The 72,089-nt window shown below is 43.9% G+C and overlaps 3 protein-coding genes across 3 annotated transcripts; all 3 read left to right on the forward strand.

Moving 5' to 3' along the window:
- Window positions 1–11,269: 11,269 nt before the first annotated feature.
- Window positions 11,270–16,985, forward strand: LOC124692058 (V-type proton ATPase subunit B 2). The gene is made up of 15 exons (XM_047225354.1): window positions 11,270–11,400; window positions 11,772–11,848; window positions 12,965–13,020; window positions 13,135–13,233; window positions 13,400–13,459; window positions 13,811–13,922; window positions 14,101–14,309; window positions 14,797–14,925; window positions 15,080–15,217; window positions 15,452–15,602; window positions 15,925–16,007; window positions 16,118–16,165; window positions 16,253–16,306; window positions 16,386–16,469; window positions 16,551–16,985. The coding sequence occupies exons 2-15, from the start codon at window positions 11,791–11,793 to the stop codon at window positions 16,734–16,736; spliced, it is 1,467 nt and encodes a 488-aa protein (XP_047081310.1). The 5' UTR covers window positions 11,270–11,400; window positions 11,772–11,790; the 3' UTR covers window positions 16,737–16,985.
- A 3,655-nt stretch (window positions 16,986–20,640) lies between these two features.
- On the forward strand, window positions 20,641–21,894 carry LOC124686871 (dehydration-responsive element-binding protein 1H-like). Its single transcript, XM_047220758.1, has one exon. The coding sequence runs from the start codon at window positions 20,654–20,656 to the stop codon at window positions 21,413–21,415; it is 762 nt and encodes a 253-aa protein (XP_047076714.1). The 5' UTR covers window positions 20,641–20,653; the 3' UTR covers window positions 21,416–21,894.
- Window positions 21,895–32,768: 10,874 nt separating this feature from the next.
- Window positions 32,769–33,536, forward strand: LOC124686872 (dehydration-responsive element-binding protein 1H-like). The gene has a single exon (XM_047220759.1). The coding sequence runs from the start codon at window positions 32,769–32,771 to the stop codon at window positions 33,534–33,536; it is 768 nt and encodes a 255-aa protein (XP_047076715.1).
- Window positions 33,537–72,089: the final 38,553 nt, after the last annotated feature.

Raw genomic sequence — 72,089 nt, forward strand, 5'->3', positions numbered from 1 at the left:
GATAGCACAATGAGGAGAAGACAACCATCTAGCTACTGCTATGGACCCATAGTCCAGGGGTGGACTACTCACACATCGATCCGGAGGAGATCATGGTGATGAAGAGACCTCTGGGAGATGATTCCCCTCTCCGGCAGGGTGCCGGAGGCGATCTCCTGAATCCCCGAGATGGGATTGGCGGCGGCGGCGTCTCTGGAAGGTTTTCCGTATCGTGGCTCTCGGTACTGGGGTATTCGCGACGAAGGCTTTAAGTAGGCGGAAGGGCGGAGTCGGAGGAGTCACGGGGGCCCCACACGCTAGGGCCGTGCGGGCCCTCTCTAGGCCACGCCTCCCTAGTGTGGTGGCGCCCCGTGGCCCTACTTCGTATCTCCCTCGGTCTTCGTGGAAAAATAGGCCCCTGGGCGTTGATTTCGTCCAATTCCGAGAATATTTCCTTACTAGGATTTCTGAAACCAAAACACAGTAAAACAAAGAATCGGCTCTTCGGCATCTCGTCAATAGGTTAGTGCCGGAAAATGCATAATAATGACATATAATGCGTATAAAACATGTGAGTATCATCATAAAAGTAGCATGGAACATAAGAAATTATAGATACGTTTGGGACGTATCACCCCCACGCGCCTCTCTCTCCTCTCTCTCCCCTCAAGGTCGCCGGAGCTCCTCCTCCTCGCCGGAGCCGCCCCGTCCGCTCCCTTCCGGAGTTTTTGGGTGGACCGGGTGCTCCTCCTCCCTAGCTCTCATCTCCTCCAAGCGGCTCCTCCAATGGATGGGGGTATGGCTCACAATCCCTAACCCTAGGTGTTGTGTTTTATATGTGCTATTTTATTGGTGGAGATGTTGCCTAGTTGTTTCAAATATTATGTAGTATACTCCTCTAGCATGCTATAAGGCCGATCTGGTCGTAGACGAGTTTTTGATTGCGATTTCCGCAGATCCGCAGGGCCGGATTATCCGGCCCCCGCGCTAGCCGGATTATTCGGCCGGGCCGGATTATCCGCCCCTCGGGGACACCGGATTATCCGGCATGGAGCTTCATCGCTGCTGCAGTGTTGATTCAATCTATCATGTCTAGACTTCTACCGACTTATAGTATGTTTCTAGAGTACATTATTGTATCATGCATGACTTATGAGCATTATCTTCTCTTTGCTATCCGTCTTTGCTTCTCACAGGTAGTGGTTCTCGGGGTACTCGGAGACGCTCAAGGCATGACCGGTCGAGTGATGAATTTGCACCGAATGCGCCTCACAAGTCCTCCGCTGCAAGGCGGAAGAACAAGGCTACTAGGGAAAACTACAAGTCAATGGACATTGTCTCTTATGCAGCAATCCGTATGAAGAACTGGTATGAGGACCTTGAGAGGGATGATGAGATAGAGGGCAAGCGCTTCTGGTGCTTGGAGCAGGAGTTCATCTATAAGGATATATATGAGCCCATGAGGAAAGTGCGACCCATGCAAGCTATCAATGTGGATGATCTGGCAGTCAATGATCATTTTGAGGATGCCATCTGGGTGACTGGTAGGATGGGTTTGCAGGATCTGATGAAGATTCAGTGTGACTACAGTCTAGAGTTGATTAAGCAATTCTTTGCCACTCTTGCCATCAAGAAAGATGATGAGCGCACTATGGAATGGATGTCTGGCTCCACCCATTTGTGTGGCAACCTTGCGCCGGTTTGCCTCTATTCTTGGACTTCCAGCAGCAGGTGGTCTTCGCCTCCATGGTCCTCAGAAGACGGATAAAAATGTGCTTTTTCATCTCTATGACTCGTCTGGGGTGGTTGGTACTACCAAGGGGCTTCTTCCCATCTACAGTCAGGTGCTTTGTTTCCTTCGAGCCACCATTGCTCCTAGTGGTGGCAACAATGATGCACTCCGTGGAGCTTTTTTGGATCTTTTGCACCTCAGCCTTAAGTGTGCTCGTGATAGTAATGAGGACCAAGACTTCTCTCTTGATGTCATGGACTTCATCTTTAATGAGATTCATGATGCCATGGTCTCCCGGACCACCATGCCATATGCACCATATATCCAGCTCCTCATCAACAACTTTGTGGCTATGGATGAAGACTTGAGTCGGTTCCCATTGGAGAAGCACTCTGTCAAGAAGGCATACAAGAAGAAGCCGGTTCCCCATGCTGCCCCTGCTCATGACTCCTTTATGAGAGATGCCCGCTCTAGTGGTTTTGCCCCTGCTCGTCATGCTGATTTTCCTGCCATGAAGAAGCATGTGAAGAAGCTTACTTGGTTTCAGCGCCACATTCTGTGCATGAATATTGAAATCCACAATGAGAACTATGCGGCCAGCCGAGAGCGTTCTGAGATTCACCATACTCAGGCGGTCATCCTTCACAAGCTCAGTGGTGAGCAAGGACCTCCACCTCAGCCTCCAGTTCACCCAGGTTACAGTGAGTGGCTCTTCACAGGTTCCGTGGAATGATCTTGAGGACTGCATTCAGAGGGCCAACTACACTCGCAGCTCTCCTCCTGCCGCTGACACTGAAGATGAAGAGGAAGAGGAACAGGAGTACCAGACCGAAGACGAAGAGGGCTCCGAGTGATCTTCATGGGGCGAGTAGCATCGCGCTTTTCCCCTTTTTGGCGTCTCGATGCCAAAGGGGGAGAAGTGTTCTATTAGGACTTCTCGGGATTTGCATGGTGGTTAGGGCACAAGCATATGCGTTTATCATTCCTTTATTGCTTGTGTCCTTTATGTCGTTTATTTGAACCATTTGGCTTGTTGGTTTGATCGTTTAAAACTACGTGCTTTATGTGGTTGTGAGACATTGTTAAGGTTTTCGGATTTCTATGTTGAGATCAAGGTTATTATAATATGTGTGATGCTATATATCCGGTATAATATATCTCCATATGGGTATGATTTCTATCACCTTATCTCAACTTCATATATGCCTATGTCTCTTGTTTGAGCTCATGTTGGATATCTCTTGTGGTGAGGCACCTCGCACCTATATGTTGTGTATTTGTATTCAAATGCAAATTACTTGTATGCACACATGTAGGGGGAGTGCCTCTATGTTTTGCCAACATGCTTGCTCTATATAGTGATTTTCTTGCAAATCCGTATATTGTCATCAAACACCAAAAATGGGGAGATTGAAAGAACATCTCTCATAATATGTTTTGTGTGTTTGATGTCAATGTATGTGATACTAGAATGTTCGATGAAGTGGTGCAGGATTTATATAGGTACATGAATATAAGTGACTTGTGTGGAAAATCGAGTCAAAAGAAAGCTGGAAGAGTTTCACCAGACCGGATAATCCGGCCCGGATATTTGCAAAATATCCGGCCCCCAAAATTTGGCTAAGGACTCGAGGCAATGTGGCTCAGTACCTCCATGGCATGAGGCCGGATTATTGGCCGGACATTTGGCCGGAATTTCCCCGAGGCCGGATAATCCGGGCCGGATATTTTCGAAATATCCGGCCCCCCAAAAATCGACTAAGGACCAGAGGTGACGCGGCTCAGTAAGGCCCTGGACATGGGCCGGACATTTGGCCGTATTTTTCCCAGGGCCGGATTTTTGGTGGGGGGCGGATTATCCGGCCCCAACTTAGGCCGGATTATCCGGCCCTCGAAGTGTCCAACGACTGGATTTTTTTTTGGGGGGGGGGGGGGGATTTATACCCTCCTTCTTCTACCTTCCTCCTTGCTCAATCATTGCACATAAATCTGCCAAGCCTCACCACCATTAGAGCCACCTCAAGAACTCAAGATTTGCAAGATCTCCTTCCTCCCCCAACCAAAGCTCTTGATCTTTGGAGATTCGAAGGAGAAGACACCGATCTACATCCTCACCGAAGCGATTTACATTTCCCCCTCATTTGTTTGAGGGCCCTCTTTCTAGTGTTTCTCTTTGGATCCCTAGTTGATTTGTGTTGATGTATTGTTGTTGATTGTTGTGTTGTTACAGATTTGGGAGCCTCCAATTCGGTTGTGGATGTGTGCCCCAAGAACTTTGTAAAGTCCCGGTTTCCGCCTCGAGGAAATCCCTTAGTGGAAGTGGGCTAGGCCTTCATGGCGTTGCTCATAGGAGATCTGAGTGAATCCTTCGTGGCTGTTGGTTTGACTTTCGTAGCAACCACACTCCTCCAAACGTAGACGTACCTTCTTGCAAAGAAAGGGAACTACGAGAATCATCTCCGTGTCATCGCGTGCTCCACTCTCGGTTACCTCTATCCTATTCTATCTCCTATATATTGCGTAGCTATATCTTGCTTAGTTGGTAACCTTGTCATATAGGTAAATTCACTTAGTTGCATATCTAGAGAATTTACCTTTGTGTCAAGCCTAAATTGAAAAAGAACTAAAAATTGGTTAGCACCTATTCACCCCCCTCTAGGTGCGGCATACGATCCTTTCAATAACTCTGCAGAATAGTAATTTCTAGTTTTGTGTATTTTTCACTTTTAGAGATCTATACGGAGTCAAATTGACCTGAGATTTTTGAAGCATCATTTTTCATTGGGGCGGCGCTTAGGTGGTGGTGGCGGCGTCTTGTGCAATAAGGTCTCCCCGGCTTCAACCCCATCTCAACGGCAACGTCGAGAGGCTTGTGGGAGTGGTGTGGTCTTCTAGGATTTCATCTGGCTGTGGAGATCTTCGGATCGTCAAGGAGCTTTATCGGCAGTTCTTCCTTCTTCTTCGTCTCTGGGACGAATGTGATCTTTTTGACCCGTTCGGCGACTTCCCATCCACAACCAACAACATCAGGCCGACTCAGTGAGGAGCGACAGCGGCGGCGTGCCGTCGACGCGGTCTGGAGGTTGAAGATGAAGGGCTTATCAAGGATCTCATTGTAATTTTCGTTTTCCTAGGTGCTTTGTATTGTTCGTTGTTTCTTTTAACTAGCAAAGGAAGGCGCGGCGGCACGCCGCGCCCTGAAGATAGTCAGGAATTGAAGAATAACCGATAATTCCATGATAAATTACGATGGTAACAATGACATTCTCGAGTAAGAAATTAAAGAATAAATGATGTTTCTATGTTTAGCTCCGTTCCGTTAGGGATTTGTAGGCGTGGTAGAAACAAGTGGAGGCATGGTAGAAACAGGATTAAGCAATGTGTTCTGCATTCGAAACTAACCATTTTATTGTTGCAAATACGGTCTACTTTACCATGAACCGAACACACATTGATCATAGGAAATAAAAAAATAAGAAAAAGTTATATAGATTACAACATGCAAGTTGAACAGTATCACACATAAAAAAATTGTAATGAAAATTTTACATAAGAACACAAACATATCAAAAGTAAAAAAAAATATTGGACACACGTGGAGCCCTATACACAGATGGAACTGCCATCTACAACACCCTAGAGTTGGCATTTTGAACTGTTTATTTCCTCCAGTAACATGCGCTTAATAGATAAGATCATAGCTGAAGGCAATGAAATCAGGTACATAACACACATGTAGTAGATAAAACTCAAATGAAACAACCAAATGCTAAATGAAACAACCAAATATATCTCGGTACACACATACATGAGTTAAAACCTATAGTTCAGTGGTAGATTAAGCGGTTGATGTTGCTTATCCCATACAAAACAAGGGATGCTCCTGCAGTCTTGCATTTTTAAGGATTCAGCCAATCGAGCAAAAGCAGGCCACATAAGTCACTAAGCCAACCTCGTCATCAGCAATGCTCCCGGCGGATTTCTCGTCGTTGGTGGATGTCCAAGTGCTCGGCAGTGCGGCCGGTATGGTGTGATCCTTGTCAAGGTAGTCTCTCCAGGGTGGCGTCGGGTCCGGAGCCCAACACCTCTGCGGCTCTCGGGTGAGCCTCTCTCATGTCCGATGGTTCGACGCCTTCGAACCGGGCGAGAGGGCAGGGGCCCTCTTCGGCATGAGAACAGAGTTGGTGCTTCCGGTGCTCGGAGTTCCGGCTGTTCTCCTCGGAATCAAGACTACAATTCCGCTCCGGCGAGTGCCTCGCCGTGCCTCCGGTCGGTGTCCTTGGTGTCGAACAGCGGCGGTCCGCACTCCTGCTAGCTTCCTCGCTCGTAGTGCAGTGTTGTAATTCGTTCTGTATGTACCCGTGTATCTGTCCTGCCGTGGTGTGCGTGTGTGGTGTGGTGTCATGTTGTAACTCCTGGCCGGTTGATGGCTTTGTTAATTCAAAGCTGGGCTTTCGAGCCTTCTGTTTAAAAAAAAAATACATAATACCTAGTGATGCAAGACTCAATACCTAGTGATGCAATCACCAATGCGTTCCATCATTATTCCTGAACAATGGCGGTCAAAAGTATAGACTGATTACACAACACATCAGACTGAATGTATTTTACAAAACGCCTTTGTAGAGGCTACCCATTATATGTATGCTTTGGAGGCAACTATCAAATGTGGCAGGTCACCCCGCAGCCACTGATCGCCATCGCAATAACTTAAATGTAAGGCACTCGTTATACAACCGAGTTGTTCGATTTTGAATGCACTAAATAGATCATGAAAGTGCGGGTGTAAGGAAAGACACCGCTTAACCGAGTACATAATATATACATACAATCATTTTTCTTGTGCCCTTCTAGTCATCAGCCCTGACTTTCCCAGTAGTAGTATTCATCGTCGGAAGAAAGAACAATGATCTCCTTTCCCTTGACCAAGGGAGAATGACTTGGAGGACAACTCATTTTCACCATCCGTGAAGTCAGCACTCTTCGCAGTGGTAAGCTTCTCGGTTCTTGCCCGATCGCCGCATCGAGGACCCGTGTGATGGCAATGGCTCCATAACCCAAAGAAAGTAAGGCTCGAATACCATCTGAAAATCAACAACATGACTTCATCAGTGGATAATACTGAGATATAACTAACATACGATTAATTTTCAAGCAAGAAGAGGATCTTATGTCATAGCATGAACCGAACTGCCAATAAGAACAAATAACATAGGTGCAGTATTATCTAGACTAAATATGTCGTCTCTGAAAGTGCATCAGCTCTTGTAGGTGGCTTGAAACATTCGCAACTGTCCACTGCAGATATCTGAAGTTAGTGGTGTAAGCATCATCTTAGTCCTGCAATTAGTATCAAATAATCTATTTTTATTCTGTCCGAACCAGTAGAAATTATTGTGTCAAATGCATAAAAACTTACTACACCCGCATCTAAGAAGAGTACACCTCGTTCAAGATTACATCAGTATGCGCAGCCACATCAACTAATGAACATTTACACTTGCTATCTAGAGATAGTTTACCCAAATCTGTAAGATGTGAGCCATATTCAGGGGTGTTCGAAAATGAGATTTAAAAAGGCATTCTGAGGACATCCAAGGGATTATATGCACCCATAACCAAATCTTTATAAGGATTTACCTACCTCAGCCGTGTGAGTAGGTCAAGATATGAGCATAGTTATTAAATAGCATTCCGAGCGACAACATGCCTAGAGAAAACAAGTGTCAAGGGATTCCTTGAAAATCTTAAATCTTGCAAAAGAGGAATATGTTGCATACATAATCTATTTAACAAATGGGGTTCAATGATCACAAAAACACCTCGTTCATAAAGTATTATATGGGACCGTGAAACTAAGAGTAGAGCCTCTTTGCAGCGCACCTTGCTTCTGCTGTAAGTTTAACTCCAATCCAGAGGCTTTGGTGTTAATTAAATATTGAGCAAAATAAAACTAATGGATGAACTCTACCCTAAAACGATGTCCCTTGTGATGATGCATTATAAAGTAAATCTGTTAGAAGCTTAGAAACAAAAGGTTATTGTTCAGAGGAAACTTGTTTTCCAACTTTTGCAGGATGAAGATAATAACCAAACGATGTCTATGGAACAATCCATAAGGTATCACTACATAAGCAGGTAAGGAGGTCTTACAAATCAAATTGATTGTAACTTTGAGAATACAATGCCTCATAAAATTCCATTTCATTTTTTATCAAATGAGTCTCACCTAAGGTGTAAAAATCTCTTTGCAACTGGTAGAAAGAGTTATTAAATTCATCAAGTACAGCCTTTGGTGGAAGAGCAAGATCTACAGAGTCAGCACATTTTCGTTCGCCTTAGCACTATGCCCTTCAAGACTTTTTCCTTGAGAAGATTCATGGCTCTGTGGCCCTCAAAACTCACTCGAACCATGTAGTAGCAGTCTCGCTATGTACTCCTCCGGTCGTTTTTAATCGACGCGGAGGTGTTCAATGCATGCACGTAGATTAGTGCGAGTGACTGCGTCGATTAACCAGAGGTAGTACTGTTAGAGAATGGCTTTGTGTCAACAGAGCTAATTTCATAAATAAAAATACATAAATATAAGGGACATATCAAACTCTGTAATTGAACTCTTCATTTTCCAGGAGATTAGGGTCGTCAACCAAAATGAAGAAATAAGGACAACGGTAAAATTAGAAAATCAAAGATTGCGTGAAACAACTGCAAGCAGGGAACACACATCAAAAGAAAATGTGTTTTTTCTTTTAATAACCAAAAAGTTGCAGTATATATAACATGGTCTAGGCAAACCAACAATTACTTCACATAACCAAACTGTTTCTGAGCAAATTAACCAAGCACGCCGAAGCATAGTAACATGCTTCCATAGTGGCGATTTAATAAGTAAAGAATCAATTATGTCATCCCTGCTACCTCCTTTAACAACCTGAAATACTTGCTTAAAATCACCACATAAAACCACGAGTTTTCCACCGAAAGGAAGCAAGCTTCGAGAGCTATCATTTACTCGACATATTTTGTGTACGTGCTTTCCAAAGAAACGTTTTAGGCAACGGTCAGGCCTTTAGCAGACGTAAAAGAAGGATTATCGTATTCCCAGTGCTGAGTACACTTTACCAATTTAAGAACAATGGTCTGTTTTTTAACTTCAAGCTTTAAAAAAGTAGAATCATGATATCTGAAATTACACACGAACATTTTCTCGTTGTGATGTCCAAAATGAAAAAAAATACTAAACATTCTCTCTTTTGGGAATGATCCACAGGATTAAGTACCTCCCTAAGAAACCATTAAATTAGGTACCATAGTGTGTACTAAGCACCTATTTATAGTCACTTAGTCAGACTGGAACAAAAGATAGCACCAACACCAAGATATATTAGAGGAGCTACAACCAACCTGAAGCACAAAAGGCAGAACACCAACCTGAACCCCATCAGGCCAAGACAGTACATACATATAAGTGCTGATGATATGGGAACATTGCACTGTGTTGCAGAGCCTACAGCATCCTCCATAGCCGATCCCGTGCAAAGATTCCGGCAAGAGGATCGAGAGAGCACTTTGAAACTAAGTTATTCCAAACTGAGATTTTAGATACCATACAACACATTATGAACGGATTTATAAGGCAGCAGAATAGTTTCCAAGGATGAGAGGTTGGGAGATGTAGGTTACGGAGTAATGCATCAATCTGTTAGCACTCTTTACATCTAACCGGGTATCTATGAAAGCAAAATCCGCACCAAGCTAATTAGTCTTCTCTTTTGCTTCCTGTAACTTAGGCCTACAACAGTTGAGCTACGGATAACCGAACAAAGTAAACAGAGTAATTCATTTTTTTTGCGGAAATGTAAACAGAGCAATTCAGATGATACATTAGGTGATTTGAGTGTAGACCACGATATTAAGCAAATTACCATGTACCGAGCGATGGTATTACCAATTTATTTTGTTCGCAAATTGAAATGTACCTTTCCATCACTAATCAGCTTGTTTTGCCTCATAGCTGTACAGATCCATGTATCCTAATGTTTGATGCAAGACTAAGGTGCATGAAATCCAAACAACTCAATCCGAGTGGAGAGTGGGCAAGGAAAACGAACCGCAACAGCTGCTAAGTTCGCCGGCGCCATCGTCCATGAGGCATGAGATGGCCGCCATACACGGAGGGAAGTAGCCGGATTTCATGGAAGGGGACGTGGACCGCAGCCACACTACCGCGGAGGAAGGCGGCACCCTATGCGCCTACAACAAGTACACCCGCCGCAGACCTTGCAGGACCGGCCTCCACTTCGCCGCCGTGCACCTCGTGGTCTTGATTCCCGGCCCCTCGGCCTCCTCCATATCCGGCTCGTCCTCCTCCTCCCGCATATCCGCCACCAAGTGGGGCGCTCGCCGTTCTATGGCGAGAGGTCGCCGCAAGCTCTTCCACCGGATTGGGGGCGCTCTAGGGCGGGGTCAACGCCCACCATAGCGCCGTTTTAAAGAGAGGCTAGAGGAGTTATGGGGATTCACCCGCCACACACCGTTGTTCCATGCCTTCGAGTCGCCGCCGTCCGACACCGCAATCGCCGTGACCTCAAATTATCGTTGCCTCGGCCGAGCCCGCCCATGCCCGTGAACCCCGCCGTCGCGCGCCAATAGTACACGGGAGTGGCGGCTCCGTGGCGCAGACACGGCCCTTGATCCCTCGCCGTGGTGCGCCCGTAAACCGCCGCCGCTAAACACGGGACGGACGGCTTGGCGGGGCAGCCGTGCGGCCGCAGCGAAACGCCGCCGTCGTCGCCACGAGCTCCGGCGGGTTAGACTCGCTCGCCGCCGGCAAGACCCGGCACCGCGCCGGCGTCCTCCGCCGCGGAGCCTCGCCTCCGTGGTCGGCATGCCGTCCTCATCCTGCTCCCGCAGCTCTCAGATGTGGTGGCCAGCCTTCCTTGCCGGTGTGGCGGCCGCCCGTCGCCCAGGTCACGTTGAGATGCCGAATAGGGCTAGTCACATCGGCCTCGGAAAGGAAAGAAATGCGGCGCTACTAACCGCCTTGGGAGAAGGACGGCATCGATGGTGGTGTCGAGGAAGCATGTGAGACAGAAGATGGGGGAGATAAGCATTGTTCCATCGTGGCCATGGTCACCGCTTTGACCGGTCAGACGCAAAGTTCAAGACTTGGGTCCACTAAAAAATAGCTACATCCACCCAGCCAGTAAAGAAGCACATTACAGAATGGTGAAAAGGGAGCACGAAAATTCAAAGACTACACCAGAACTGTACACCAAAAAATACTGCCGGAATTAATGAGAAAGTAACATACGTGTCAACTTATCGTTAACCTACAAAAAAATTCAAAACTCTAACAAAAAAGGAAGCTGTTAAGGTTTAGTATAGTAATAATGTCACAGTCCTATTGAAAAAAAAAACATTCAAACTAAAAATTTATATTCCTTACAAGACAGATCGAAGAGGTAGCAAACTGAGAATCAACATCTTGTCTGTTTGTTTTACTATTTTATTAAGTTGAACATGTTTAATACTAATTCCAATTTGATCTCTTGCTTTTAGTTTGGCTAGCCTTGCCTTCCTCCTCCGCTCGTGTCGTCTTCTCCCACCACCTCATAGCCACGTCTCCATCTCCCTCCTTCCTCTCCTTCTACAATCTCGTCGCGTCTCTGCTGCCAATCCAACCCAAGGTACGTCTCGTCGCGACTCACCCCGCTCAAATCCCAGCCTACGAGCTCCCAATCTGCGGACATTTGGGTCGATCCTTGCGCGGTTGCGCCTAATCCCCGGCCAAGATCCGACCCAGTGCCCCAGATCCGGTGTCAAGAGTTTCTGAGGGAAAATATCTCGAGCTTTTCTTGATTCGGGGGCTGAGGGAGTGCAATTTTGCGGGGGTTAACGCGTTTGATGATGGTGGTTTTATTCTCAATGCTGGTGGTGTTGATTTGAGTGATCAGTGATGTGATCCATTAGTCTAGATTGGTCTTATGCCCTCTAGTGTTTCACATTCTCCCTGTTTTATTTGTTTCGACGGTGTCCTTGATGTTGCCATTTCCTGCAGGTTCTTCGTCATCGCCAGCATGGGTCTGGCGAAGGATGGCGCCGAGATGGAGGAAGGGACTCTGGAGATCGGCATGGGTAAGTCTTGACCGTGGCAAACCGAATCTTGTGGTTTTTGCAGTGCTCTAGAAAAGTCAGCTGCCAAGATTGTTTAGCTTTCATGTGTGCTCCAATGGCCGATGGATTGTTACATTATTGCTGGGGATAGAAGCTTAAGTTTCTCAACTCTTTCGTGTTTCACAATCATAAAAGGCATGTATGTAGCTGTAGGCTAGCTCGTTAACTGCCTAGCTTGGATGCGGTACAATGAAGAAATCTAGTTATTATGATGTGGTTGAACAATTTATGATCTGTTCTGCATGATCGGCCTGAATATGCAGGTGAATTATAGTGTGGAATCTAGACATCTAATAATGGTTTTGTTCACAAGGCTTTGTATACCAGTGTGCTCACTAATTTAAGAAACTTTATATTCAACATGGCCACTGGGCAATACGAAGAAATAGATGTTGATGAATGGCATGCTGCTGAAGTGCACTGCTGAGATTTCACTAATCTTTAAAGAAAATATACGGCTGGCAGCTGATGTTACAATTTCTTCCTAGGAGATCAAAGACTATTATCTTGTGTACTAGATAAGCTGCCTAGTAAAGGTGGTCTGGTTCTTTTATTCTTGATTCTGATAAGAATGCGATGCAACATGTGGCTAGACTGTACTCTACAGACACTGGAAGTCATGGTCATGTTCATGAGCAGAGCATGCTATTTTATGATTGGTCATGTTTTACTATAACAGAAATTTGTTTGATTATGCTCCTTGAAGTGGAACTTATGAATCATGGTCTGGGTAGCTAGTAACGTATATCTGCTGATGAATGCTTGCTTCTGTCGTAAATACAAAGATAGGGTGAACAGAATGGCAACCGAGATCATTGAATTAAGAGCGCTCTTGAATTGAAGTACACAACCATTCATGCAGTAATAATTAGGGTATGACATGTGCATTGTAATCAGTATCTTTGCTTTCCCCCATAGCCATAGGTCCATACTAGTTGTATTTTCACTCTGAATGACCTATCCAGGTCCCCCTCTTGCCATGCTTCCTTTCTTTAGCATCAGCCTATATAGTTACTTCATAAAGAAAACCCACTTGGATGACATAGCAAAGATGACAATGAAGTTCTTGTCATGCAGAGTATAGGACTGTGTCTGGTGTGGCAGGGCCATTGGTTATCTTGGACAAAGTAAAGGTATGATTCTGTTTTTCTCCATGCAACTATGGCTAATGATGTTACTTTAAGTAATTATGGCTGAACCAATACCCATTTTTAGACAACATTTTTTTCACTCTATACCTACTTCAGGGCCCAAAGTATCAGGAGATTGTGAATATTCGGTTGGGAGATGGCACCACCCGTCGTGGTCAAGTCCTGGAAGTTGATGGTGAAAAAGCTGTTGTGCAGGTTGCTACTTTCTATGGACCATATTTTTCTGATTGAAGAAAACGCTGTGCTGCATTTGATCTAATTTCTTTGCATAGTGTAGTCAGCTAGGATTTAGTGCATTAAAGTATACAACATTGCATGTTAGTTCACCTTTTTCTGGATACTGAACTGCCTGCCTCTAAAGGTCTTTGAAGGTACTTCAGGGATCGACAACAAGTATACTACAGTGCAGTTTACAGGCGAGGTAATCACCTATCCTGATGTTGCACCTTTTAGTCCGAACCATTCAAAAGAGCTGCATGTATTATCTGTTTGCTTTTGATTATTTATCATTCATTTTAGTAAATGTTTTATTTCTTTCTGCGCAATGATAACCCAAATCACCAAAACTGTAGCTATACAATGCTATCATGAGCAACAAATGATATCAACCATCTTAATGTTGGATATGGAAACTGACAGACAATGGCATGAACAATGAGTGATATAAAACACCTTTCTGCTGAATAACTTCAATATTTGATTGAGGCTTCGTTGACTCATCTCAACTTCACTACTTTATGCCTGTGCATATGATGCGCAATTTATGTTGCAGGTTTTGAAAACTCCTGTCTCACTTGATATGCTTGGACGCATTTTCAATGGTTCTGGAAAACCTATTGATAATGGGCCCCCCATATTGCCTGAGGCTTACTTGGATATTTCGGGTGAGTTATTTTATATCATATGTGCATTAAAGACTTTATTTCTCTTATGCGTAGTTGTATACAGATGGCATAGACACTTGTTAGAAGAATTGAAGAAGATTTAAATGGTCCATTTTTGTGGAAGGCTCCCTCTTAACTTACAGTAACCTTCTAATATCGGATGACCTTGTTATCCCAGGAAGTTCTATCAACCCTAGCGAGAGAACATATCCAGAAGAGATGATTCAAACAGGAATATCCACCATTGACGTTATGAACTCAATTGCCCGAGGGCAAAAGATTCCTCTTTTTTCTGCTGCTGGACTTCCTCACAATGAAATTGCTGCTCAAATTTGTCGTCAGGCCGGTCTTGTTAAAAGATTGGAAAAGAGCAAGCATGCAGCAGAGGTAATAAACATATCATTTTCTTGTGCCACCGACAACTAAATAACAGGGGTGGTTACACTTTACAAACATTCACTTAATCTATGCATGAAGCTCATCTTATGTTCCTTAGCATCATATTCTTTGCACTGAACTAGCATCCTTTATAAAAATGTATTTGTAGCAGTTCGCTAGTGTGTGCCATTGATACTAAAATTTGGTATCATGTTCTTTGCGCTGAGCTCGCTCCTTCATAAATGCATTTGTAGTCATAATATGCCTCTGGCGTTTGCGATTTCCTCCCTTCGTTAAAATTAATTTAGTATTTCTTGGACTTGCTACCTACTGAAATAGGCCTCTTGGAATCATACAAAGAACTGTGAATAAAGTTGCTATTCTCTAACTTATGGATTTGCTCTCCTACTGTGTAAATCAAGTTTTGGCTTCATTATCTTGTCTGCTGATTGTTGTTTCTCCCACTCATTCTTGATCTGCTTTCTATATTCTTTAGGGTGGTGAAGAAGACAATTTTGCAATTGTGTTCGCTGCTATGGGAGTAAACATGGAAACCGCCCAATTTTTCAAACGTGACTTCGAAGAAAATGGTTCGATGGAGCGAGTCACCCTTTTCCTGAATTTGGTAAACTTTTATTATCTCTTAGTGTGCCGACTGTTAGGATACCACACTGTGCAAATCAGATCTTCGAGGTTGTTGTGTCATGATATATTTGACCTAAGCAATACTAAGAGAGCATACCCTGAAACCTATATTCTTTACCTTGGTTGGTTTGCAGGCAAACGATCCCACTATCGAGCGTATTATTACTCCTCGAATTGCTCTAACAACAGCTGAATATTTGGCATATGAATGTGGGAAGCATGTTCTTGTCATTCTGACAGATATGAGCTCATACGCAGATGCACTTCGAGAGGTATTGTGTTCTTTCTGTGATTTTGTCATCTATTCTCATATTTGGCGACTGTTTTTGCGTTTCTTCTTTTTACCCTTCCCTTTATGTTAGACTTTTCTATACTCTAGCCTTCTTGCGTCCTCTTTTTAATACACTGACACACATTTTGATGCGTATTTGAGAATTTTTTTTTTGTTACTTACTATTTGACCAGAATGTCTTTTCTTAATTACATGTGAATTTTATTTATGTTAGGTCTCAGCAGCACGTGAAGAGGTGCCTGGTAGGCGTGGTTATCCCGGGTATATGTATACTGATCTGGCCACCATATATGAGCGAGCTGGGCGTATTGAAGGAAGAAAAGGATCAATTACCCAAATTCCTATTCTTACAATGCCTAATGATGGTAAACATTGGATCAGTTTGCATTGTTAGAGTTGTTATTTTATAATCCTACACTATATCCCTTGTAGGACCCTTTGTTTGTAATTGTAATTTGTAGCCCAGGTCGTATGGTATTGTACACCCTATCCATTAGTTATTCAATTAACTATAAAATATGAGGTGAAACAGACTAGAATCCTAAGATTCCGCTACCTCAGTGCTGTTTGATGTCTACCCAGTGGATTAGTGTGAATGTACCACTCTAGTTTATCTTCTGTGGGAACTTTTGCTTCCTGACAGATTGCAGTGTCATGCCTAAATCGTTTGTTTGTGCCCTTGAACAGATATCACTCATCCAACGCCTGACCTTACGGGATATATTACTGAAGGGCAGATTTATATTGACAGACAGCTCCATAACAGACAGGTACATTTGTATGGTTTTTTATCGTCATTCCTGTATGTCTCCTGTTATAAGCATTGATTGTTCCCTCAATATGAATGTGACGGAGGAATATCTCTGTGTTGCTTTCTCAGATATACCCGCCCATCAACGTCCTGCCATCTCTTTCTCGGCTGATGAAGGTACCGTTCATAACTAATCAAATTTGTGGTATCTAGTTCTTATTCTGGAATTATGTGGAGAATTATGTCGTAATTCTTTACTTGCAGAGTGCTATTGGTGAAGGTATGACACGTCGAGATCATTCAGATGTGTCAAATCAGGTACTAGTTTGAGCTTTTGAGATCATTGTTCATCATTCTCCTGATTTCTGTTAATTGACTAACATTACGTGCTGTTCAGCTGTATGCCAACTATGCCATTGGGAAGGATGTTCAAGCCATGAAAGCAGTTGTCGGAGAGGAGGCTCTTTCATCCGAAGACCTGGTCTGTCACTTTAATTGATTAACTTGAGTGCTGATTATGTCCTCACACAAAGCTAACTATATACGTTTTTTCGTTGTGCAGCTCTATTTAGAATTCCTTGACAAGTTTGAGAGGAAATTTGTAGCACAGGGAGCATACGATACTCGGAACATTTTCCAGTCACTGGATCTCGCATGGACATTGCTACGCATATTCCCGCGTGAGCTTCTCCACCGTATTCCTGCGAAGACCTTGGACCAGTTTTACAGCAGAGATGCCACCCATTGATCCTTTTTGTCCATAAAAGTCCAAATTTCCATGAACAGCTTGAATAAGGAGAGGAATCCAACCTTGTATAATTTTGCTACGTTATGTAGTCAGATCCTATTCTTTCTAGTCTGTATTCACGAGACTGGCGTCCTGTAATTTCCATGTAGCCTACGCCAGACCTCCTTTTGTTTTTTGTTTCATTTCCCTGTATTGTGCAGCAAAACTAAAAAGCCGTTTAGGCGTACATGCTCCAACATGTTGATTATACGGAGTATATTTTTTGGGCTTCTGTGAAATGTAAAGTATATTGCCCCATTTCATTGTTAGTCAAGGTTTTATGCAATTTGATTGATAAATCAAAAGGCCTACTTGGCCAATGAAACCAAAGTTCAGCACACGGTTTAGCCAAATGTTTGTGCACGGCCTGCTCTTGCAAATTCGTATTCACTTCACCCTGGAGAAGCAGACATATTAGCCCTGTTTTCCCAGATATGCATGATGTTCAGAAAAGCATGGTTCTGATGGCAGCAATGTTCAAATAGGAGTATGATCCGAGTATGATCCATTGCGTGGAATGTAGATCAAAAATAGGTCATTTGCATTTAATTATGTAGATACAGAATTTGATCCACAGCACCAAACTATCGCCCAATTATGCCATAGAACGACTGGTTGCCCAGAACCATCACCAAAACATGTCATTTGCCTGCTTGTACACTAGACTTTTTTTGGTGTAAGTTGGTTAGAAGAATAGATCATGTGCATTTTTTTTTACTACGCTAATACATAAAATTTCAAAAAAGAACAGTAATAATTGATCCAATTTGGCAAAACATGATGTTATTACCATTAGATCACTGTATAAGCATGCTCTACGCGCCCAACTCCCAAGGGATATTCTATACTGTACATATTTTTACCCTACACTGACAACCCATACAGAAATTTTGTCAAACAACTAAACTACCACAGCAGATAGCCGACAACTGCCATTAGATAAGACACAACCTAACTAAACACACCCCCTTAACCATTTCCGGAACACTATTCTCACGTTGACCAACTCTTTTGAGCATGGTCTCTCGATCCCTAAGATTAGTCATAGTGGGAAGTAACATAGAGTAGTAACATGCACATGTTACTACTCTATGTTACTACCTTCATAGTGGTTAGTAACATCAAAGTAATATCATATATGTCTTCATTAATTAACTTATTGACTCATTGTATCTTGAGAAGTGTGATGTTACAGTAACTAGCTATGTTACTCCATCCTCCATCCTCCTCTCTCCTCATTAACTCACTACCACATAAGCAAATTTGCTGAGTTGGACACTTAGTTACTAGTGAAGTTACTCCCACTATGAGTAGTCTAACAGTATCGACCTAGACTGACAGGTGAGAATATAATAAGAATACTAAAGTATTTAGACTATCATAGATTTTTTAGGTTTAGCCATTTTCTTGAAGGTTGCTAAATCAGCGATACCCTCGCATTGGAATCTTATCCGTATTTCGTATATATTACATCAAGAGTATATTTCTTCCAAGTTATTACCACAACAAATTAATAATAGTTTTTGAATTTTGCATTAATATATTAATATTTCCTCCGTCTATAAATAGATGTTTGTCCAAATCTGAATGTATATAGACATTAAATAGCGTCTAGATACATCTAAATTTAGTTAAATCTCAGATATTTCACCTATTAGGAACATCATATGGATATTACACCTCCTCTTCACCGTCAAGGTTTAGAAGAATACTAAAAACCTGAAATTGCACCTAGTTGTTCTGCAGAGCCCTCGCCACTTGCTGGCTCTAGCCGCTGCCGTCAGGGGTGACACTTACTGTTGTCACTCATCAAGCAAGCAAGCAAGGAAACGCGAGGCAGGAAAGCGCCGCCTTCCCACTTGGCAGAAAAAACGCGGCGCAGGAAAGCGCCACAATGCCGCGTGCGTCATCTCAGCTGGCGGCTGGTCGACGCGTTATCTCAAATGGCGCGTGTAGGTAAGATTGCGGCACGGGGGCGGCGTCTTATCCGCCGGAGACGACGTAAGATGCGCTTCCAAACCGCGTCTTGCAGATTTGGCGAGTAGACGCGACGCAGGAAAGCGCCTATTGTAGAACGCGGCTAAGCAAACGGCTGTCACCTGCGGTGATCGATCTGATGTCGCCAGAGCTAGCAGCACCCGATTCTATTTCTAGCTAGCACGTGTGTCATGTGTGTATATGTGCATTTATCCGGTTACTTTGATCTTGGACAGCTTAGCTTGTGCGGGCAAGTGTATTTTTTTTCTTTCGCGAAGAGTCCACCGATTAATTTATACCTTAACAATAATGTAGTAAAGAATCTAGAAAATAATAAAATAATATACATACGTTCCTATAGCACCTAGTACGACTACAAGCGCTCGAGCGAGCTGAAGATGGCGCCGCCATCCTTGCCCCTTCCTCACTGAAGCCAGCAAAATTTGTCATAGTAAACTTTGTTGTTGTAGTCAAAAGACCAACACACAATAGCAACAACCCATCACCGATGAAGAGAAACGTAGATTAGAAATCAACCAAAAATAGCAAGATTCGCCAGATACACACCTCCAAATGTCCTCCGAACCGTCGGGATGGGGGCAAGACAAAGAACACTTTATTCCATCTTCAGCGAGCCTCCACCACATCTCCTGAGTAGGACACAAACCATAACCAAATTGAAGAACACATAGAAAATACGAAAACCCTCCCGCTGACCCTAAAGCCAAATGAGGCGAGGTAGATCAACGACGGTGCCAAGGGTTGGCAGCGAAAACCCTATCGTTGTGTCTCACAACATTGGAGTGAATAATTCCATCACCTTTATGGGCAAGTGTGTATTTACATTACCCCCATATCTAGTACTCCCTCTGTCCCGGTTTACAGGTCTGCACGCATCCCTAGATCATCAATTTGACGAACGTAATACAAATTATATATTAAAAATATACATCATTGGTAAGTTCAGTTGTTGGTCAAATTTACGACCTACTGATATGCCATGACCTATAATCTTGACAGAGGTAGTAGTATAAGTACAAATTTGAACTAAACCTGACACTTAGTATGGAACGGATAGAGTACTAAATAATCCACATACCACATGCTACTTTGCTACTACACAATTATACATTTGTTTGTGTGGGTAATCCAGGTAAAATATTCATAATCAAGACGACTGCTTGCTTTGTGGATAGAGATTTGGTGTACATGGCAAAGTGATCTCGTTTTTAAAATAAATAAAAAATAAAAAATTTGAGTTTAAAAAAATCCGAAAATAAATTAGAATATAGTCAATGATGTATCCCACAAACATGCAAATTAATTTTAAATACTTTATATTCTAAGCTACACAAAAATGATAAAAGATCTAAGTAGATATTTTCAAATATCCTAAACATATCATATTTTGTCATTTTGTCTAGCACAAAATAAAAAGAATTCCGAGCTGAGATTTGCGTGATTATGAGATGTATCACTAATTTTTTTAATAATTATTGCTAAATTTTTAATAACTTGATATTATATATATATTTTATAATGGCAAGAGCAGTGTAGCTGAAGATCCAAAAGCACTTCCCCTTGCTTTCGTCCAAAGATCAGAAACCTTGTTCTAGAAAGATTAAAGAACAGAAAGAAGCAGTTGGACCCACTTGCTAGTGTCAACTGTTACTCACACGGCAAGGCCACCCACAGCGTGACACGTCACCCGGAAAGGAACATTCGGTTCCAGGCTGTTCCCTCGCCGACATCCTCCCGCGTAAATTCCAACGCATACCTATAAATTGCCCACGGACGAGCACGACACTAGCTAACACTCTCACTCCCTCAGTCGAGCTCAGTCTTCAACCAGTTAACTACCAGTCCTCCACCACCGAGCTATCAATCGGCAGCCAGCAGCCATGGACATGAGCCTCGAGTACTCAAGCTCTCCTTCCTCCTCGTCCACGGCCGAGAACGGTGGCGCGGCGGTGCAGTGGCCTTGGCCGCCGAAGCGCCCCGCGGGGCGCACCAAGTTCAAGGAGACGCGTCACCCGGTGTTCCGTGGCGTGCGCCGCCGTGGCAGCGCCGGGCGGTGGGTCTGCGAGGTGCGCGTCCCAGGGGAGCGCGGCACGCGTCTCTGGCTCGGCACCTACGTCGCCGCCGACGCGGCCGCGCGCGCGCACGACGCCGCCATGCTCATGCTCCGCGGCCGCTCCGCCGCCTGCCTCAACTTCCCTGACTCAGCGTGGCTGCTCGATGTGCCTGCCGCGTTCGCCGACCTCGCCGACATCAGGCGAGCGGCCGTCCAGGCCGTCGCGAACTTCCAGCGCCGTAGGGAGGCCGCCAGCGCTTCCGCCGCCGCCGCCGCGGTCCAGGAAGTTACCTCCAGCGTGTCCGCGACGGCGTTCAGTGCCCGCTCGTCGGAGACGGTGCAGACTTCCGGCGATGCCGCTTCTGAGGTTCCGGATGCCGCACTGGACAGCGACGGAGTGTTCGATCTCGAGTGCTTGTTTGGGGAAACGGACTTGGACGCCTATTACTACGCGAGCCTTGCGCAGGGGCTTCTCATGGATCCCCCACCTCAGCCGGCCGCCGTGGCGTACAGCTGGGACAACGGAGACTGTGGCGATGGCGGAGGCGGAGCCGGAACAGATGTCGCGCTCTGGAGCTACAGCTACTAGCTTGCAACGACGATAATCTTGTCCGGCATATTCGACTATGTTCTTGGATTTCTGACGCTGCTGCGTCGCAACGCATTCAAATTCCGGCCGCTTCCAGCATGTCGTCGTCGCCGTCGATCGATCGCGATGATGTTCCCAGTCTCATGGTTTAGTTTTCAACTCAGGTTATTCGCGCCTCCCAACTCCTGGCAACCAGACGTACATGAAGCTTCTCGTCGGCCAAGCTGCTGAAGCTACCAGCAGAAGGGAAACAGTCACAGTGCCGCGCTGACACGCGCTGACACTGGCTATTCCATCTCTTGACTCTTCTTCGTCCTAGAGCGTCAACGTCCTTCCTTGTCGGTCCCGTGACTATATATTGGACCAAGTGGTATGATCGATGTGATGTATCCCCTTAATTGGATATCTAGAAATAGTGCTACCAGTGTTAGGTTAAGATTGACCTTTAGCTGAGATTGCATGATCAACTTGGAATAAATTCGTTGGAGTTCAGTTATGTATTCTGCTCCTGCTGGGTACACTTTGACGGACCTGTTGTCTTCTTGATTCCGCTTAAAAGTTCGGCACTGTTGTTATTCCCTTAAGTGTTGGGTTTTGTAAATAATGTCATTATCATTGGGGATAGTTCGATGATGATTACCAACCAGTGTTTCATAACTGACACCGGTGTCGTCGCATTGTCCCGGCTATCCGACGCCCTTCGACAGTGCCAGTGACGCTTCATGGTGTGCTCATGTTTGATCTCCACGTATTCCGCTACCTGTCCCATTGGGTGGCTGGCCTTTGGGGTTGAGGTTCTCACTGGAGATCCTCCTTGGCGGTCGGCTTGACGCCCTCGAGGTGGCGTTTTGGTTGTGGCTATGCTCTGGTTCGCGTTTTGTGGCGTGGCTCAAATCTGCTTCGCCTTTCGACCACAGGGTCGGCACACCGGTGTCGTCGCCCCAGTCTCGGATATCCGACGCCCTTCGACTGTGCCTGGTGTCGGTTCTACAGGTCTTCGTTGTTGCGCATAGCGCGCCTCGCCAAGTCATGGTGGTCGTCCTTTGAGATGCTGGCCTCCTTAGGGCTTCAGTTGGCTTCGGATGCTAACCCCTAACCCTAACCCTAACCCTAACCCCCCCTCTTTTTTGTGCTCCCTTGTTTCTAGTTTGCTTTTTTCTGTTTTTTTTCTTCTACTCCCCTTGTAATTTATTTAATCTGTTTGTAAGAATTTGGACCTGCCAGGCTACGTTCGATGGAATGCAACAAGCGGCGGGGATCCCCCCCCACCCACCCGTGAACCTCAAAAAAAAAATGCCATCAAAGTGAGGTCTTAGCTTTGGTATTTATTGAAATGTCTGTTTCTTAGTCTCCAGATCGTTTTTGTTTTGAAAAAATATGGACTGAAAGAGTCGGTAGCTATGCTTAGATTGTGGATCAGCAAAGAAAATTCATCAATTATTTTGCTCTCTTCCTTGCTAATTGGTACTGTTAGAAATGCAGAAGGTAGTTCATAGTAATTATAAATATCCTAATAATTTCAGTTGGTAAGAAAGAAACTAGAAGTATAAATACTTGCATATGTGTATGTCCTTTACCCCGCTCTCCCTGAAAAATAGTCGATTATTTCCTGCAACCAATGGGCGGAGTTCACATGTTAAATAATACATGGATATGCTTTTGACCATTATGTTTCTCAGTTGACGCAGTTGGGCATCTACGGATATAAGTATGTACTTAAGGAGATCTGTCATTTTGTTTTAGAATGTGTGTTTTGGTTTTGCAATTTGTGTATTTCTAGATGCATCTATAACTTGCCTCGATATGTTACTATTTTCTGATAGGAATCTCTTAGTGGTTGTGCACCTCTTCCAACTTAATATATTAGGTTGTCTTATTGCTTACAGAGTATTTTGCTTTTGTTCCTTCATCCAGTTTCCTTAGGTCATATGTTTTGCACAGCTTTCATCCAGATGAGAAGGGACATGAGAAAGCATATGCGTATTGATGTTGCACATATGTTTTATAACTACTGTTGCGTTCACTTCCTTGGTGTATCGCTTCTCGAAAATGTTCAAGCTGCATATCTAGTATGGGCTTTGTGATTTGTTGTCATTATCGTTGATCAAATCATTATTTATAGCACATTGTGCATGTTGTATATGTGTCGATACAAGAATATAAGTTCCATATTGTTAGTGCACTCTGAGAGTGTAAGTTCAGGTTGTGGGTGCTCAGTTCGTAGTTTCTGAATCCGTTGAGACACTATGAAGCACCCGGTACAGATTTGGCTTAGTCATTTTCGAAAAATGAAACTTGTCTTCTTTGCCAAAACATTGGTGTAAATGGGGAGAACACAACATGTGTGGGATGACAAAAATAACTGACGAGTGCAACGACAATGTTCGTGTCCAATCTCAACAAAGTATTATGGGTTGTGTCGAAGAAAGATAGCCAAGGACAATCCCAAAATTCATAAAGAAGTGCAAAGTTGACACACATTATTTCTTGTAGAGTGCTAAAGTGGAAATTTTTCATACCTCAGTTAAGTTAGTTTCTCCGGATAGCAATCAATGGCATCAGACACATTTGATACCGGGCATGCCACAAAATACATTTTATGATAGGGATATGCATAGTATGAAAATGACAGGTAACAACTAGATATTTATAAGTCTTTAGTGTTGCATATCATAAGGGCTCTATTGTGGCCTGATGGTTATTTGTACTGAGCAGAAGCATATGCAATAAAAATGAACTCTAGAAATTTGATACCTAGAAATTTCTTGAACATGGTCCTATGAATTGCTCAACCGTATTGCCTAATAATTGTATTTCCAGTTTGTACGTGTTAATTTTCCATTTCATTTTAGTATTTAATTAATGATAAACAGACTTACCACATATGGTTTGCTGTTGTTTATTGCTAAGGTTGTTTTTCATTTGTCTCTTTTAGTACTCCCTCTCTCACAGTTTATAAGGCACGCGCGTACCCCTAGGTCGCAAATTTGATCAAATTAGCAATAGTTATATGTTATAAAAATTATATCATTAGAAAGTTCAGATGTTCTATTTTCTAATGATATAAATTTTGTATTATATAATTTAAATTATATAGGTTAAATTTGCGACCTAGGGGTACGCGCGTGCCTTATAAACTGTGAAGGAGGGAGTATTTGAGAAGAGTCTCATTGATTATTATCGTAAGAAGAATCTCATTAAATACTGGTTTCAAGGTCAATAATCATGTGATTTGGCTTCTCTCCTATCCTGCCTGCCTCCCACCATTAATGTGGTGAACCATGCAATCAGATCTGAAAATGTATTAGTATTGCTACTTATGCGCTTATCTTGTAGGTGGTTAAACGTACTGTAAACCTCACACTCTTGTAACTTACCAATAGGAATACCTTTTCTTCTTCTTCTTCTTCTTCTTCAGCTCATAGAGCTACATAAAGTGCGCAGCGTCACGCCGCGACGCGCCGATCCCACCAAGTAGTTACTAGCAATAATCGGCTCGGCGGCACGCCGCGCCATGTGATGGCTAACTGTTTGGTATGCAGACAGTAGAAGGAATAAGCTAGTTATATTAAAATTGCTCGGATCAAGTTACATACTTCACGGGGCAAATTCACTTGGGGAGATGTACATCCTATGGTCTACATCCCTCATGGAACCGAAAGGGAATGGGAGCAGACAGAAAATCCTGTTATCTATGTCACACTCACAGCAAAAGAGTAATCAAATTTTAAGAAAATCAATAAAAAAAAGAAAGGAAAAATGGAAGAAACAAGATACATGCACTTAATGTATTCCTCAATTTCATTTATGCCAAGAGGTACCTGACTCGACCTCACACTCTTGAGTGCACTATCAATATGAATTTACATTGTTGCATCAGCCCATATCCAAACATGCACAATGTGCTATAATTGTCATTCCATCAAGGATAATGATAGTATACCATGAAAAAAAGCTCACAAAAAGACCATAGGCATATAGCTGATACACAAATGAACTGATGGCACCAAAACTATAAAAGATCTACACATCATTAGTACTCATACACTTCATCTCCTTGTGTTCTCATCAAAAGGATATCAACTAATCCCTTCAGTAGCTGCAAACAGATCTATAAAGTCGATGTTGGTGTCGTCATTGCAATGATGTCTATATTTTCGGTAGAAGATGTCTGACAGTGGGTTATCAGGATTTTACATCACTGAAAAAATGAACACAAACATACATGTTAGATTACTGAATCAAAAGAAATATTGAAAGAGCAAAAGAACACTTATGTGATATCAGTGAATGTAATTGTGCTTGTGAATGGACTCTATTGCTAGTACAATTTCTGCAATGTAGAGTTGGCTTCATCTTCTGCTCGTGTGTCCAGTGTCCTTACCAATATTCAAAGTCATCACCTCTCCACCAGGAAGGTACTCCATGATGAGATGCCTGCACTCCTTCAAAAGAATAGTAAAGCTTCACTAAGTAAGCACTATGTCAGAAGGTAGAAGATAACCAGAAGTGGAATTGCAAAGAAAAAGGAAACACATCAACATGGTAACCTGGCCACTATGAAGCATTTCATGTTTAGGAGTTGTAAAAAAAATCTATCAATAGTATTTTCAGCTGTAATTGATCTCCTTTCAGAGTTTATTGAGAACAACCCCTTCTTACAAAATTATCAATAATATTTTCACCAGTAATTCATCTCCTTTCAAATTTTATTAAGACATACTTAACAAACCATCAATTGAGAATCTAACTTGAACCCATTGCACTATCTGGAATCCCGATACAAATAAATAATTTTACATGTCATAGCAAAAGAAATTCAACTGCCATATGAAACATTATATTCAGCTAGTGCAATTTTCAATCCTGGTCGACACACCTTGACATCAAGAAAATCATACACAAGTTGACACTCCCAAGAAAAATTGTTGAATAATATTCATGTAGTGCTACATGATAACACTTAATTTAATGCTCGCAAGCCATTCAACATTATACCAATGTATATGCCTTACATAATAGGAAAGTGTTGAAAATCAATATAATCAAACTAGAAAGACGAGGCTCTTTCTTACGGGAGCACATGCTGTAAGTGGTTGAACCTAGAACCAAAATCAGAAAGAATGAACTATCCAAACTATCGACACTATATAGTTGTTTTAGTAATTTATTCGGACCAAATCTATCCAAACAGAATGCATATTTTCACTAATCATAGAAACAAGAAACATTTCTACAAATATTTATTTAGTGATAATCAATGCCCTCTCTCAAGGCAATAAAGAACAAATGGCCAGTAAACATATAGTAGTGTTTAAAAATTAGAATACACTCTCTGACATAACATTCTTAGAACTTTGAATATATGGCTAGTGTGTCATTGTAGGCAAGTACATTTGCACACATCAAAAGATCCTCTTAAGGCATTCAAGATCAAGGAAACATAATTGACTGATAAAAAAGAGGTATTGCAATGAAAGCCTAACAAATGTAATCCTTAAAAGCATAGAGCATGATAATTTTGCTCGACAAAAAAAGAAGGAACCCACCCTGAATAGGGCACACAAAATGGTCAACACACTGAATAAAGAGAAGAGGAGAAACACCCACCCCTAAACCTGCGTAACTGGTGGCTGCAAGCTAGCTCAGTGCTTCAGGGTTCAGAAAAGAAGAGGCTCAATACACTTGTGATGCTAGTCACATGGAGAATCTGGTGTGAAAGCAACATAAGAGTCTTCGAAAACAACTAGAGGCCAATCCAATAAATAATTGAACAGATCAAATCCGATGCAAGACATTGGACTATAGTCAGCGGAGGTCGTTTTATTTTGGCTGCAAGTTAGATTGATAAGTTGAGCTTCTAAAGCTGTCTTCAAGCCTCGTTAATTAGGATTCTGGTAGTTACCTGGTCTCTTTGCCTGGTCATTTCTCAGGTTGTTACTTCTTATGTATTGTTTCCTTTTTTGGTTTCTCTCATCTTAATGGATGGCATGTAGTACTCCTGGATGTTGCACAAACCTTTCTTCCTCAATGGACTCCGTCGAACCTTATATAATTTTACTTCTTCCGATTCATTTTGCATCAGCGACCTGAGCTTTGAAGTGTGATCCCTCAAAAAAAACTGTGAATTGTGCAAAAATGATGCCTGAATAGAGAAAGAAGGCCGAGAATAATTATGAATATTTGGGAAGATCATGCTTAAAGTGAAATTACTTAGCAAGTAATTCACTAAACAAATCTTGAAACCAGGTCCCAAAAACTACTATATTGTTAGTTTATACTATAACACCACCGGCAACTTTGATTTTTTAATATTCTTTTGAACAAAATTGCGAACAAATGGGTGAGATATATCACATTGTACAAATACTCTTAATACTCCTGGATTAAAAGTATTTCTTATGATTAATATTTTTTTCCTTTGATAAAGTTATAATGGAATTTCGCAATTGTTAGTCTGAACATTTCCCATTCATGAGCAACCTTCAACCATTAGAATTGTTAAAATTAGTGCTCAATAATATTTTGTAAGTTGAACATAAAATATTGTGAGAACAAGACATAATTAATATACGTGGGAATGACTCATTCGGAGAACCTCATGTTTCACCAATCACTCAATTGGGCAGTTGACAACAATTGAAAACTCAACAAACATGGTGTGTAAAAGGAAATATGATAAAAACAAACATAAACCCGAACTTATAATTACCAACAATGGTCTACCACGTAATCAAGATGGAGATGAACCTCGCCATCTACGAAACAAAGTTTACTGAGTCAATTCTTTGCATAGTAGTCGTTCGAGCTTAGAGAAAATGCCGAAGTTATCGGAATATCCACTTTTCCATGATGTCGTCGTCCTTGTGGAGACGGCGGCCGCGGTAATAGCTGATCACCAAGTTCGGTAACGAAGTCGCTCGCTAGCCAGCCCCAAGGACCTCGGTATTCACTGCCTCCATATCGTGCTCTCGCCTCAGACCTGGCCGACGAGCTCTTCGTAGGGGTGCCAGCGGTTGACGGGAAGAACAGGGCGCCAGGGCAGCGCTACAGCAGCAACATTGACCTTGGAAGTAGGATACTCCAGGCATTGAGAAGTTCGGGGCAAGAGTAATGTCAAGAAGAAGCTCTGGTAAGGGGAGGGACCATGCCGATAGGAATTGGGGAGAAAAAAGGGCAGAGAAAAATCATGAAATGGTTCACGAAGAGAGCTGACAAGGGACAACATCGATTTGACTGGCATAATAACCTAAGCCACACCACCGCCACCGACACACGACCAAGTTATCCAAGAAGCCCACCAAAACGAACGCCCACATGTCGAAAACATGTAAACTTTGAGCCTCCCAAAATTCACAAAGGGCACCAAGACTGCACACAAAGAATACCTAGAGGCATTCCAAACATCCAAAGTGCAGATGTGTCACCAACCACATTAATCCAAAAAAAAAATCTAAAATTATGGGAAAAATCGAAGAGGTTGAGCTTTAGTATAGTACATATTGATGATGAGTGAGGTCGATTGTACTCCAGTGAATGAGTGCACTGCCTCTCTAACCAAAGACAAAAGGGTAGTGTAGACAACGCCAAACTCCAATGAGAAAATATGGTCGTACTTGACCTTAATCATTCCATCATATTTTTTCGTATTCTTCTGTACTTGTTGACATGCGTCTCTCCAAAGAAGTCACCAACTCTTTCTTGCTCCATCTTATATGTGTGCCTTGCTTCATCCTAATTACGTCTCGCCGTTGTTTTGCTCATCTTGTCGCATGCTACAATTACTCTAACGCTTCCGCATTATAATTATTTTCAAATTTGTAGTATTTTGGTTAAACTTCTATTCACCACCTCTAGTAGTCATATCCCGATCTTTCAAGTAAGCTAGATATTGGACTCCTACATACATATGCATGACCGTATACTGTCTTCGAGTGGGTTGAGGGCTTACCTCCATTGACAGAGGTTTGGAGTGGAGCTTGTGGTGTGTGGATAAAGCACGTCGTCAATGTAGACGAAGGGTTTGCCGGCAGAGGTTGCGCCGGTGAGTAGCTGACTTCCTCTTCCACCGTCGCTGGTTGCAAAGGTGTTCTTCGATGTGCCGGTTGTAGTGGAACCGCCAACAGTGAGAGGAGATAGAGGAGAGGGCGGCTATGAAGGGGAAGATCAAGAGGGAAGAGTGAGCGGTGATGAGATTTATGATGTGCATTCTCAAAAGATTGCGTAGTCTCCTGCTATTCCATGCTCGTGCAGTTGCATGTCCTCTCCTGGCCCTATCCTATCCTGGCGAAAACGGCCAATTTGGTCGTTCTTCCATAGCTCACTTTTTGTTCGCTACAATATCCGTGATATTTATGCCCAACAGTCCGCACGTGAATCAATTGGCCTGCTAGGCCCCGCGTGGATGTTTTGTGGGCAACCAAATGTGTCCATATGTGAGAATATAAGAATATAAAAGTATAATAGATTTTGGCGAATTGACCAATTTTTTTGAACGACCGCTACCTCAAAAAATTTGTCGTATCTGCATTTCGTCTCGATTAGGCAAGAGTGGAATTTTCCGTGGTGCCTTGCGGTTGAATATATATTTCTTGCAAGTTATTACAGCAACACATCAAAAGACGACTTTACCTGGCAAAAATAATAATACATGAATATTGCATTCCCTTTCTACCTTAAGGTCCAGTGTAGGACCCAAGGCCGCTGAAATCGCATCGAGCTGTTCTTCACAGCTTAGCCACTTACTGGCAGTTGCCGCTACCGTCAGGGGTGACACTTGCTCTTGTCACTCATTAAGCAAGCACACGCGAGGCAGGAGAGCGCCACATTGCGCCGTAGCGTCATCTCTCTCAGCTGGTGGCTCGTTTACGCGTCAACTCAGCTGGCGCCTCGAGGCAAGAATGCTGTTCCAGCGTAGCGTCTTGTCGGCCGGACGCGACGTAAGACGCGCTTCCAAGCCGCGTCTTGTTCACGCGTTAACTCAGCTGGCGGCTTGAGGCAAGGATGCGGCACCAGACGGCGTCTTCTCCACCGGAGGCGCGTAAGACGCGCATACAAACCGCGTCTTTCTCTTTTGGCGAGTAGACGCGACGTAGGAAAGCGCCGGTTGTAGAACGAGGCTAAGGAAACGGCTGTCACCTGCGGTGATCGATCTTATGTTGCCGGAGCTAGCAGCATCCGATTCTAGCTAGCACGTGTGTCACACATATGTGCCGTTATCCAGTTACTTTGATCTTGGTCGGCCTAGCTTGCAAGGAAACTGTGCGGGCAAGTGCTTAATTAAATCATGCTCATATCCTATTTCCAAATTATAAGATGTTTGATAGGCCAAAATATCCTACTATCATAAATTTCCTATGTCAGTTTTGAAGGTAGAGTGAACATGCCCCAGATGCAGATAAAGTTAGCCATATAAGCACCTATATCGCGGAAAACATCACAGACGTAATCACTAAAACTAGCCGGCTGACTTTGCGCGGCTAGTATTGATATATTTTGAATCTTCACATTTGATGTATTGTTTTTATTTTTGCTAACTTTTTTAAATAGAAATTTAGAGAAATAAGAATTGAATTATGTTTATTTAAAAATTATGGTGTGTAGTTTTTAGAGCTTCCCTACTGCTCGCACACACGTTTTTATTCAGGTGCTCACACATCTTCACATGTATAAATGCAAACATGGAGAACTTCATTGTTTAGGCTTGCAAATTATATTATGTAGCCTTGGACTCTACCATTGAACCTGTATTAATTATCTCTACAACTCTAGCAATGAAGTGTGTTGAATCACTGGTGTAGTTATTTTGCCATGCCTAGTAGCGAAATGAAGTGTGTCGAATCATGCTCAATATCCTAGTACCTCCTTTCCAAATTATAGATATTTTGGTAGACTATTTTTTAACCTATTAAAAATCTTAGAATTTGGAACAGGGGAGACATTCATTATAAATTTCATACGTTAGTTTTGAAGGCAGCGTGAAAATGCTCCGGATGTAGATAGACCAATGCATGTAAGCAAAACTTCGCTGGCATAATTAATGAAATGGAAAATATTTTCTCCTTACAAAAACGTCATGGACCGCTACCAACGTATATACGCACATGGTAAGCGCATACACTGAGAAATGCACTTATGCCAAAAAGAAGTAAGTAAATTAACTAAATACACTTCAGGAACGGCATACTAATCTAGCCATATAATGGATTTATTTATTCCACTATATATTAGTAATATCATATCTTATCCAGCGATAAAATCTAAATAAAACCTCGGTGTAAGATAGCAATACTACCTTTATCGAGTGGAGAGTTGGTACATATAGACACTAGTGATCCTTTTTATTTAAATATTCCAATGATCAGTATTTTTGAGTTAAAAAAATTTATGAAAAGAATGGGATGTAGCCACTGATGTATGTCACAAATGTGTAAACTATTGATTATAAATACTCCCTCCGTTATTTAGCCTACATTCTAGAAAAAATGAGACAAACTAATGTTACATTTGATAGTACTACTGAGATATGTAAACAGTCAATCCAACCTACATTGAAATTAACAAGGTCCATTAAAGAGATCAAAACCATCTCATTTCCGGTGTTGTTGTTGACTAAAAGTTAGAATATAGATTCTATCACAATAAATTCTAGGCTTGAATGGAGACTATTTTAGAACCCAAAGAGTAATGTGTATTTTAAGCTACATAAAAGACCAAAGTGTCGATCTAGGTATCACATTTTGAAATTTCCAAAAGATAATGGATTATGTCTTTATATATAGCCCATAATAATAATAATAATAATAATAACGCATTTCAATTTTACATGCTTATAGGATATATCATTGACAAATCCAGAATTGTTTTCAATTTTTTTATTTTGAAATTTTCAATATAGAGAGATAACCGAAACTAAGGTGGCAGAAGAACTTCTCGTGCTCTTACCTGATATACAAACTGAGTTCAGAAATGTATTATCAAATGATACGGCTTGCTTTCAGCCAGGTTTGCAGAAAGATTAAAGAAAAGAAAAGAACACAAAGAAAGAAACGGTTGGACCCAACCGTTACTGTCAACTGTTTCCTCGCTTGGCAGTTTTGCTTCACACGGCAAAGCCCCCCACAGCGTGACACGTCGCCCGGAAAAGAACATTCGATTCCAGCTGTTCCCTCGCCTGGCTTTGCTTACGGACTGCACCGCCGACAACCTCCCGCGTTAAGTACAACGCAAACCTATAAATGCGCACACGAACGAGCTCGACACTAGCTACCACTCTCACTCCCTCAGTCCAGCTCAAGCCTCAAGCTAGCAACCAGTCCTCCACCACTGAGCTATCAATCGGCAGCTAGTAGCCATGGACATGAGCCTTGAGCACTCGAGCTCTCCCTCCTCTTCCTCCACGGCCGAGCACATTGGCGTGGCGCAGTGGCCTTGGCCGCCGAAGCGCCCCGCGGGGCGCACCAAATTCCGGGAGATGCGTCACCCGGTCTTCCGTGGCGTGCGCCGCCGCGGCAGCGCCGGGCGGTGGGTCTGCGAGGTGCGCGTCCCTGGGCTGCGCGGCACACGCCTCTGGCTTGGCACCTACGTCGCCGCCGACGCGGCCGCGCGCGCGCACGACGCCGCCATGCTCATGCTCCGCGGCCGCTCCGCCGCGTGTCTCAACTTCCCGGACTCCGCGTGGCTGCTCGATGTGCCGCCCTCGTTCGCCGACCTCGCCGACATCAGGCGAGCGGCCGTCAAGGCCGTTGCGGACTTCCTGCGCTGCCGGGACGCCGCTAGCGCTTCTGCCGCCGCTGCGGTCCAGGAAGTCACCTCAAGCGTGTCCGCGCCGGCTTCAGAGGCATGCAGTGCCCGTGCCCGCTCGTCGGAGATGGCGCAGACTTTCGCCGATGCTGCTTTTGAGGCGCCAAGTGCCGCACTAGACGGCGACGTGTTCGATCTCGACTGCCTGTTTGGGGAAACGGACTTGGGCGCTTATTACTACGCGAGCCTTGCGCAGGGGCTTCTAATGGAGCCCCCGCCGCCGCCGGCCACCGGGGCATACAGCTGGGGCCAGGACAACGGAGACTTCGGCGACGGCGGGGCGGGAGCCGGAGCTGATGTCGCGCTCTGGAGCTACTAGCTAGCAACCGAGACTTCCAGCATGATTACGTCGTCGTACGTCGTGACACACCGTCGGTCGCGATGATGTTCTCGCCAGTGTCGCAGATCAATTTCAACTCAGGTTATTCGCGTCTCCCACTCTTGGCAACCGGACGTACATGCAGCTTCTCGTCGCCGTCGTCGGCCAAGCTGCTGAAGCTACCAGCAGAAGGGAAACAGTAAGTGTGCCGCGCTCTCACGCGCTGACACTGCAAGTCTTGACTCTTCTTCGCTCCCTGTCTTGATGTAGTGTCCCTTTTGTTGCATATTTTGAAAAGGTTCTAGCAATCACTGGTGAGGTGCCATTGGCACGCAAGATTCACCTTTAGGCGATATTGCATGATCACTTGGAATAAAAACTGGAAATTGCGAGAAATTCTAAATTCTTTGCCCCAAAAGTTCAGCTAGTCGCAGTAGATAGTTTGTCAAGTGGATTGAAGCAAAGTTAGTTACAACATCAGAGCCGATGGCTGCGGTGAACTTTGTGGAGTTGATCGTTTTCCGCTTTGGTATGCCTCATAGTATCATAACAGACAATGGCTCTAACTTCACCTCATGAGAATTCAAGAAATACTATGGTAAGCTTGGCATCCAACTGAAGTTCACCTCGGTGGTGCACCCGCAAATGAACGGAAAAGTTGAAAAATCTAACGGGCTCATTTGCAGTGGAATCAAAACATGGTTGCTAACACCGTTAAAAAGGGCCAAGGGCGCTTAGGTTGACGAACTCCCCTCTGTCGTGTGGAGCTTACGAACAACTCCAAATACGGCTACGCAGGAAACTCCTTTCTTCCTGGTCCATGGCACTGAAGCCATGCTTCCAGTCGAAGTAACTCACGATGCCCCGCGAGTTACGAAGTACGAAGAGGTTGCATCGACCAAGCCGCTCAAAGACGATATGGACGTACTGGACAAAGCCTGCGACGTGGCACTCACCCGGGCAACGGCGTATCAATAGAACCTGCAAAATTACCATAGTCGTTGACTACGACCTCGATTTTGAGGTCGGTGACTTAGTCCTTCGACCAAAGCAAGAAAAGCACCGAAATCATCACATAAGTCATTCCTGGAGGGACGTACAGGATCAAGGACAAGAAGACGGGTCAGATGGAGCCGAACCTGTGGAATGTCCAACATCTACGTCGCTTCTACGCTTAAATATTTAGAAGATAGAGGGCAAAAAAGGTTCCGTGGTCATCCTATGCAACAATATAATGTAAGTTTGTGCTTAGTACTTGTGACTATCTCATATCAGCAATGTTTAATGCATATTTGCATAGTTCATCGTTTAACTCCTTTTGCAAATATTATCAGAATGCAGTTGTAATGAAGCAATCCTCATCAGAAGAGAGGCCTACAAAAAGTTCTAACCTTTCTTCTGATGCATCCTCCCATAGCCGTCAACTTAGACCATTCCTTTTATCAAACATGGTGTTGCTGCTCTATGATCTGTAGTTGTTATGTTGAAAAAGAGTACACAAGATTCAATCAAAGCGATTGCCAAATATCAGTGTGTTATTGATGATGCTAATAGAAGCCCTCCATGATTATATGTTTTTTTATTTGGACACATTAATTGCCTTGTAATTTTCCTAATTATTTTATTTGTGTATGTAATTGGGTATATTATTGATATCAGCTTTTAACTGTTTAGTACGCCCATGAAATTTAATGGGTCTTCTCATAAGCCTAAATGGGCCGGCCCAGAATGCAAGTTGACTAGTCAAACGACTAGGGCCCTACCACTTACTTACTAGGTCGGCCCACTTACTGTAGTGTGGGCCCCAATTTTATTTTGGGCCGGCCCACTGACTTATTGGGCCATCCCACTTGCTTTAAGGTGGACCCCACTTACTAACTGGGCTGGCCCGATAACAGGAAAGTGGGCCCCACGTGCTTATTGGGCCAGCCCACTTGCTTTAAGGTGGGCCCCACTTACTAGTTGGGTCGGCCTGATAACAGGAAAGTGGGCCCCACTTTTATTTTGGGCCGGCCCACTTGCTTTAAGGTGGACTCCACTTACTAACTGGGTCGGCCCGATAACAGGAAAGTGGGCCCCACATGCTTATTGGGCCGACCCGTTTGTCTGTTGATCGGTCAAACAAAAACATTTGACCCGGCCCACATGCTTATTGGGCCGGCCCGGTTTGCCTGTTGACCGGTCAAACAAAGATTCAGCCCGGCCCACATGACTATTGGGCCGGCCCATTTATCGTGTTGACCGGTCAAACAAAGATATTCGGCCCGGCCCACCTTTTTAGTGGGCCCGCCCAACTATCCTTTGACCGGTCAAACGAAGGCATTCGGACCGGCCCACGTGCTTAGTGGGCCGACCCATTTAAGTTTTGACCAGTCAACCTTAGAGGTTAGGCCCGACACACGTACCTAATAGACCAGCCCATTTACATAGTTGACCGGTCAAACTAAGTTAGCTGGCCCGGCCCGCAAACTAAATGGGCTGGCCTACTTAAGGTGTGGCTGGCCTTGTGTGGGCCTACCATCTACCACGGGGTTTCAGCCGGTTAACGGTGTTAACTGACAGTTAACGGCGTCTGCCACGTGTCAGTTTGCATGACGTCAACAGTCAACGGCCTCCCGAAAACTCTTCTGCAAAGGTCCAATTTTCCGTGGCCAAAGGGCGCCCAAATGCGACGCACTGAAAAATCCGTGGTAGGCCTTTACGTGACGCAGTATGGACCACATAACCCATATCGCCGGGTTAGGCCCATAGGCGACGAAAAGGGGGCCATACCTAACGAAAATTTGACGTTGAGGATGAGAACTTTTCTTGTAGTGTGATGAGGCAAAGTCCTTCGTCTTCCTCGAAGCTCATATCGATTTCATCATAGTCATCATCCCTGCCTACAGCCAAGCCGAAAGATCTTCGACCTCCAATGATCTTCTCTCTAAGCTTGAAACCTTCTTCTGGATCACTTTCGTTTCTCCATCGTTACACCTCTTCCTCCCTTCTGACATCCTTCTTCGAGGCATCATGGGTGCCTTACTTGCCATAGACTGATGATGCAATGCTCCAAGGATGAGACATGATGATGGTTGTGGTGACCGTGATGAATTTGTATGAGATCTGTTAGAATATGAGAAAAGACTTGTCCAAAAGTTATGAGGGGTTATGAAGAGGAAAATGTCGTCTAATTATGGTTATGGTAGCTCGGAAAGAGAATCCCAACAAATTGGAAAGAGATAAACTTGAAAAAGGAAATTCCGGGCAGCACGACGGTTCGTGGTACGGGCACGGACCGTACCGTCCGCCCGTACCCGACGTCCTGCCAAAATCCGCAACAAACAAAGTCGGTTCGGGTCATTGATACGGGCGGGTTTGCACCATACCGTCTACCCGTGCCGAGTTACCGACATAAGAAAAACGGAAATATGTATATATTTTTTTAAGAAAAACTTGCGATCAAACGAGAAAATGAAAGAGAAAACCTACTGTAGTTTTAATGACCGTCCGTATGGGCACATATGACCGTACCGGTTGCCCGTACAGCGAACAAGGTTGGAAAAAAAAATCGTCGAGGGTTTCCAGTGGGTTTAACGACCACTGGTACGGGCGGGTCCGGTCGTACCGTCCGCCCGTACCGAGATCGTGAAAACTCCAATAAACTCAGAAAACAGTAAAGACCTCGGAAACGCAAACGAAAAAACAAAAATCTAGAAACTTTGAACCTATAAAATCAAAGAAAAACTCTCTTAAAGTAGTTAGGAGTAAAGGGTACCGAATCTCTTGGACATCTTATTGTTCCTCTCCTTCTTTCGTAGATGGTGGCTAGCAAATGCTTGCTTGCACCATCACAAAGAATAGGGGGAACTTATTCTTCACAATAACAAAGTGTACCTGTAGGAACAAAGATTGTAGACATGCCACATGGCAATGCTTCTTTCCCAATGGATCCTCGTTCTTCTAGTTGTGTTTCACTTCTCTGTATAATCTGCAAATCAAACTCTGGCAAAAGCAAAATCCACCGGATCGTCCTAGGCTTGACATCAATGCTTTCAATAATTTCTTTCAAACCCATACGATCAGTGTAAACTCTAACTTTTGAGTCAGTGATATATGATCTAAACTTTTCATAGGCAAAGACAACTGCAAAGAATTATTTCTCTACCGAGGGATAATTTATTTGTGCATCATTTCGAGTCCGGCTAGCATGATGGATGATATTAACTTCATCACCATCTTATTGGCACAAAATGGCTCCAACCGATTCATGGCTTACTTCACAAAGTAAATCAAAAGGTTCCTTCCAGTTAGGCGGTTGTATTATAGGAGCCTTAAGTAGAGTTTGCTTAAGAATGTTGAAAGCAGTAAGACACTTTTTCATCAAAATAAAACCAAACATCCTTCTGTAAAAGGTTAGTTAGGGGTCTTGCTATCTTAGAAAAATTTCTAATGAATCGTCTGTAGAACCCAGGATGACCAAGGAAACTTCTTTTACATTTGATGTCTCGTGGAGGTGATATTTTCTCTATAGCTTCCACCTTCGACTTATCAACATCTATGCCCCTTCGTGAGATCTTGTGCCCAAGTACTATCCCTTCTTGAACCATAAAATAGCACTTCTCCCAGTTCAAGACTAGATTAATATCTTCGCATCTCTCCAACACTTTATGCAAATTACGCAAGAAAACGTTAAATGAAGTTCCATAGACGGAGAAGTTCTCCATGAACACTTCCATTATATGCTCAATATAATTGGCAAATATAGTTGTCATGCATGTTTGAACAGTAGAAGGAGCATTACAGAATCCGAAAGGCATTCTTCGATAAGCATATAATCCAAAAGGATAAGTAAAAGTTGTTTTTAGTTGATCTTCCGGATGAACAACTATTTGGAAGAACCCAGAATATCCATCAAGATAACAAAAATACTAATGCTTAGCAAGTCTTTCCAGAGTTTGATCTATAAAAGGCAATGCTTAATGATCTTTTCTAGTTTCCTTATTCAATTTATAAAATCAATGCACATCCTATGTCATACTACAGTTCTGGTTGGGACCATTTCATTATGTTTATTGGGTACGACAATAAATCTTCCTTTCTTAGGAACACAACGAACGGGGCACACCCAGTGTAGAAGGATAGAGATGGAGAGATATTGGCGGAATATGTTGGATGTTGTATTGAGCCTCTCGGGCGAGTATATATAGGGGTACAAGTCTTGGGAGCCAAGAAGGCTATCCTAGAGATTAGGCAGGAGATGATTACAAATCATATACTACCAAATACACATATACCAAATATATCTCTAACACTCCCCCGCAGTCGTAGTGGTAGTGACGTGAACAATTGAAGCATCGCGAATGGTCAGACTGGAGAGAAACCGAAGGTATGAACCAACAGGCTGACACTCCCCCGCAGTCGTAGCGGTAGCGTCGTGGACGATGTCGTGTCGCGGATGGTTGGAATGTAGAGGAAGCCGAGGTGCTCATGCGAGGTGGTAGCCCTTGTGCTGATGTCGACGTAACCGAGAGCGTGGGTGCTGCAACCTTGGTCGAGGGAGCCGCGCGAGGGATTGCCATGGTCGATGTCGTGGCCGGGTGCCGGTGTCTATGTAGCCGCAGGCGAGGTGGTGTGCGAGGAGAGTGACGGATACGCGCCGAGGCAGTCGTGGAGATGGTCGATGCCGAAGTCGATGCAGTCTGAGCCGTCGAGGACGAAGTGCAACCATAGCTTTGCCAGAACCAGGCGCACGTCAGGGACGAAGGCATACTCTTGTTTTGCCAGAACCGAGTACGCATAGAAGAACTCGGCAGTGACGCGATCGAGGAAATCGTAGAGGCGATGCCGATGAAGACGTCGTCGAGGCCGATGAAGACGAGGCGCCGGTCCGAGCTTGCCAGGCCCGGGGACGCGTCGGGGACGAAGGCATGTACCGGTGTTGCCAGTACCGGGCGTGCGGGGGGGGGGGGGCAGGGAACAGTACAAAGTGCGCGCCATGTCGGAGTAGACTAGCAGAGGAGGTCTCGCCGACGGGTGTCGGAGTAGAGGATCAGGTGGCGTAGTCGGGGAATAGGCGAGGATGCTGGCGGCAAAGATGTAGTGTACAAAGATGTAGAAGGCGGCTAACCCAACGGTGACCTGGGGTGGTCATGTTGGACGCCTAGACGGGTGTTGTGGTGGTCGGCGAGCCCAGCGCGGCCTAGAGTGGTTGGCGAGCCCAACGGCGACCTGGGGTGGGGGCGCGGCGGTGGTACACGAAGTAGGCGAGGAAGACTCGGCGGCGTGACGAAGACCATGCGCGGACAGAGGAAACCCGCGCCGAAGGGGCGACGCTGAGGTGGCCTCGGATGTCGATGCGCGGGGGATGGCGAAGGTGACTGCGTGCAGCGACGTCACGGCTCGAGGGGTCGGTGTAGCTGCAGGGCGCGAGTCGGTGCAGCGGCGGGAGACCAGCAGCGACGTACACGCCTCGGAAGGCGCGTCGGAGGTTGGTAGCGTGGACCAAAGGCGGCGGCGCTGCGGCCCGAAGGGGCGACGCAGCGGCAGCCCAATGCTCAATGGGAGGTAGGCGCATGCTCGAGGACGTGCGCGGGGTCGGTTGATCAAACCGACGGTAGCGCTACACGTGCCATGGCGTGGACGACGTGCCGCAGATCGGAGTCATTGGCGACGTTGTCGGTGATGTCCTAGGCGATGACGGCGAAGAAGAACCAGCGATGGAGACCGTGCAGGCGAAGGCGGCCGGCTGCGACTCAAATAGCGTCCCATGTGCAACGCGTGCAGCCGTGCCCCACGGTAGATGGAGGCGGGCCGGTAGAGGCGGGGACGACGTGGGCGAGCCGGCCGCGGCAGCCTGATACGTCTCAAACGTATCTATAATTTCTTATGTTCCATGCTAGTTTTATGACAATACTGACATGTTTTATATGCACTTTATATCATATTATGGCATTTATTGGAGTAACCTATTAACAAGATGCCACAGTGCCAGTTTCTGTTTATTATGTCTGTTTATTGCAGAAAAGGCCCAAAAACCAAAGTGCTCGGAAAAATCCAGAAAAATCACAGAAATTCTATTTCGCCGGAACAATCACGGAGCCAGAAGGGCAAGCCGGGGGGGGGGGGCAGGGCCTCCACACCATAGGCCGGCGCGGCCAGAGGGGTGGCCGCCCACCCTATGGGGTGGGCCCCTCGGGACTCTTCCGACTCCGCCTCTTCGCCTATATAATCTCTCGTGACCTAAAAACTCGACACCAATTGACGAAACTCCAGAAAGACTCCAGGGACGCCGCCGCCATCGCGAAACTCCGTTTCGGGGGACAGAAGTCTCTGTTCCGGCACGCCGCCGGGACGGGGAATTGCCCCCGGAGTCATCTCCATCGACACCACCGCCATCTTCATCGCCATCGCTATCTCCCATGATGAGGAGGGAGTAGTTCTCCCCGAGGCTCGAGGGCTCTACCGGTAGCTATGTGGTTCATCTCTCTCTCCCATGGTGTGATCTTTATGTGATCATGAGCTTTGTATCACTATTAATCTATGTGCTACTCTAGTGATGTTATTAAAGTAGTCTATTCCTCCTCCATGATGTAATGTTGACAATGTGTGCATCATGTAGTACTTGGCGTAGGTTATGATTGTGATCTCTTGTAGATTATGAAGTTAACTATTATTATGCACTCTAGAGGTTACTTAAATATGAACTCCGAATGTTGTGGAGCTTGTTTACTCCGGCTTGAGGGAGATCTTGTAGCCCTGCCCAATGAATGGTGTTTGTTATCCAACAAGAGAGTGTTGAAGTAGCACGAGTGAAGAGAAGTTATTTATTTATGTGATCAATGTTGAGAGTGTCCACTAGTGAAAGTATGATCCCTAGGCCTTGTTTCTAAGCATTGAAACACCGTTTCCAACAAGTTCGTTACATGTTTGCTTGCTGCCATCTTTATTTCAGATTGCAATTACTACTTACAATCATCCATATTACTTGTATTTCACTATCTCTTCGCCGAACTAGTGCACCTATACATCCGACAAGTGTATTAGGTGTGTTGGGGACACAAGAGACTTCTTGTATCGTAATTGCAGGGTTGCTTGAGAGGGATATCTTTGACCTCTACCTCCCCGAGTTCGATAAACCTTGGGTGATTCACTTAAGGGAAACTTGCTTCGTTGTACTACAAACCTCTCGCACTTGGAGGCCCAACACTGTCTACGGGAATAGAAGCGTGTGTAGACATCAAGCTATTTTCACGGCGCCGTTGCTCGGGGAGGTAAGGTAAAAGGTATTCACATCCTCCGACTACTAAGCTATTTCCTAGCACCGTTGCCGGTGTGTGAGTGCTCGAAGCTATTTCCTTTAGATCCTGCAATTGCATCTTTTTGTTTCTTGTTTTTATTTTTCACTAGTTAGGCATAATGGAAAACAACAGTGAGCTTTTTAATCTATTTCCTGAGTTAAGACATGAATTATTTGATGCGAAAATTAAAAAACCTATGGAACCTTATCTGCATGATAGTAGTAATGTTATTAGTATGAATGCAATTACTGCTAATGCTATGCAAAAGTCTAAGCTTGGGGAAGCTAGTTCTTATGATCTTTTTAGCTTCCCATCTTTAGGGGAGAAAATTTGCTCTGATAATACTTTATCTCCCATATGCGATATTTTAAATCCACTCGTTGAAAGTATTCCATATAAAATACCTATGAAAATTATTGAACGTGTTGTGGATAACCGCTATGAAGGGGATGGAACTGTCCATCCTAGAGATCATTTATTGTTTTTACATGAATTATGCGGGTTATTCAAGTGTGCAGGTATTTCAATGGATGAAATTAGGAAGAAACTATTCTCTATGTCGCTGTCTGGTAAAGCGGCGCAATTGTATAAATTGCTGAAGAATGGGCATTCTCTTGATTGGAAGGATATTATGGCTCTATTTTATTCTAAATTCTATCCTCCAAGTGAAATTCACAAAGACCGAAACAGCATATATAATTTCTGGCCTCATGATGGAGAGAGTATTGCCCAAGCATGGGAGAGATTGAAGTCTTTAATGCTCAAATGCCCCATTCATGAGCTTCCTGGTAATATCATCATTGATAATTTGTATGCAAGACTTTCTTTTCAAGATAAAACCTTGCTGGATACTGCTTGTTCTGGATCATTCACACACAACAAATAAGAGTTTAAATGGGACCTTCTTGATCGGATTCAGGAGAATACTGAAGGATCGGAGAACGACAAAGGTAGAGAGTCAGGTATAAATTATGATTATGAATGCATTGAAACTTTTATGGATACTGATAAATTTCGAAATATGAGTGCTACTTATGGTCTTGACTCTCAAGTTGTTGCAAATCTTAATAAAGCTTTTGCCTCTCATTTTGAATTGCCTAGGAAGAATTTTGATAAGTATCATGAACCTTTTAAAGACACTTGCATGAAGGATGAAACTGTTATTAATGATTGCAATGAACATGTTCAAACTTCGAAAATGCTATTTCCTATAAGCATGTTAATTTTTGCGGAGTTCATAGACCTTGTGAAAAGAATAAAACTGAAGAAGAATATTGTATCCATCACAGGAATGAAAAAACTAGAAAGTGGTCTAGGGCTCTAGATGATCTCGGTGAAAAAGTTTGTGCCCTCTATCCTTTTATTTGTAAACTTTTCCATAGAGTGGGTCATTTTAATTTTCAATGCTCCTCCAATGATAATTCGAACCCCATGAGTGCTGCAAATTTGTATTGTGATGATGAAATCACTCCTAATCAGCATGATGAACTTACATTATTTTTGGTGTGTGAAGAGTTATTGAGAAAAACTTCTTTGGTGGATATGAGTGCTCTTGATATTAATAGTGTCCTGCATGGGTGTCTTTCTTATTGCATTGATAATTAGCATACAAATACTTACATACAGAATATTTTAGAAGATGACACTTTGCCAAAATATGATAGGACCGCTGTGTGTTTTAAACTTATTAATGAAAAGGAGGAATCCTCCCAAGTTTCTTCTATTGTTTCTGGAAATAAATCAGGTTCTGTGGAGAAGCCTCCCCTCAAGCCTCTTCCCCCTAAAGAAGGGAACGAGGAGAAGGAAAAGAAGAAGAAGAAGGGAAAGAAGAAGAAGAAGAAGAAGAAGAAGAAGAAGAAGAGGGGGAATAAAAAGAAAGAGGTAACAGCATATCCCCGCGTGTATGAGATAACGATAGGTAACCGTAAGTATGTTGCTCCTAAGGATTATTATGATAATGAATCTTAGTACAATGATCTTCCTATGCCCTTTACCTATATTAGTGATTATGATTAGAAGAGCACACTACTTTTGATATTGAAAATCTCTGGGAAACTAATTCTGAAAATGAGGGTGTTAATAACTGCCATAGTATTAATACTATCCATGTTTCTTCCCATGACGATATAGAAAGTTCTAAGCTTGGGGAAGCTTGTTTTGATGAGCATGATATTTTTAGTCCCCCAAGCATGGGAGAGAAAATTTACTTTAATGATATTTTACCTCCTATATATGATGATTACAATGATGAATATCATATTTTCAGTCCACCTACTATTGAGGAGAAAATTAATTATGACTACAATATGCCTCCTATATATGATGATTATAGTGATGAGAATAATAATGATAGCTATTTTTATTGAATTTGCTCCCGCTACAATTAATAGTAAAGACTATGCTTATGTGGAGAGTAATAATTTTATGCATGTAGCTCATGATAAGAATGTTTCATGTGAAATTTATATTGTTGAGTTTGTTCATGATGCTACTGAAAGTTATTATGAGAGAGGGAAACATGGTTATATGCATCTTAATAATATTAAGTTTCCCCTCTTTATGTTGAGAATCTTGAAGTTGCGCTTGTGTTGCCTTTCTATGCTTATTGCATTATGCTTACATGATTTATTTATTTACAAGATTCCTTTTCATAGGAAGTGGGTTAGACTTAAAAGTGTTTCTTATTTTCTTTTGATGCTCTCTTTTGCTTCAACTCTTATTTCTTGCGCGAGTGCATCATTAAAATTATTGAGCCCATCTTAATGGCTATAAAGAAAGCACTTCTTGGGAGATAACACATGTTTTTATTTTGCTACTGTTTTGTTGTGTCTTGGAAGTTGTTACTACTGTAGCAACCTCTCCTTATCTTTATTTTATTGCATTGTTGTGCCAAGTAAAGTCTTTGATAGTAAAGTTGATACTAGATTTGGATTACTGCGCAGAAACAGATTTCTTGCTGTCACGAATTTGAGTAGGCCTCTCTGTAGGTAACTTAGAAAAATCTGCCAATTTTCATGAGTGATCCTCAGATATGTACGCAACTTTCATTCAATTTGAGCTTTTTCATCTGAGCAATTTAAGTGCCTCTAACAAATTCGTCTTTACCGACTGTTCTGTTTTGACAGATTCTGCCTTTTATTTCACATTGCCTCTTTTACTGTGTTGAATGGATTTCTTTGTTCCATTAACTTTCAGTAGCTTTGTGAAATGTCCAGAAGTGTTAAGAATGATTATGTCACCTCTGAATATGTGAATTTTTTATTATGCACTAACCCTCTAATGAGTTTGTTTTGAGTTTGGTGTGGAGAAAGTTTTCAAGGGTCAAGAGAGGAGGATGATACAATATGATCAAGAAGAGTGAAAAGTCTAATCTTGGGGATGCCCCCGTGGTTCATCCCTGCATATGTCAAGAAGACTCAAGCATCTAAGCTTGGGGATGCCCAAGGCATCCCCTTCTTCATCAACAACTTATCAGGTCACCTCTAGTGAAACTATATTTTTATTCCGTCACATCTTATGTGCTTTACTTGGAGCGTCTGTGTGCTTTTATTTTCGTTTTGTTATTTTCATTCTCTGAACAAATTCATGCTTATGTGGGAGAGAGCCACGCTCCGCTTTTTCATTTGAACACTTGTGTTCTTAGTTTTACTTTTAATGTTCATGGCGAAGGTTGAAACCGCTTCGTTCATTGTTATTTGGTTGGAAACAGAAAATGCTTCATGTGGTAATTGGTATATGGCCTTGAATAATTTGATACTTGGCAATTGTTTTGAGTTCTCAAATAGATCATGTTTAAGCTCTTGCATCATGTACTTTGCACCTATTAATGAAGAACTACCATAGAGCTTGTTGAAATTTGGTTTGCATGATTGGTCTCTCTAAAGTCTAGATATTTTCTTGTGAAGTGTTTGAAAAACAAGGAGACAGTGTAGAGTCTTATAATGCTTGCAATATGTTCTTATGTAAGTTTTGCTGTACCGGTTCATACTTGTGTTTGCTTCAAACAACCTTGCTAGCCAAAGCTTTGTACTGAGAGGGAATGCTTCTCGTGCATCCAAAACCTTGAGCCAAAACCTATGCCCTTTGTGTCCACCATATCTACCTACTATGTGGTATTTCTCTGCCATTCCAAAGTAAATTGCTTGAGTGCTACCTTTAAAATTTCATTCCTTGTCTCTGCAATATATAGCTCATGGGAAAATAGCTTAAAAAACTATTGTGGTATTGAATATGTTGCTTATGTATCTTATTTCTTATAAGTTGCTTGTTGAGCGGTAACCATGTTTCTGGGGACGCCATCAACTATTACACCTTTGTTGAATATCATGTGAGTTGCTATGCATGTTCGTCTTGTCTGAAGTAAGGGTGATTTATCATGATCAAATGGTTTGAGTATGCATATTGTTAGAGAAGGACATTGGGCCGCTAACTAAAGCCATGAATCAAGGTGGAAGTTTCAGTTTGGACATTAATCCTCAATCTCTTATGAGAATATTATATGTTGTTGAATGCTTAAGCATTAAAGAGGAGTCCATTATCTGTTGTCTATGTTGTCCCGGTATGGATGTCCTAAGTTGAGATCTATCAAAAACGAGAAATCAAATGCGATCTATCTCCTTGGACCTTTGTACGAGCGGCATAGAGGTACCCCTTTGTGACACTTGGTTGAAACATATGTTATGCAATGATAATCCATGAAAATCCAAGCTAATTAGGACAAGGTGCGAGCACTATTGGTATTCTATGCATGAGGCTCGCAACTTATAGGATGTCTTATGCATAACACATATGAATTATTACTACCGTTGACAAAATTGTTTCTATGTTTTCAAAATAAAAGCTCTAGCACAAAAATAGTAATCCCTGCTTCCCTCTGCGAAGGGCCCATTCTTTTACTTTACGTTGAGTCAGTTTACCTACTTCTTTCTATCTTAGGAGCAAACACTTGTGTCAACTGTGTGCATTGATTCCTACATACTTGCTTATTTGCATTCATCATATTACTTTGTGTTGACAATCATCCATGAGATAAACATGTTGAAGTTGAAAGCAACCGCCGAAACTTATATCTTCCTTTGTGTTGCTTCAAACTTTCTACTAAGAATTTATTGCTTTATGAGTTAACTCCTATGCAAGTCTTATTGATGCTTGTCTTGAAAGTACTATTCATGAAAAGTCTTTGCTATATGATTCAGTTGTTTAGTCATTGTCTTTACCATTGCTTCGAATCACTTCATTCATCTCATATGCTTTACAATAGTATTGATCAAGATTATGATAGCATGTCACTTCATAAATTATCCTTGTTATCGTTTACCTACTCGAGGGCGAGTAGGAACTAAGCTTGGGGATGCTTGATACGTCTCAAACGTATCTATAATTTCTTATGTTCCATGCTAGTTTTATGACAATACTCACATGTTTTATATGCACTTTATATCATATTATGACATTTATTGGACTAACCTATTAACAAGATGCCACAGTGCCAGTTTCTGTTTATTATGTCAGTTTATTGCAGAAAAGGCCCAAAAACCAAAGTGCTCGGAAAAATCCAGAAAAATCAGAGAAATTCTATTTCGACGGAAGACTCACGGAGCCAGAAAGGCAAGCCAGGAGGGGCTAGGGCCTCCACACCATAGGCCGGCGCGGCCAGAGGGGTGGCCGCCCCACCCTATGGGGTGGGCCCCTCGGGACTCTTTCGACTCCGCCTCTTCGCCTATATAATCTCTCGTGACCTAAAAACTCAACACCAATTGAAGAAACTCCAGAAAGACTCCAGGGACGCCGCCGCCATCGCGAAACTCCGTTTCGGGGGACAGAAGTCTCTGTTCCGGCACGCCGTCGGGACGGGGAATTGCCCCCGGAGTCATCTGCATCGACACCACCGCCATCTTCATCGCCATCGCTGTCTCCCATGATGAGGAGGGAGTAGTTCTCCCCCGAGGCTGAGGGCTCTACCGGTAGCTATGTGGTTCATCTCTCTCTCCCATGGTGTGATCTTTATGTGATCATGAGTTTTGTATCACTATTAATCTATGTGCTACTCTAGTGATGTTACTAAAGTAGTCTATTCCTCCTCCATGATGTAATGTTGACAGTGTGTGCATCATGTAGTACTTGGCGTAGGTTATGATTGTGATCTCTTGTAGATTATGAAGTTAACTATTATTATGCACTCTAGAGGTTAATTAAATATGAACTCCGAATGTTGTGGAGCTTGTTTACTCCGGCTGGAGGGAGCTCTTGTAGCCCTACACAATGAATGGTGTTTGTTATCCAACAAGAGAGTGTTGAAGTAGCACAAGTGAAGAGAAGTTATTTATTTATGTGATCAATGTTGAGAGTGTCCACTAGTGAAAGTATGATCCCTAGGCCTTGTTTCTAAGCATTGAAACACCGTTTCCAACAAGTTCTGTTACATGTTTGCTTGCTGCCATCTTTATTTCGGATTGCAATTACTACTTACAATCATCCATATTACTTGTATTTCACTATCTCTTCGCCGAACTAGTGCACCTATACATATGACAAGTGTATTAGGTGTGTTGGGGACACAAGAGACTTCTTGTATCGTAATTGCAGGGTTGCTTGAGAGGGATATCTTTGACCTCTACCTCCCTGAGTTCGATAAACCTTGGGTGATTCACTTAAGGGAAACTTGCTGCTGTTCTACAAACCTCTGCTCTTGGAGGCCCAACACTGTCTACAGGAATAGAAGCGTGCGTAGACATCACAGCCTACCAAGGCAGGCGCTGCAGCCAGCCAGCGAGTCGACCGCGGTGGCTGGTGAAAGAGCAAAGTCTAAACCCCGTCTTTTGTGTGTTTGATGACAACACTTGAATAATCTCACCGTGTGCAAAGAGTGTCTTTGATAGATTTGCAAGTGCACGGTGACCTTGCTGGACACGTCAAGATCGGAGGACTGAAGTGTAGCTTATAGGTTTTCTGGTTTTGTGTGTGTATCGCGAGGTGATATGGTTGGAGAGGAAAAGAGGAGAAAGCAGTTTTTGCTAGACCAGTACTACCGGTACCAGTAGCGGTAGTACCGCTACCCCTACTGGTACCGCCCAACAGTACCACTCTGAGGAATTGCACTGAGAAAGTCCCACAGAACAAGTTACGGTACCTCTACGGTACCTTGAGCGGTAGTACCGCTTGAGAGCGGTAGTACCGCTCACAGTACCGCTTAAGTACCGTAACATAAGTTACGACTGTACCACTCTGGTACCGCTTCGGTACCGCTTGGGATCCAGTAAGCTCTGGAGGCCATTGCGGTACCTCGAGCGGTAGTACCGCTATGTGTCCATGTGGATAAGTTCTGTGGGATTTCGAATCCAGAGCGGTAGTACCGCTTACCAAAGCGGTAGTAACGCTTAGGCAAAAACTGCAGATAACGGTTGGATTTCGGGGGGCCTATTTAAAGGGCCCTTCTTCCCCAGCACGATTTTATCTCTCCTCTCTCTCTCCTCCATTGTTGCTGAGCTTAATCCTTGAGGATCTCCCGAACCATCCAACCAATCTTGCCCAAATTTTGAGGAGGGGTGGAGGAGGCCCCGATCTATAGTTCTACCAAGAGAGATTTCACCAATTCGTGCTAGTCCTTAGTGGATCTTGGAGTTTGGGTTCCTATGGTGGGATCATGGAGGAAATGCACCTATGGAGGCTAGCTTGGTGTTGTGCTAGCCCCATAGGTTGTTGGGAGCCTCCTAGTGTTGTGGAGCTCACCCCAACCTTATGAAGGAACCACCGCCTCGACCGGTGCCATAGTGGAGAAGGGGGAGCCCCTTTGTGGAGCTCTCTCGAGGAAGAAGGTGAGGCCTTCCTTCGTTGTGTGGCCGCCTAGCCTCTTGTGTGAGTCTAGCACCTCCTCAACGCAGACGTACTCTCTTTTGTGAGGGGAACTGCGGGAAACAAACCTCGCCTCGTCTCCACACCATCCGGTTGTCCCGCTCCTTACTCTTACTATCATGCTTGTTTCATTTACTTGTTGCACTTGCCTAGGATCATACTAGGAACATCTCCACCACTAAAGCAATCACCTTTACCTTCCGCACCACTAAAACTGAAAAAGGATTAAAATTTTTGTAGCGTCCATTCAGCCCCCTCTTGTCCGCTACGATCCATTCAATTGGTATTAGAGCAAGGTCTTCTTGCCCGGGCTTTACCGCCTAAGAAATGGCCGGACAAGAGAAGGTTGTGAATGGGTCTCCTTCCCTTGAGTCACCCACTCCATCATCTACCATCGATAGCACAACGGCTACGTTGGATGACCTCAAGAAATTGGAGTCATCCATCGTTAGCCAAATGAAGGCAATGATGATGGAGTTGGTTGCTCAAAAGCCAATCCCTATCGAAGATCCTAAGGCAAGTGTCGAGGATCCCCCACCAAAAGCTAGTCAATTTCCTCTTGTTGATTTTGTCGCGCAATCGACAAAAGATCCACAAAAGGAAGGACTTGGGGAGACCGGCACTTCAACAAAGGGGAAGGATGAGACACCGATTGCGGAACTTCTAGGGGTTAATCATGCGGTGCCACCACCAAGTGATTACACCATAAACATTCCAATACCAATGCCACATATCTTGTCGCATGGTTCACCACCGTTACTTGAATCAAATAGCTTCGAAAATTGGCAATTCTTAATGCGTTCTCATGTGCGCAGCGCTTCTACCGAGCTTTGGCGCATCATTGATGAGGGCTATTCACCACGAGACCCAAAGAGCTTGACAAGAAGAGAAGTGGTGGATGACCAACTCGACGCCACCGCCATCAACATGATCCACATGGCCGTCACGCCCAAGGACCGCGCTCATATCCGCTCGCTCAAGACCGCCAAGGAAGCATGGGATAAACTCGACAAGCTCTTCCTCGGAAATGAGAGCATCCAAAGCTCTCGTTTCGATGAAGTGAACAACATGGCCGACAACTTCGTCATGAATGAAGGAGAGACACCCGAAGAAATGTATCTGCGCCTCATCGCTTTTTCCGTACAAATGCAAGATCTTGGAGCAACGTTTGTGGATGACCATTGGATCAAGCGAAAGTTCTACAACGCTCTCCTCCCTTATGAGGAAGTGAAGTTGACGGCCATCCGCCAAAACGCCTCCTTCCGTGCTATGACATCCGATGAAGTCCTTAGCGAAGTCATCGCTTTCGACATCTCCAAGAAGAATGCGGAGGATCTTGTTGCTCGCGCCCAAAACACCCGCAAGCCCACTCTTGCATTGAAGATGAAGGTGCATGAAGCTAGTGAAAGCGATGAGGATCCCATTGAGTGGGGTCCGGATGATCTCAATACCAACTATCATGAGCACATCGCTCTCGCCGCCAATAAATTTTGGGAGGGAAATAAGTCCTGAAGCACAAGACCAAGAAGACCTCGTGATTCTCCAAGAAACTTCTCCAAGAGTCCAAGGGAGGGGCAAAGGGGGAGAACATGCTACAATTGCGGCGAAAAAAGTCATTTTTTTGCGGATTGTATCTATGAGAGAAGAGAAGATAATGGTGGAAGGCTTGTCCGCAAGGAAAAGTTCAAGTCACTCTCCAAAGGATTCTCCAAGTTCTCCTCCAAGCCCGATGAAGACAAGGTCTCCTTCACCAAGAAGCCAAGAGCCTTTATCATCGGTGAAGAGTACTCCTCCGATGAGGACGAGGAGCATGAGGACAAGGGCTCCAACAAGGAAGGAGAGGGAGTGGTCGCCATCGCCATTATCACTCCCTCTATCTCCCTCTTCGACTCTCCAAATTAGAACCTCGTCACCAACAACGCCCGTTGCCTCATGGCAAAGGTATCTTCGGAGGTAGAATCCCCTTCCAAACTCACATCTCCATCTAATGCTTTGTATATTGATGATGCCACTAGTCTCACCATTAAGCGTGAGATTGTGGGTTTGGATTTTTTTTCTCACTAACATGCAAGGGGATACCAAGACTCACGTTGGGGCTCTCTTGGCCCAACTTGGTGTGGCTCAAGACCTTATAGAGGAGAAGGAGAGACTTGAAAGGGAGGCGGCAAATGAGATTGCCTCTCTCAATCAAGCACTTGAGGAGGAACAAAACTTGCGCATGTCTCTTGAAGCTAGTGTCATCACCCTCGAAGACTCCAACAATGCCATCATCTCCCAACTCACCAAGGACCAAGATCATGCTCTTGGTTTGGTGGGTGAGCTCAAGAAGAAGATGTTTTCTCTCGAGGAAGCCAACAAGAAGAAAGATGAGAAAGGCCCCAACTCTTGTCATGACGAGCTTGTTGATCAAGTCGTTTCTTTGAAGAAGCACAATGCTCTACTCTTGGAGGTCAATGCTCTTCAAGAAGAAGTCTTGGATGAGTATTACCGCTTGTGCAAGGAGAAGACCTCATGTTGCAATCATGAAGAAGAAATTGCCACTCTTGAGAGCACCAAGGCTAAGCTATTGAGTTTGAGTAGCATGCAAGAAGAGTCCTTGGTGGAGTGCCTCCGCATGAGCAAAGAGAAGGTCACTTGTTGTGATCATGAGGAAGAAATAGCTTCTTTGAAGAGGAGCGAAGCCAAGCTCATGGAGGTCAATTCCATGCAAGAGGAAGCTTTGAAGGAATACTTTCCCTTGAGCAAGGACTGCGAGTGTTCCAACCATGAAAGTAACATTGCCAAGATGGAGAGTGACAAGCGTCTACTCATGAAGATGAACTCTCTCCAAGAAGAAGCTTTGATGGAACATTTCCGGGTGAACAAGGCAAAGGAGGTCCAAGTGTTTGATATCACTCACCCTCACCCGGAGCATGAAGATGAGGTCAGTCGTTTGAAGGCCAAAATTGATAGACTCCAAATCCAAGCCAAGTACTTGGAAGGATTCATTGAATCCAAAGATGGAGCCAAAGAGGGCTCGTGCAATGAAGGAGGAGTGGCTACCAAGCCAAAGAGGAAGAGGAATAGGAGGACCAAGAAGAAGAAGAACAAGGAGAACATGGAGATCAACCATGAGGAAGGCGATGCTAGCTCAAGAAGGGATGGAGTACCCAACTCCGCCACGAAGGGTTTCACCGGCTCTAACAACCCTTCTCATGTTATTTTTGTTGATTACTATGGACATATTCGTGCTCGCTTTAATGGTCCTCAAGAGGACAATGTTGATTGGACTATTTGGGTTCCCAAACCCCTTGTTACTAACATGATAGGACCCATTGAAAAATGGGTACCTAAATCCAAGACTTGATTCCTTGTAGGACACTATGCTTCCGGTGGCGCTAAATGGGTGGTTGATAGTGGAGCCACAAGTCATATGACCGGAAGCAAGGAAATCGTTGTCGACCTCGAGCCATCTCACTCTACCATTTCATATGGCGACAACACGTGCTCTAAGGTATTGGGTCTTGGCAAGGTGGTGGTAACACCTGACATTTCACTTGTGAATGTCCTCCTTGTAGAGACCCTTGGTTACAATCTACTTTCAGTTCATCAAATTGCTCGTATGGGTCTATGTACATTTTTCGATGAACATATGGTGGTCCCCTTGTGGAGCAAGACACTCCGTGTAGCCTTTGTTGGATATGTAGAGAACGGATTGTATGTTGTTGATTTCTCCGGAAAGAAAACATCTTCCGCTCTTTCCCTATTCGCTAAAGGTGACAAGGGTTGGTTATGGCATCGCCAACTAGCCCATGTCAACATGAGGACTTTGCAAAGTCTCCACAAGGGTGGCCATATTCTCGGACTAAAAGAAGATGTTTCCTTTTGCAAAGATCGTGTTTGTAGGGCTTGCGTACAAGGAAAAATGCATGGAGCTCCTCACAAGGCCAAGACGATCATCTCTACCACAAGATGCTTGGAGCTCCTACATGTTGATCTTTTCGGTCCACCGTCTCATGAAAGCCTTGGAGGGAAGAAGTATTGCCTCGTCATTGTTGATGACTATTCACGCTATTGTTGGGTATTCTTCTTCAAGTACAAGAGTGAGACTCAACGGACCATGATGGAGTTTTCCAATCAAGTTCAACGCAAATACAACACCACGATCCTCGCAATAAGGAGCGGCAATGGAACGGAGTTCAAGAACTACACCTTGGATGACTTCCTCGGCGAAGAAGGAATCCAACATCAATACTCCTCGCCATTTACTCCCCAACAAAATGGGGTCGCCCAAAGGAAGAATCGAACCTTGATCGAAGCCGCTCGAACAATGATGATGGAGTACAAGTCCAACTACAACTTTTGGGTGGAATCTATCTCTACCACATGCCATGCTACTAATCGTCTATACTTTCGCAAGGGTCTAGAGAAGACACCATATGAGATTCTCACCAGCAACTAGCCCAATGTGTCATACTTCAAGGTCTTCGGATATAAATGGTATGTGTTTGTCAAGGACACACGACTATCCAAGTTTGATTCAAGAGCTCAAGAAGGAATTTTCGTTGGCTATGCTACGGATTCTCACGCCTATAGAGTCTTCAACAAGTCAAATGGGCGAGTTGTAGAATCTTGTGATGTGACATTCGATGAAGATGATAGATCTTTGGAGGAGCGAAGTGCTTCTTGTAAGAAAGGAGATGCAATTCCCCCGGATGCCATAGGAAGGATGGGTGTTGGCATTCGCCGACCTCAAGAGCTACCTTCTATGAGTACCGGGGAAGGACCAAGTTCCACCCAAGTGGAGCCATCTACACCACAAGGCCAAGCTTCTTTCATTGATCATACAAGTTCAAGCCAACCTCTACAACAACCTCAAGTTCAACATCATCAACAACAACAATCAAGTGCAAGCCCACCTCAACAAGCTCAAGAACAACATCAACAAGTACCGCAAGCTCATCTACCTCAACAACCGACATCAAGTGACCAAGGTCAAGCTTCAAGTTCTTCACCGAATGTCTCGGGGACAATCTTTATGGACAATTCCATTCCTAATACCCCCCGAGTCGTCCGGCTCTCATGATGATGATGATGCCCCATTCAACAACAATGAAGGTCAAGGCGAGGATCTAAACCATGATGAAGGCCAAGAGGACTCACAAGAATCTACTCCTATAGCCGATACTCGCCGTGAAGATCCTACTACACGACATTTGCGCCTCAAGTCCCATTTTTTGCGTAATGTCATTGGTGATTTAAAGAGCAAAGTGACCACCCGGAGGCAACTAGCAAACTTTTGTGAGCACCACGCCTTTGTCTCTATGGTGGAACCACTCAAGGTTAATGATGCGCTTAAAGATCCCGATTGGTTGATAGCAATGCAAGAGGAACTCAACAACTTCAATAGGAATGATGTGTGGACTCTCATGAAGCGACCCGATCATTGCCGCAATGTTATCGGCACCAAATAGGTCTTCAAGAACAAGCAAGATGAACATGGCATCGTCATCCGCAACAAAGCAAGATTGGTGGCACAAGGCTATTCTCAAGTTGAAGGCGTGTACTTTGGCGAAACCTTTGCACCCGTTGCAAGGCTTGAGTCCATCCGTATCCTGTTGGCCTTTGCCTCTCATCGTGGCTTCAAGTTGCAACAAATGGATGTCAAGAGTGCTTTTCTTAATGGTCCTTTACATGAGGAGGTGTATATGAAGCAACCCCCGGGATTCGAGGACCCCCATTTTCCGTACCATGTCTTCAAGCTCAAAAAGGCCCTATATGGTCTCAAACAAGCTCCTAGAGCTTGGTATGAGCATCTAAAGGAGTTGCTTGTAGACCGTGGTTTCGAAGTGGGGAAAATCGATCCCACTCTTTTTACTAAGAAAGTCAACGGGGAGCTCTTCATATGCCAACTTTATGTAGACGATATCATATTTGGCTCAACTAACACAAAGTTCAATGATGAGTTTGCTAAGTTGATGACTAATAGGTTTGAGATGTCGATGATGGGTGAACTCAAGTACTTCCTCGGGTTCGAGATCAAGCAAATGCGACAAGGAACCTTCATCAATCAAGTAAAGTACCTCCAAGACATGCTCAAGCGCTTCGACATGAAGGACGCCAAGGGCATTGGAACCCCGATGCATCTCAAATGTCAACTCTCCCTTGATGAGACCGGCAAGGCGGTGGATCCCAAGCTCTATCGTTCAATGATAGCAAGTCCGAAGGAAAGCCACATTGTGGCGGTAAAGAGGATCTTTCGATATTTAGTTGATACCCCACACTTCGGACTATGGTACCCAAGGGACACGGACTTCTCTTTGGTTGGTTCCACCGACTCCGATTGGGCGGGCGACAAGGTGGATAGGAAGTCTACATCCGGAGCTTGTCACTTCCTTGGAAGATCCTTGGTGTGTTGGTCCTCAAAGAAGCAAAATTGTGTCTCCGTCTCTACCACAGAAGCCGAGTACGTTGCCGCGGCGAGTAGTTGTGCTCAAATCTTATGGAGGAGGCAAACCTTGCGGGATTATGGACTCGAGTATAGCAAGGTGCCTCTTTTGTGTGAAAATGAGAGCGTAATCAAGATCGCCTACAATCCGGTTCTTCATGGCAAGACGAAGCACATTGAGATAAGGAACCACTTCATCCGGGATCACATTGCTCGCGGAGATATTGTTCTATCCTTCATTGGTACCAAGGAGCAATTGGCGGACATCTTCACGAAGCCCTTGGATGAGAAGCGTTTCATTGAGTTGAGGCATGAGCTAAATATCATTGATCCATCGAACTTCGCTTGACCGTCGTGCACACATACCACTCTTTAACTATATGTCTAGATGAAGAGCACGCATGAACATAGGGGGAGTGCAGTTTAAACTTATTGAGCTATCCTGACGTGGGCATTACCCTTCGGGTAACTGACATTGCCCTATCTTGTGCGGCCCAACTGGAGGCCCATGAAGATACCCGATGGCAAGGCGGGCCACTAGGACGGTGCTGGAGAAGATTCCTTGAAGAACAAGACAGAGAGGAGCCGAACAAGGAAAGTTTAGAGCTAGGTCTTTCGTAAACCTAGTCGTACCCGGACAGATCTCTTGAGACCTGGCCTCCTATATAAAGGCCAGGAGAGGGGCTGCCGAGGGACACGATCAATCTTAGTAGCCTTAGCCACCATAAGTCTAGAGCTAGGTCGCCGTAGCACTTAGCCTCTCGACGAGATCACAGCCGAAACCTTCGGCACCCCATTGTAACCCGATATTCTCATAATAAAGATCAGACAGGCAGGACGTAAGGGTTTTACCTCATCGAGGGCCCCGAACCTGGGAAAATCGCTCTCCCCGCTTGTCTGTTAACCGATGTCGAGTGTCAGCCTACAGGATTCCATCAACCCTAAGCCCCAATCGGAGGGCATTGCCGAGGAGTACCCTCGACAATTGGCGCCTTCTGTGGGAACCCTGTCGGCACAAGATCCGTCATCAGCAGATCCAGTCATGTCGTCGGCAGCTTCGTCGACACCATCATCGTCATCATCGCCAAGTTTAGGAAGCCCGATTCGATTCGGTCCTACGAGTTCACCCTGCACAACGACTCTTCTCGCTCGACTTTCTCAGATCTATAAGGAAACATGGAGATGACGTTCGGCAGCGTCCACTACAACGTCAACGCGGAAGGAGTCCTTCGACTACTAGAACCATACGCCCCCAGGTCAGCGAGGAAATCACCACCACCGGCCGCAGGGCCAAGCATGTCGTCATCAGTCGACCTTTCGGCTGGCCTGACGGACTCGACAAACTCATCTTCGCCATCAACCCCTCGGTCGACGTCTTCAATATCAGTTGGATCCGATAATCCCGTATCTTCATAGATGACGTCGTACTACTGCTTGAACTGCGACACCAGGCACTGGTTGGGATCGAGCGACACACCATTCATCTGCAGCGCCCAGTATTCATCGGGAGAGGACAGTGTCGACATCGTCGTCAAGGGGGTCACCTAGAAAGCGGCGCACCACAAAGTTTATGCCGCCAATAACACAGGAAACGCAAGGAATAGGGGATATGGAGATCACACCCCTCGCTCTAGCAGGCGGCTAAGTTTCGAAAACAGTGCCAGTAACAACAACAGCGATTACACCATCGCGGAGGAAGAGTGGGCAGCAGCCAGAGCAGCCGTGCTTAATAACACAGCACTCCCTGCTGGAACTTCGGTTCGAACCCTCAATGCCTATCGCTCTATATTGGAGAAAAACCGGGAGCGTCTATCGAAAGAGCAAGCCACCCTCGAGAAACGTCTATTCGCCGCAGAACAATCTAGCGAGCGACGAAGGGGCTCGCGAGGAAGCACCTCCCGAAGCAGTCAAGGCGTAGGGAAGCACCGATCGACGTTATCCAGGCTTTCGGAAGATGATGCTTGCTGGCGCGGAGTTGACGTGGGAGTTAGAAATCTTTGTGGAGTAACTTTTCTTCAGTTCCCCGGCAACGGCGCCAGAAATTTGCTTGATGCGTGTAGTTGACACGTCCGTTGGGAACCCCAAGAGGAAGGTGTGATGCGCACAGCGGCAAGTTTCCCTCGGTTAGAAACCAAGGTTTAATCGAACCGGTAGGAGTCAAGAAGCACGTTGAAGGTTGATGGCGGCGGGATGTAGTGCGGCGCAACACCGGAGATTCCGGCGCCAACGTGGAACCTGCACAACACAACCAAAGTACTTTGCCCCAACGAAACAGTGAGGTTGTCAATCTCACCGGCTTGCTCGTAACAAAGGATTAACCGTATTGTGTGGAAGATGATTGTTTGCAGAGAAAACGAGTAAAAACAAGTATTGCAGCAGATTTGTATTTCGGTATTAAAAGAATGGACCGGGGTCCACAGTTCACTAGAGGTGTCTCTCCCATAAGATAGAAGCATGTTGGGTGAACAAATTACGGTCGGGCAATTGGCAAATAGAGAGGGCATAACAATGCACATACATGACATGATAAGTATAGTGAGATTTAATTGGGCATTACGACAAAGTACATAGACCGCCATCCAAGCGCATCTATGCCTAAAAAGTCCACCTTCGAGGTTATCATCCGAACCCCCTCCAGTATTAAGTTGCAAAGCAACGAGACAATTGCATTAAGTATGGTGCGTAATGTAATCAACAACTACATCCTCGGACATAGCGCCAATGTTTTATCCCTAGTGGCAACGAGCACAACACAACCTTAGAACTTTCGTCACTCGTCCCGGGTGTCAATGCGGGCATGAACCCACTATCGAGCATAAGTACTCCCTCTTGGAGTTAAAAGTAAAAACTTGGCCAGAGCCTCTACTAGAAACGGAGAGCATGCAAGATCATAAACAACACATGTGTAATAACTTGATAATTAACATGACATGGTATTCTCTATCCATCGGATCCCGACAAACACAACATAGAGTATTACAGATAGATGATCTTGATCATGTTAGGCAGCTCACAAAATCCAACAATGAAGCACAATGAGGAGAAGACAACCATCTAGCTACTGCTATGGACCCATAGTACGAGGGGTGAACTACTCACTCATCACTCCGGAGGCGACCATGGCGGTGTAGAGTCCTCCGGGAGATGAATCCCCTCTCCGGCAGGGTGCCGGAGGAGATCTCCGGAATCCCCCGAGATGGGATCGGCGGCGGCGGCGTCTCGGTAAGGTTTTCCGTATCGTGGTTTTTCACCTCGGGGTTTCGCGACGGAGGCTTTAAGTAGGCGGAAGGGCGAGTCGGGGGCCGGACGAGGGGGCCACACCATAGGGCGGCGCGGCCCCCCGGGCCGCGCCGCCCTGTGGTGTCGCCACCTCGTGGCCCCACTTCGTGTGTTCTTCGGTCTTCCGGAAGCTCCGTGGAAAAATAGGCCCCCGGGTCTTCGTTTCGTCCAATTCCGAGAATATTTCGTTACTAGGATTTCTGAAACCAAAAACAGCGAGAAAACGGAACCGGCACTTCGGCATCTTGTTAATAGGTTAGTTCCGGAAAATGCACGAATATGACATAAAGTGTGCATAAAACATGTAGGTATCATCAATAATATGGCATAGAACATAAGAAATTATCGATACGTCGGAGACGTATCAAGCATCCCCAAGCTTAGTTCTGCTCGTCCCGAGCGAGGTAAAACGATAACAAAGATAATTTCTGAAGTGATATGCCATCATAACCTTGATCATACTATTTGTAAACATATGTAGTGGATGCAGCGATCAAAACAATGGTAATGACATGAGTAAACAGGTGAATCATATAGCAAAGACTTTTCATGAATAGTACTTCAAGACAAGTATTAATAAGTCTTGCATAAGAGTTAACTCATAAAGCAATAAATCAAAGTAAAGGCATTGAAGCAACACAAAGGAAGATTAAGTTTCAGCGGTTGCTTTCAACTTGTAACATGTATATCTCATGGATAATAGTCAACATAGAGTAATATAACAAGTACAATATGCAAGTATGTAGGAATCAATGCACAGTTCACACAAGTGTTTGCTTCTTGAGGTGGAGAGAGATAGGTGAACTGACTCAACATAAAAGTAAAGAGAATGGTCCTTCAAAGAGGAAAGCATCGATTGCTATATTTGTGCTAGAGCTTTTATTTTGAAAACATGAAACAATTTTGTCAACGGTAGTAATAAAGCATATGAGTTATGTACATTATATCTTACAAGTTGCAAGTCTCATGCATAGTATACTAATAGTGCCCGCACCTTGTCCTAATTAACTTGGACTACCGGATCTTTGCAATGCACATGTTTTAACCAAGTGTCACAATGGGGTACCTCCATGCCGCTCTGTACAAAGGTCTAAGGAGAAAGCTCGCATTTTGGATCTCTCGCTTTTGATTATTCTCAACTTAGACATCCATACCGGGACAACATGGACAACAGATAATGGACTCCTCTTTAATGCATAAGCATGTGGCAACAATTATTATTCTCATATGAGATTGAGGATATATGTCCAAACTGAAACTTCCACCATGAATCATGGCTTTAGTTAGCGGCCCAAAGTTCTTCTCTAACAATATGCATGCTCCAACCATGAAGGTGGTAGATCTCTCTTGATTCAGACAAGACGGACATGCATAGCAACTCACATGATATTCAACAAAGAATAGTTGATGGCGTCCCCGAAGCATGGTTATCGCACAACAAGCAACTTAATAAGAGATAAAGTGCATAAGTACATATTCAATACCACAATAGTTTTTAAGCTATTTGTCCCATGAGCTATATATTGCAAAGGTGAATGATGGAATTTTAAAGGTAGCACTCAAGCAATTTACTTTGGAATGGCGGATAAATACCATGTAGTAGGTAGGTATGGTGGACACGAATGGCATAGTGGTTGGCTCAAGGATTTTGGATGCATGAGAAGTATTCCCTCTCGATACAAGGTTTAGGCTAGCAAGGTTACTTGAAACAAACACAAGGATGAACGGTACAGCAAAACTCACATAAAATACATATGGTAAACATTATAAGACTCCATACCGTCTTCCTTGTTGTTCAAAACTCAATACTAGATGTTATCTAGACTCTAGAGAAACCAAATATGCAAACCAAATTAGCAAGCTCTAAGTATTTCTTCATTAATGGGTGCAAAGTATATGATGCAAGAGCTTAAACATGAGCACAACAATTGCCAAGTATCAAATTATCCAAGACATTTTGGAGTTACTACATGTATCATTTTCCAATTCCAACCATATAACAATTTAACGAAGAAGAACTTCGCCATGAATACTATGAGTAGAGCCTAAGGACATATTTGTCCATATGCAACAGCGGAGCGTGTCTCTCTCCCATAAAGTGAATGCTAGGATCCATTTTATTCAAACAAAACAAAAAACAAAAACAAACCGACGCTCCAAGCAAAGTACATAAGATGTGATGGAATAAAAATATAGTTTCGGGGAGGAACCTGATAATGTTGTCGATAAAGAAGGGGATGCCTTGGGCATCCCCAAGCTTAGACGCTTGAGTCTTCTTAATATATGCAGGGGTGAACCACCGGGGCACCCCCAAGCTTAGAGCTTTCACTCTCCTTGATCATATTGCATCATACTCCTCTCTTGATCCTTGAAAACTTCCTCCACACCAAACTCGAAACAACTCATTAGAGGGTTAGTGCATAATAAAAATTAACATGTTCAGAGGTGACACAATCATTCTTAACACTTCTGGACATTGCATAAAGCTACTGGACATTAATGGATCAAAGAAATTCATCCAACATAGCAAAAGAGGCAATGCGAAATAAAAGACAGAATCTGTCAAAACAGAACAGTCCGTAAAGATGGATTTTATTAGGCCACCAGACTTGCTCAAACGAAAATGCTCAAATTGAATGAAAGTTGCGTACATATCTGAGGATCATGCTCGTAAATTGGCGTAATTTTCTGAGCTACCTACAGGGAGATAGACCCAGATTCGTGACAGCAAAGAAATCTGGAACTGCGCAGTAATCCAAATCTAGTACTTACTTTTCTATCAAAGACTTTACTTGGCACAACAAAACTCAAAACTAAGATAAGGAGAGGTGCTACAGTAGTAAACAACTTCCAAGACACAAATATAAAACAAAAATACTGGAGTAAAAACATGGGTTGTCTCCCATAAGCGCTTTTCTTTAACGCCTTTCAGCTAGGCGCAGAAAGTGTATCTCAAGTATTATCGAGAGATGAAGCATCAACATCATAATTTGTTCTAATAATAGAATCATAAGGTACCTTCATTCTCTTTCTAGGGAAGTGTTCCATACCTTTCTTGAGAGGAAATTGATATTTAATATTACCTTCCTTCATATCAATAGTAGCACCAACGGTTCGAAGAAAAGGTCTTCCCAATATAATGGGGCAAGATGCATTGCATTCAATATCCAAGACAACAAAATCAACGGGGACAAGGTTATTGTTAACCATAATATGAACATTATCAACTTTCCCCAAAGGTTTCTTTTTAGCATTATCAGCGAGATTAACATCCAAATAACAATTCTTCAATGGTGGCAAGTCAAGCATATCATAGACTTTTTTAGGCATAACAGAAATACTTGCACCAAGATCACATAAAGCATTACAATCAAAATCTTTGACTCTCATTTTAATGATGGGCTCCCAACCATCCTCTAGCTTTCTAGGAATAGAAGTTTCAAGTTTTAGTTTCTCTTCTCTAGCTTTTATGAGAGCATTTGTAATATGTTTTGTGAAAGCCAAATTTATAGCACTAGCATTGGGACTTTTAGCAAGTTTTTGTAAGAACTTTATAACTTCAGAGATATGGCAATCATCAAAATCTAAATCATTACAATCTAAAGCAATGGGATTATCATCCCCAAGGTTGAAAAAAATTTCAGCAGTTTTATCACAAGCAGTTTCAGCAGTTTTAGCAGTTTCAGGTAATTTCGCGCGCTTTGCACTAGGAGTAGAAGCATTGCTAACACCAATTATTTTACCATTGATAGTAGGAGGTGCAGCAACATATGAATCATTAGCATTGCTAGTGGTGGTAATAGTCCAAACTTTAGCTACATTTTCCTTTTTAGCTAGTTTTTCATTTTCTTCTCTATCCCACCTAGCACGCAGTTCAGCCATTAATCTTATATTCTCATTAATTCTAACTTGGATGGAATTTGCTGTAGTAACAATTTTACTTTCAATATCATCAGGTTTAGCAGCCATTTTATTAATTAAAGAAGATTGTGACGCGAGACATGTATGAGATTCGGTCTTCAGCATTTGCAAGTTTAGTTTGCAACCCAGAAATCTCCATATTCAGATTTTCAAGTTGATTTCCTATTTTCTTCAACAAGGTAGATTGCTCATTCATAGTTTTAGTAAACAATTTATTTTCCTCATACTGCGATTGCATAAAGTTCTTGGTGGCCCTTTCAATTTCTAACATCTTTTCCTCATTAGGTGAAACATATCTACCATAAGAATTACCATTAGCAGGATGTGGTCTAGAATTTTGAGCAACCAATGAAGCTAGCGGAACATTATTAGGATCAACATTAGTCCTACCATTAACAAGCATAGACATAATAGCATCAATCTTATCACTCAAGGAAGAGGATTCTTCAACAGAATTTACCTTCTTACCTTGTGGAGCTCTTTCCAGTGTGCCATTCGAGTAATTTACCATCATATTATCAAGAAGCTTTGTTGCTTCACCAAGAGTGATGGACATAAAGGTACCTCCAGCAGCTGAATCCAATAAATTCCGCGAAGAAAAATTTAGTCCTGCATAGAAGGTTTGGATGATCATCCAAGTAGTCGAGTCCATGGGTTGGGCAATTTTTAACCAAAGATTTCATTCTTTCCCAAGCTTGAGCAACATGTTCATTATCCAATTGTTTAAAATTCATTATGCTACTCCTCAAAGATATAATTTTAGCAGGGGGATAATATCTACCAATAAAAGCATCCTTGCATTTAGTCCATGAATCAATACTATTCTTAGGCGAGAGATAGCAACCAATCTTTAGCTCTTCCTCTTAATGAGAAAGGAAACAATTTTAATTTTATAATGTCACCATCTACATCTTTATATTTTTGTATTTCACATAGTTCAACAAAATTATTGAGATGGGCAGCAAGCATCATCGGAACTAACACCGGAAAATTGCTCTCGCATAACAAGATTTAGTAAAGCAGGTTTAATTTCAAAGAATTCTGCTGTAGTAGCAGGTGGAGCAATAGGTGTGCATAGGAAATCATTATTATTTGTGCTAGTGAAGTCACACAACTTAGTATTTTCAGGGGTAGCCATTTTAGCAATAGTAAATAAAGCAAACTAGATAAAGTAAATGCAAGTAAACTAATTTTTTTTGTGTTTTTGATATAGCAAACAAGGTAGTAAATAAAGTAAAGCTAGCAACTAATTTTTTTGTGTTTTGATATAATGCAGCAAACAAAGTAGTAAATAAAATAAAGCAAGACAAAAACAAAGTAAAGAGATTGAGAAGTGGAGACTCCCCTTGCAGCGTGTCTTGATCTCCCCGGCAACGGCGCCAGAAATTTGCTGCTGGCGCGGAGTTGACGTGGGAGTTAGAAATCTTTGTGGAGTAACTTTTCTTCAGTTCCCCGGCAACGGCGCCAGAAATTTGCTTGATGCGTGTAGTTGACACGTCCGTTGGGAACCCCAAGAGGAAGGTGTGATGCGCACAGCGGCAAGTTTCCCTCAGTTAGAAACCAAGGTATAATCGAACCAGTAGGAGTCAAGAAGCACGTTGAAGGTTGATGGCGGCGGGATGTAGTGCGGCGCAACACCAGAGATTCCGGCGCCAACGTGGAACCTGCACAACACAACCAAAGTACTTTGCCCCAACGAAACAGTGAGGTTGTCAATCTCACCGGCTTGCTTGTAACAAAGGATTAACCGTATTGTGTGGAAGATGATTGTTTGCAGAGAAAACAGTAAAAACAAGTATTGCAGCAGATTTGTATTTCAGTATTAAAAGAATGGACCGGGGTCCACAGTTCACTAGAGGTGTCTCTCCCATAAGATAGAAGCATGTTGGGTGAACAAATTACAGTCGGGCAATTGACAAATAGAGAGGGCATAACAATGCACATACATGACATGATAAGTATAGTGAGATTTAATTGGGCATTACGACAAAGTACATAGACCGCCATCCAACTGCATCTATGCCTAAAAAGTCCACCTTCGGGTTATCATCCGAACCCCCTCCGGTATTAAGTTGCAAAGCAACGAGACAATTGCATTAAGTATGGTGCGTAATGTAATCAACAACTACATCCTCGGACATAGCGCCAATGTTTTATCCCTAGTGGCAACAGACACAACACAACCTTAGAACTTTCTGTCACCTGTCCCGGTGTCAATGCAGGCATGAACCCACTATCGAGCATAAGTACTCCCTCTTGGAGTTAAAAGTAAAAACTTGGCCGAGCCTCTACTAGAAACGGAGAGCATGCAAGATCATAAACAACACATGTGTAATAACTTGATAATTAACATGACATGGTATTCTCTATCCATCGGATCCCGACAAACACAACATAGAGTATTACGGATAGATGATCTTGATCATGTTAGGCAGCTCACAAGATCCAACAATGAAGCACAATGAGGAGAAGACAACCATCTAGCTACTGCTATGGACCCATAGTCCAGGGGTGAACTACTCACTCATCACTCCGGAGGCGACCATGGCGGTGTAGAGTCCTCCGGGAGATGAATCCCCTCTCCGGCAGGGTGCCGGAGGAGATCTCCGAGAATCCCCCGAGATGGGATCGGCGGCGGCGGCGTCTCGGTAAGGTTTTCCGTATCGTGGTTTTTCGCCTCGGGGGTTTCGCGACGGAGGCTTTAAGTAGGCGGAAGGGCAGAGTCGGGGGCCGGACGAGGGGGCCACACCATAGGGCGGCGCGGGCCCCCCGGGCCGCGCCGCCTTGTGGTGTCGCCACCTCGTGGCCCCACTTCGTGTGTTCTTCGGTCTTCCGGAAGCTCCGTGGAAAAATAGGCCCCCGGGTCTTCGTTTCGTCCAATTCCGAGAATATTTCGTTACTAGGATTTCTGAAACCAAAAACAGCAGAAAACAGAACCGGCACTTCGGCATCTTGTTAATAGGTTAGTTCCAGAAAATGCACGAATATGACATAAAGTGTGCATAAAACATGTAGGTATCATCAATAATATGGCATAGAACATAAGAAATTATCGATACGTCGGAGACGTATCAATGCTAGAGAAATCACATCGAACCTGTCCAAGTCCTTCATGACTACGGACACCGCGGGTATGCTACGGCCGAAAACCGTTGAGGGAGCAACTGCCAATCTCGCGGCGTACCTCATCAATCAACGACCCGAAGGTTCCATGGCTCAAGCTCACCGGGGCGCCTTAGAAAGCCTCGCAATATTAGGAGACAAATTGGTCCCACGGAAGGAAATGACCACGTTACAGGCCAGTGGTTCAAAGCATTGCTCGAGGGACGCTCGAGATGAAATCACCCAGAGTAGAATCGATAAAGCAAGTCGACGATGCGCCGCTAGGGAGGAATACGACAGTGACGCCTCAGATGAAAGCCAAGAGTACGACGGCGAGCTAAGGGGGCCGATTGCTTAAGCTACAAGATACGTGAGACGATGCCGCCCAAAAAGTTCAAACCTACCCCCACTGACGCCACTAAGTACGATGGACAGCAGGAGCCGAGGTCATGGATAGACGATTAGCTACAGACTGTGATCCTACACAAGGGAAATCAGATAGCAGCAATGCAGTGCTTGCAGCTTTACCTGAAGGATTCGGCACGAGCCTGGTTGAGAGACCCGCCGAAAGGTTCCATCAAATCATGGGATGACCTAGTGGACGCTTTCGTCGCGAATTTCCAAGCAACATACAAAAGGCCTGTTGGGATTGAGGAATTACGGCATTGCCAACAGAAGCAGAAGGAGTCGATGTGCGCATACATCGGAAGATTCACCAAGCTCCTAAACGCTGCCGAAGACGTTTCTGTCGACAGAGCAATCGATGCCTTCAGTGATGGCATCCGACGTGAAACCTACACAGAGGAACTTGGGCGCAAGAAGCCGAAAACTATAACCAAGTTAATGGAAATCGCCAACAGCTGGGCTGATGGCGAAGACAACGTACGAAGGCCACGACAGCGCAGTGACGACGAAGACGATGATCAGCCGAAGCACGACTCGGGTGGACGAAGGGATCGCCGTAAGAAAAGAAAAGACCGCAGTTACGACGACAGTAACCTGGTAGCTGCGGGGTACTCCGATCGGCAGGACGGTCGGTACGACGACAGGCGAGACGATCGACATGACGGCAACCGGAACAACTCTCGAAACCGTGGCAATTACAAACCACGACCACAGAGGACTCCTGAGCTACCCTTTGCTGAATAGATAAATGCTCTCTGCTACCTGCACTCGTACATCGACTCTATGGACAACAAGAAGAAGTCAAGTCACCTACTCAGAGATTGTCGACAGTTCATCGAAATGCAGAAGCTCATCCAGCAGCAGCAACAGCCAACACCACCGCCACCTCCACCTCAGCACCAGGTCCAGCAAGCTCAGCCTCATAACCCCAACGAGTCGTTTCCACCACCACGTGGGCAGATGAGCATGATCCATAGGACAGGTGTTTCGAGAAGGGAAATGAAGAAGCTCACCCGAGAAATCAATCTGGCAGAAAGCATTATGGCCAACATTCCCGAATATATCGAGTTGTCATCTCAGAGCATTATGTTCAGCAGAGCAGATCACCCGATGACAATCCCAAAACCAGGGCACGCTGCCTTAGTAGTCGAGGCGCAAATCAGAGGGTTCAAGATGAGCAAAGTTTTCATGGATGGCGGAAGTGGATTAAACCTGATATTCGTTGACACAATCAAAAGTATGGGGATCACTATGAGGATGCTAGAAGAGACAGACACCTGTTTCCATGGGATTCTCCCCACTTCACCGGCGTACTCTCTTGGCAAAGTTTACATGAATGTCGTCTTTGGCAAACCCGACAACTTCAGGAAGGAAAAGATCGAGTTTGAAGTCGTAAACTGGGAATCGCAGTACCACGCTATACTCGGAAGACCATCTTATGCCAAATTCATGGCTGTGCCGCATTACGCATACCTCAAGCTGAAAATGCCTGGGATCAATGGGACAAACATCACAGTCTATGGAAGTTTCTCACGCTCGGACAATTGTGATCGCGACTTTCAGAGGATCGCTGCGAAGTTTGGGGTAAAGCAGGAAGTTGTCGATCTTCCTTCAAAGTCGTCGGCACACGATAGTAAGGAAGATGAACGCGTTAGGAAGACGAAGAAGAAGCCAGCCGATCTTTCCCCAGAAGCTTCGACACTAAAAACTTCGGCAGCTGATGGCACAGCAGTCATAGAAGAAAACAAGACACTAGCAATCACCGCCGGGACTCCTGGCGAAATCAACGACGCTTCCAAAATCGCTGACGCGACAGACAAGCTAGAAGATAAGGAGAACCCTCCTCTTTCTTAAGCAGATGGATAGTATTTAGTTTTCTCTTTTCAACAGGGCTCTTTTTCGCCCCTTAGTTTCTTGCCTACTTTATTAACGAGAACTTAAGTTTTGTTTCTTTAAAAGCATTGCAGTAATTCGGAACCACATCATCATAAACCTTGTTTGCGTATTTCGGCGAGCATTGGTGCGATGAAGAACACGCCCAAAGATTGCATTCCGAAAAAGCCTATGAAATTACGAGTGCTAAAGGATGCGAAATCAACGGGGACCCCTGTAATATCCCAGGTATTGGGGTTAGAAAAATAGAGGAAACAGATGTGTGCATTACATTCATGCATAGAAAATCTGGGGAATTTTCGCGCCTTAAAGTAAAACAGTCACAGTAACTGAAGTTTCAATTGACATTGGTGGAATTGAAGTAGGTCATCAAGTCAAGCACTATAAACCTTAATGTGACTTTGTTAAAACCTTGTTTTGGGTAGAGATGATTTGATCTAAGGGGTAGGTAGAGATGATTTGATCTAAGGGGTTAGATCAAATGGAATTAATATTCAACACAACAACACTTTAATCAATGATCAATTGCTTGATCTCATAACAGATCATAATATGGTAACCATTGCCATAACATAAGAACATCTGTTCAATTACAAACCAAGTAACAATAATTGGAGAAACTATTCTTCACTTATCTTTTCCATGTCTTAAACTAATCCATGTCCTTATCATAAACCTATGATATCCATTCTACTTTAATCTTGGAAACAAGACAAGGAGATCCAACTAAGGAATATAATCCTTCTCTATTCTAAATTAATATTACATCAAACCTAGAGGGATGAGAGTCCTACATTATTTACTAGAGAAGTAATAACAAACTTTGAGTTAAACCTTGGATATAAATCCATGAATCAAATCAGTATCTTTGAGAGAAACCCTAGAATAACTATTCATTTATGAGGGAGCTCAAGCTAAGGTGTTACACTCAAGAAAGTTAAGCCAACACTTGAATGTGAGGGGGAAAACTATCCATATATCCAGAAGATAATATCAACATTGTTTAAGTAGAACCCTAACAGAATATCTCAGGCATTCTCCTGGGATATAATCTATTGAGACAACCATAGCCATGTCCACTCAAGAAACTATAAGAGAGATATTATACCCTAGCTGATCAAGACAATACTTGATCATGGAAGTGAGAAACTTATTTAATGAGAGATACATTAGGAATCCAAACATTGATCATTATAAATTGGGTGATGATCATAAACCCTAAGAACTTGAGGTAGATATATTTAGAACAAGTTGATCATGCCTAGTCCATGATCATGTTCTTGAGGTATTGAGGATAAACCCTAATAGGATAAGTAGATCTCATTCACCACATGAAATCATAGGGGAGGTAGCTAGTAAGCAACCATAGGCTTATATCCTAACCTTTACTTGTGAACCACTTGGTGATCACAAGTAGAATCCTAGCACATCTATATTTCATTCATTCCTCAATTAAAGGACCTAAGAAAATCTTAGATTCAAACTCCATACTTAATATGGTGAGAAACCATCCATCCATATGACCAAAGTTAACTATAAAAAGAACTATAACCAATGTAGTTACTTTAATGATAAATTGAGGATAATAATAGAAGTGAATTGGGAGAAGATAAAACTAGTTCTCAATATCTTAGTAACTAGAGGAGAACATGAAATGTTAAGTAAGCAACCACCTTATCATGGTTTGGGGAGAAACCCTAGCACATGCAATATGGTGTCATCTCATCTCTACAACCTAGAATTAAATCTCAACCCTAGTTTGTGTATCACTTGGGTGATCACGAATAAAACCTAAACCACAATTAAGATTCAACCCATGTGTCATTAGGTAAATAGCATTTGAACCCTAGATTTGCACATCAAATAAATCTTCTGCTTCAATTCTTGAACATAAGAAAAACCTTGTGCTACATTATATGGTTAAAACCATATGTGTAATGATCAACCATTTATCTTTGTAACCAAGATAAACCATGATGGAAACAATTTCTACTGAGATACTTTCAAATGTAGTGATAGTATTAACCTTAACAAGGGGGTTATACTAGAAATGATAAAACCCTAATAAATATGTGCTCACATAAAATCATATGCAAGTGACCAATTCTTCAAATAGAAACCAAGCCCTAAGAACAATCTCTGAAATACTTTGGGTTGAAAGCATCAACCATAATCATTCAAAATAAAGTTGATACACAAGATAAGAGAAATTAAAATAGTGCATAAAATCATGCTTAATTAAAATTTACAATAAAGCTCACTTATGTCAAATGGTTATTCCAGAATAACTCAGAAATACAATGGCCCTTTATTTAGTAATAAAATTTCCAAAGTATAAATTACCTGCAGGGTATAAAATAATTTGAATTGAATTTAAAACAGAATACAAAATAGAAAAGGAAAACAGGAAATAAAAACAGAAAAGAAAATAAGAAGAAGAGGAGGGCTTACCTGGCAGATCCGAGCAGCCCAGCAGCAGCCTGCCCCGCAGCCCACCAGGCACCAGCCCAGCACAGCGCAGCTTGGCCCAGGGTAACCCTTCGGCCAAAAACATCGCGTCGTCCTCATCCCCTTCCTCCCGCATGCCGGCCAGCACGACGCCGTGCTCTTCCTCCTCTCTCTCGCTGGCAACCTCATAGCAATCCAATTCGTGACGAGGCCTTCGCTTCTGGCGCCATATAAAACCCCTGGACAAACCCTAGCTGCCCTCTTCTTCCTCGCTGTTCCATTTTCCCCAAACCGAAACACTGGACCGCACCAGTGACTTCTATCGCCGGCGAACGAGGCCTCCCCAAGCCGATCTGGGCACACCAGCGTGACCGCCGTCCTCGACAAGCTCAGCCCACGAGAGGAATCGAGCCGAGGTGCCCGGAATCAACGCCAACGAGCTCGTCTGCTCCGACGCCGGCGACACCAAATTCCGGCGAACCAGACCACGGAGAGCTTCTCCGACCTCATCATCGCGTTCCTGGTATTCTTGCGCACCTCCCGAGCTATTTATCGCATCCTTGCGCGTTCCGTAGCTCTAGTTTGCTTGTTGGCCGGAGCCCGCCGCCGCGGAGGGTAGTCGCCGACGATGTTTCGGTGGTCCCTTCGCACAACCAACACCACCAGCAGCCTCAGCGCGTAGAGGGGGTTCGGAAAATCCCATTCGCGCGTCCCGGGGAGCCTTAATCGGCGGCGCCATTTCCTCCTGCCCGCCGGCGTTGAGCCGCCGGCAAGGCCGACGTGGCCGTGGGGCCGTTTCACGATCTTTGACCGGTCGTTGCCTGCGTGGCAACTGACCTGGTCAAAGACCCCACCTGTCTGCGTCTGGGGTGCAAATCGAACCGGTATCTTTAGTATTTATGGTTGTTTCATTATTCCAGAAAATAATAGAAACTTTAGAAATGCATA

Source organism: Lolium rigidum, chromosome 2 (genome assembly GCF_022539505.1).
Source record: "Lolium rigidum isolate FL_2022 chromosome 2, APGP_CSIRO_Lrig_0.1, whole genome shotgun sequence".
NCBI classification, from domain to species: domain Eukaryota; kingdom Viridiplantae; phylum Streptophyta; class Magnoliopsida; order Poales; family Poaceae; genus Lolium; species Lolium rigidum.

What these genes read in the sequence shown, in the direction of transcription:
- LOC124686872 (XM_047220759.1), top strand. Translation starts at nt 32,769, where the DNA reads ATGGACATGAGCCTTGAGCACTCGAGCTCTCCCTCCTCTTCCTCCACG.
- LOC124686871 (XM_047220758.1), top strand. Translation starts at nt 20,654, where the DNA reads ATGGACATGAGCCTCGAGTACTCAAGCTCTCCTTCCTCCTCGTCCACG.
- LOC124692058 (XM_047225354.1), top strand. Translation starts at nt 11,791, where the DNA reads ATGGGTCTGGCGAAGGATGGCGCCGAGATGGAGGAAGGGACTCTGGAG. An exon ending in GTGAAAAAGCTGTTGTGCAG is followed by an intron (nt 13,234 to 13,399) that starts GTTGCTACTTTC and finishes CTGCCTCTAAAG; the next exon opens with GTCTTTGAAGGTACTTCAGG. An exon ending in GGCTTACTTGGATATTTCGG is followed by an intron (nt 13,923 to 14,100) that starts GTGAGTTATTTT and finishes TTGTTATCCCAG; the next exon opens with GAAGTTCTATCAACCCTAGC.